This window comes from Choloepus didactylus, chromosome 8 (genome assembly GCF_015220235.1).
Source record: "Choloepus didactylus isolate mChoDid1 chromosome 8, mChoDid1.pri, whole genome shotgun sequence".
Classification (NCBI taxonomy): Eukaryota; Metazoa; Chordata; class Mammalia; order Pilosa; family Megalonychidae; genus Choloepus; species Choloepus didactylus.
Window position 1 is genome coordinate 125,367,088 of NC_051314.1, and position 63,684 is coordinate 125,430,771.

A 63,684-nucleotide genomic window follows, 5' to 3' on the forward strand; every position below is an offset into this window, starting at 1 on the left:
TAAAAATGATGCAGGGGAGACCAATTAGTTCCCATTTATCATCTCAGAAAAATCCAGGAACTATAATAACGTGAGCTCCCTGAGAGTCTAGAATCTTTGTAATTTTCTCCATCTGTATCTCTTGTTATCTTTGATTTCTAAAATCAGAAAAACACCAATGGTGCCTCTCTTTGAGAGCAAGGAGAAAAGGGAAAGCTGTGGAGACTGCCCTTCCCCATGCCCCCAATCACACAGGCTTAGAGAAAGAAAGAAAATCTCAAGGCTTGGAGTGGGCAATAGATGCTCTCCAAGAGGAGAAATGAAACCGAGACCCTTAAGACTGAGGCCGAGCAGGAACAGTCTAAGGTGCAGTCCTGGCAGTAGCATAACTGGTGAGCCCCCAGGACCTGGAAGCATTCAAGCCAGAGTCAAATCCCGACTCCACCACCTTCAAAGTTATGTTACCTGGGGAAAAACTAAGATGGCGGCTAGGTGAGACAGGGCGAAAAAACACCTCCGTGAAAAACACTAGCTAAAAACCAGAAAGTGACCCAGAATACCGGTTACAGCGATGCGCCAGCTAGACGAGGTCTCCTAGCTCCAGAGGGGCCGTATACTTGGTGAAACCACGAGTCTGCATTCTGAAATGAGTGAGTAAGCTGGCTGGAAGACCCACAGCCGTATGGCGGTCTGGGGAAGCTAGGGTTTGGCGTTTGGAGACCGGCTGGCTCTTTTAAAAAAAAAGGGAAAAACCCAAGAGTGGCTGCAGCTGCAATAGGGGAATCACACAGTAAAACACAGCAAGAGGGGGCTGGGCTGGCCTCTCGGGTCTGGCAGGGAAGATAGCCCACTGCAGATAACCTTGAGGCCGGGGGAACGGAGGGGAGAGCCAGCAGCAGAAAGAAACCCCGCAGCTAGCAGCTGGCTCCCTGGAGGGCTGGATAAACTCCTGCCTGGGGCTGTGCCCACAGCCCAGAGCCCCACCAGTTGTCCCAGAGCTGGGAAGGAGAAACTGTACAAGGAGGAGGGGGTTGAGACGCCCGTTCGGCCATTTTTGCTTCAGGCTGAGTGCGCGCCACTGCATGGCCCAGCGGCCCAGGGCTTCCCTTGAGGGACGGCGTGCACTCATGACATAGCACAGCATTCCCTCGGCTGAGCTCCTGGAGGATTGCGGTTGGGAGGGGGGGCCCGCGCGGAGAACCCAGGGACGCTACGCCAAGTCCGGTGGTTTGTGGGACAGCAAGAGAGAAGGTCTGGGGCTGAACTGAAATGAAGGCTTAGACTCTTGCAGTGGCCTTGAATCTCCAGGAACCTGGGGGATTTGAATATTAAAACTGCCCTTCCTCCCTGGCCACCCGTACACATGCCCCATATTCAGGGCGGATGGCTCCAGCAACACACCCAAACTGAGTTCCCCAACTGAACTCCACAAGAATCATTTCCCCACACACCGCAGGGACAAGGTTGAGAACTGACTTGAGGGGTATAGGTGACTGACAGACGCCATCTGCTGGTTAGTGAGAGAAAGTGTACGCCACCAAACTGTGTTGCTGAAAAATTAGATCGATATCTTTTTTTTTACAACTTGAAAGAACCCTATCAAGCAAGACAAATGCCAAGAGGCCATAAACAACAGAAAATCTTAATGCATATGATAAAACCAGACAATATGAAGAATCCAACTCCAAACACACAAATCAAGATATCGGAAGAAACACATTACCTCGCACAATTAATCAAAGAACTACAATCGAGGAACGAAAACATGGCAAAGGATTTAAAGGACATCAAGAAGACCATGGCCCAGGAGATAAGTGACATAAAGAAGACCCTAGAAGAGCATAAAGAAGACACTGCAAGAGTAAATAAAAAAGTAGAAGATCTTATGGAAATAAAAGAAACTGCTGGCCAAATCAAAAAGACTCTGGATATTCACAATACAAGACTAGAGGAAGCTGAACAACATCTCAGTGTCCTAGAAGTCCACAGAACCGAAAATGAAAGAACAAAAGAAAGAATGGAGAAAAAAATTGAAAAAATTGAAATGGATCTCAGGGATACGACAGATAAAATAAAACGTCCAAACTTAAGACCCATTGGTGTTCCAGAAGGGGAAAAGAAGGGTAAAGGTCTAGAAAGAGTATTCAAAGAAATTGTTGGGGAAAACTTCCCCAACATTCTACACAATATAAATACACAAAGCATAAATGCCCAGCGAACTCCAAATAGAATAAATCCAAATAAACCCACTCCGAGACATATTCTGATCAGACTCTCAAATACTGAAGAGAAGGAGCAAGTTCTGAAAGCAGCAAGAGAAAAGCAATTCACCACAAACAAAGGAAACAACATAAGACTAAGTAGTGACTACTCAACGGCCACCATGGAGGCAAGAAGGCAGTGGCATGACATATTTAAAATTCTGAGAGAGAAAAATTTCCAACCAAGAATACTTTAACCAGCAAAACTCTCCTTCAAATTTGAGGGAGAGCTTAAATTTTTCACAGGCAAACAAATACTGAGAGACTTTGCCAATAAAAGACCTGCCCTACTTCAGATTCTAAAGGGAACCCTACCAACAGAGAAATAAAGAAAGGAGAAAGAGAAATAGAGAATTTTAACAGATATTTATAGTACCTTACATCCCAAATCACCAGGACACTCATTTTTCTCTAGTGATCACAGACCTTTCTCCAGAATGGACCATAAGCTGGGACATAAAACAAGCCTCAAGAAATAATTAAAAATATATATATATTGAATATACTCAAAGCACATTCTCCAACCACAATAGAATACAAATAGAAGTCAATAATTTTTGAACTGTAACTCCACTATTTACTTCCTACATGATATAAAACACACAAACTCTAAGGACAAATCAGTGGTTTTGAACTCAATGTAAAATATGTAATTTTAGACAACTATATAAAGGTGGGGGAATGAAGGAATATAGGAACATAGTTTATGTGTCCTATTGAAGTGAAAGTGGTATCAAAGAAAAACAAGATTGACATGGATTTAAGAGGTTAATTTTAAGCCCCACAGTAAAGAAATTATCAGAGAATATAACCATAGAGATGAAAAGTAGAGTTTGGGTTAAGAGAAATGGGGGAAGGGGCAATGGGGAGTTAAGAAATGAGGGTAGGGTTGCTGTTTGAGGTGAAGGTAAATTTCTAGTTATGGATGGTGGGAAAGAGCATAACATCATTCTAAATGTGATTAATCCCACTAATGGAAGGCTAGGGAGGGGGTGGAATGGGAAGATTTAGGCTGTATATATGTTTCCACAACTGAAAAAAAAAAAAAAAAGACAGTCTAAATAGATGACAATTGAATGCTAAGGATGAACTTGGATGGGATTGGAGGATAGTGGACAGGTGGCTCAAAGGGACACAGTTGAGACATAAGGAAAAGGAAATACAGAATGTAAGCTTTGTATCATTGTTGAATCTTTTGTACTTCTTAGCTGCACTTAATGGAATTGCATAAAAGAATGTTCTTGTTCATGGGAAATGTATACATGAATTATAGCGTATGTTCAAGGATGTGTGCAGCTACATCTCATATGTTCAGAAGACAGAGCAATAGATGATGGAGGATAGATAGGGAGGGAGGGAGGAAGGGAAAGAAATAGTGATGTGACAGCATGTTAAAGTTGGTGGGGGTCAGGGATGATGGAATTCTGTGTATGGGGTTAGTATTGTTTTTGCAACTGTTCCTATAACTTTGAGTTTATTTCAAAATAAAAAAAAAAAAGGTTATGTTACCTTAGGTGAGTTACTTAGCCTCTAAGCTTCAGTTTTCTTTTCTATAAACTAGGAACAAAAACAGTAACTACCTTAAGGGTTCTCCTGGGAATTAAATAGAAAATGGACTTATCCCAAAGCTGAGAACACGGTAAGTACCTGACATACATTAGCTATTATTATTAATTTTTATTAGTATCTTCAGGGTATTATCTTTGTCCTCCAAGACCGTATACTTTTGGCCCTTGAACCCCACAACCCAACTTTCCAAGGCCCCAGCTGTGTTGAAAATGATTTATGCTACAATCCCAGGTACCATGTGAATATTTCTCTCCTCCTGGGTAATGACGCCATCCATACAACCTCTATGGGTCCACTCCAACAAGCTACAATAATAAATTTTAGATACCAAAAAGGTAGACCTAACTCCTTGTTCTCCAAATTACATAGAGATCCAAAATCTCTTATCCAATTCAAATTCCGTCCTCTCCTTATTATGTTTCAACAATACTTTTTAAGAGAAATCAGATCTAGTGCCCTAAAGAAATGAGTCAAGAGAGCAGAAAAGTCATAAGCAGCTGAAATCACCCTATCTCTTAAAATGAATTAAGTGAACAGTATAGAACTCCAGAGGAACCATTACAAATTTTTCCCTGAACAGCCTCACCTGTAACTTCAGAGATGAATTCCTGGGACCAGTCAGTCTCATTATAATCCTGAGTTACATCCACAGCATCTCCAGCTGCAAGAAATTCCTGGGCCCAGTTCTCAGACAATGCCAAGTCTGCCACACCAGGGGCTTAAAAGAGAGAGAAAAAGAACTAAAAAAGAAGAAAAGAAATACATATTCCATCATGCCTAAGGGACCCTGAGGGCTCTGTGCATCTCAGTTTCACAATGCCATCAGCATCCAAATATGGAATCCCTTTGGTCCTGCCTGCACAGAAAATAGTGAATCCCCCCCCTCCCACCAGACTCTGGGCCCACCTCTCTGGGGAGCCTGGCGCAAGTTGGACTGTTCAATCTCCTGCATCTCAGCCAGGAGGTCATCCATCTTGAAGGTTTGAGGGGCACGGGAGACAAGGGGTGCATTCTGGTCCTGCAGGAATTCAGCCACCAACTGTCAGAAAAGAAATGGTGAAATGAATCCACAGGGTCAGGAGGGCCCAGCAAGAGACAGGGCCCATTAAATGAGGGATACAAGGGCACAGAAACACAAAAAATGGAGACACGAAGAAAGAGAAACTTTCTCTCCACAGATTTATTTCCACAGATTTAGAAACACTCAGATAATAAGTAAAAAAAACAATCAGAGGAACTAAGGCAAATCTCATTAGGTGAGGAAAGTCCAAAGATTACAATATGAGTGAGTCAAGTTTAAAGGTAAAAACTCAGTACACAAGAGAAAATATGGTAGAAGAGACTGGTATATTTACCTCATCTTCAGAGGCTACTCCCAAAGGCTTAGAGACCTAAAACCAAAAAGAAAAGGAGGCAGTAAGGTACAATGAAGACCACAGCAAGCAACTCAGTTAAACATGGGTTAAAATTCCAGCTCTACCATTTACTATTTAGATGACCTTGGGCAAGTCACATTAACTTGTCTGGGCCTCAGTTTCTTCATCTATAAAATGGCTGCCTTCACCATATAAAGAAGCACAGTGCTTAGTTCAATGTTTAGTAAACACTCATTAAGTGGCAACCACCATTCACCATTCTTTTCAACACAGTAGAGAAAGCAGTTATCCCAAGATGTTCCCTGGATCCCCGTCCCAGTCCACCACTTGCACCTTCCACCTCAAGAACACTCACTGCTTCGGGAGTTGGAGTTCCAGGGGGCCAGGGGCCAGGCCTCAAGCCCTCCTGCCGCAGGGCCTTGTCCTGGGTGAAGTGCCCGGCCAGCTTCATGAGTGGGTTAGCACCCCCGCATTCGGCCTCCACCAGCTCCCGCATCGCCATGGTGACCGCCCGCTCTCTGATGGGCAGAGAAGGTTTGCCAACTGAGGTCCCGAAGCCAGACCCTTCTCCAACCCCCTACTCGATCTGCTTGGGGGGCGAGGGGGTGGGGAGTACAGGCAGATGTCTACCCCGCATGGTCCAGGTTGCCGGCCACCCTCCATCCCCGTGCCTTTTACTGTGGCCCCCACCTCTGCCAGGAGTCCGGGGAGGGCCAAGGCCCTCCTGTCGTCCCCCCTCAAAGGCCACCTCTTTCAGCCTGGGCCTTGCCAGCGGCCTCCGCGTCTGCGGTCTCACGAAGCGGGACCCCCGCAAGCAGCCGGCCCCCACGTTGGGGCCTGGACCGCAGGGGACGCTTCTCCAACCAGGCTGGACGAGGGCATTAGCCAAACAAGAGAGGGTGGGAACGCCACCTGACCGTAACCCCAGTCCCTCGACCCCCGTCGCCTGGTGAGCACCGCGGAAGGCCACCCGTTCCCCGGTGTCACCTGAGCCCTTTCCCCCGCTCGGCCCGGTCCCGGCCCGCCCCTCCCGCGCTCCCAACCACCCCATTTTCCCCGCTCCTCCAGCCGCTCCAGCTCCGCCCCCGGGACCCACGAGGACACAGCCAGGGCGTGGGGAGACGAAGACACTCCGCGCGTCCCCCCGGGACCTTGCGCTCACCACCAGGAGCCGCTCCGCAAGACCTGCCCAGGCACCAGGTGCGGGCTTAGAGGGGGAGGGGAAGGAAGGGGGCGGGGATCCAGAGGGCGGGGCTCAGGCTTAAAGGGGCCGTGACCGCCGCGCTGTGGTCACTGCCCCACGGAAGCTGTTTGAAGGGGAGGGGCTTTAACACTGCGGCGTGACGGGAGGGGCCTAGTCTTAAAGGGGAAGGGCCACTTAAAGGGGAAGTCCTGGAGCGTCGGCTCTAGGAGCGTTAAAAAGGGTTCGGTCGCTAATATTTGTTTGATGTAAAGTTCAAAGAAGAATGGCGCGCCGGGGGCGCTTCTCGGGTTTTGGGGGAAAGCCGAGGGCGCGGAGTCCTGCTCAGTTCAACCTGGCTCTTCCCTAGGGGCGCATTGTGACCCAAGGGATTCCCTTCACTTTTCTGGGCCTCAGTTTCCCTTTTTACAAACGGGGTTGGCCAGTCTTCCCAAGCCTTGAAACAGGTAAGAGAAAAACCTTAAAATGGGGCTCCGGGGATCGAATCCGGGGCCTCTTCCAGGTTCCAAGGCCTCCCGCCCTCCCAAACTCCCCTAACAGGACAGCGTCACAGTCTCCGTGGATATGGAGGGAGGCCTACGCCCCCATTCCCTCTGCCACTTCTGCGTAATGGGGAAAATTGAATGATGACAAATTCCGTAGATTAAAATAGGGTCCAACTCATCCTGAGACCTCAAGCCGGTAACGTACACGGAAGGTGCACAGTGAGTCCCTCCTCTCCTCCTCTCCCTCACTCGCCACTGGTCAAGGTCACCGTGGTGGCCTTATTGTCACCGCTCCAGACTGGGAGAGCAAAGACATGATGCAAAAAAATCCTTTTAATTTCAGAATATGAATCTAAACCTCAGGCTCCACCATCTGCCAGGGAATTTGCTCAGGTATCAAACCCAAGGTCACTGGTTAACAAACCCTGATATCTCACCTGTCTCCAAAACCAAGGGAGTCTGGTGTCATTGAGAAGGGCGAGAGGGGCTTGGGACTGCTGGTAGATGGACAAGGATGAGACAGACAGAAGGACCAGCCCAGCCCAGCCCAGAGTGCAGGAGAGGCGGCAGGCAGACAGCAGGTGGCGCCCTGGGCCAGCCCTGTTTGCCTGCTGTCCCACAGATTTCAATGGTGGAGGCCCCACTGTATAAACTCATCCCTGGGAAGGTAGAGAAGCTGCTCTGACACCTCGAAGGGACAGAATGGCACCGCAGGCAAAATTTATCCTTTTCCCTGTCTTTTCACCATCTTTCAGAGGCCCTGTCCCACTACCCTTTTTCCCCTGGGGCACAGCAAACCCTGGTCCTTGGGTGTCCACTGTTCTCAGGCTGCCACAATAAGGAAAATGCCTAATACCTAGTAAAACTAAACCACACCAAGGAAGAAGGGATGTCCTCTGGAACATGTGTACTTCAAAAACGAGGTCCCCTGAAATTGGCAAATGTGTAACTGTAAGCAAATAACATGGTAGAATTTCAGAATGTCAGGGCAACCAGAGTGGGCTTTCTGGTTTACCATGATACCATGATAACCACGCCACACACATGATCTGCTCTTCTAGGGGTTCAGCAACTGATTAGCAATAACTCACTCCGTGCCTAGCTCTTTGGAAAATGGTATTTATGATAACTGATGCTTATTGAGTGCTGACTAAAATGCAGGCACTGTGCATTTTATGAGCTTACTTTATGAGCATTAGCACTTTTAATCTTTCATAATATGCCTATGAAATAGTATTACTAACTCCATTTTACAGATAAGGTGTCCCGAATCACACAACTGGGAAGTCAGAAGTCAATCCAGTAACTCCAGAAGCCATTGTTTATAAGCCCTGGGAGAGCTTTGTCTTGTAAACCATAGACTTCACAGAACTTGGCCCACAAGTCCAAGATGGGCTCCAGGACTGGGAAAGGACTAATACAGTTACTTGGGTATTTAATTAATATTCAGTTTATTGACATTCTAGATTTAAAATATAGGCACAACTGTAAATTCCTATTCTATTTATAAAAGTAGTAATTTTTATAAAATAAAAATAATCACTTTTACTTACTTTTTAATGTTTGATCAACTGAAGTTTTACAGGTTAAATCTCCCCACAGAATTTAAATTCTTATATTGCCAATCACTGTTCTAAGCAATTCTCTAATATTGAGTCATGTTATCATCATAATAACTATTAATAACTATTATTATCCCCATTTTACAGATGAGGAAACTGAGGCACAGGGAGCTTAAGTGACTTGCCCAGAGTTATACTACTAATAAGTAGTAGAGCTGGGATTTTAACCTAGACCATGATCAACAAATTTTGTAATGGGCAAGGCCATACAGTCTCTGTCTCCACTACTCAATTCTGCCATTGTAGCATGAAAGCAACCATAAATATGAATAACCATGGCTGTGTTCCAATAAAATTATGTTTATAACACTGAAATTTGAGTTTCATAGAATTTTCACTTATCTTTATTCTTCTTGTGATCTTTTTTAACCGTTTTAAAATGTCAAAACCATTCTCAGCTTTCAGGCCATATAAAAACAAGCAGTAGCAGGTTGTGGTTTGTCAACCCCTGACCTAAACAGTCTGATGCCAGAGTCCATGCTCTTAACCAGTTTTACTTTCCATTTTAGAAATCAAATTCCCTTAAATAATTTAAACTACTTGGGCACTATATATATATGATTTTTTAAAGATACTGTCTAAAGTAAAAAGGGACTAAGTATATTAAATAAGGGCAATCACTAGAAAAGAAATCTTCCTAAATGTTGGAAGAACTACAATTTAAACAAAACTAAAGAAAACAGACCACATAGTAAAGACAACACATATGAATATATATACTATATTAAATTATTATATAATACATTATACTGTGTTACTCTCTAGTTGTTGTTTTTGTCTTCTTACATATACCCAGCCACATTACCCAATATAGCTCACCAGAGGTTATGCAGTGTGGGCAAATGAAAGGATAATAATATTCCAGTAATACAATGACAGCCAAATACAAGTGTCTCAAATTCAGGGAGCTTCAGCAAAAGGACTGATGGTGATCAGTGAATATGCTTAACTATGAAACTAAGTCCAAGAAAAACATGGACATATATACATATATCATATATTTTATACATTTACATATAAAAACAGTAAATATAACAAAATAATATATCAAAATTTGCGATTTGGATAAGAAAACAAAACTCCTCTACATGCTATATATAAAAGACACATTTAAAATAAAATAATTCAGAAAGATTGAAAATTTTTAAATGTACAAAAGAAACCAAGCAAATTCAAACAAAAAGAAAGTAGAAACGATACTCTTAACATCAAACAAGATGAATCCAGGCCAAAAGGAATCAAATAAGACAAAGAAGGGCAGTTTATAATGTCAAAAGGTACAATTCCCAGTGAAGATATAACTTTACAATCATCCAAGTAACAAAGCAGCAGTTTTCATAAAGGAGAAATAGACCAAAACACACTAATAGTAGGGACCTTAATCCCCTTTCTCAATCTAAGATCTAATGGGCAAAAAATAAGGCTAGAGAATCAGTAAGGTAGAGCATATCTCTATGTATCAAATTCTGTACGCTAATAATAGATAATCCACTTCCTTCCAAGTGCTCATGGTACATTCATGAAAACTGATTGATTTTTAAGCCATAAAGAGATACAATAAATTCCCAAAACCACACAGACAATGTTGTCTGATAGCAATGCAGTAAAACTAGAATTTCATATAACTAAATAGTTATATCAGTAACAAAGAATATAAATTAAATGTAAACTCACAAATTAGGAAATAACCAATAAATATTAAAAATGTGGTCCTTTGAAAACTTTAAGAAAATAATCATTAGCAAACCTGGTCAAGGAGATAAATGGAGGAAAGCATTAACAGACAAAATAACAAGGGGGAAATAATCACAGAAACGGTTTTTTTTTTGTTTTTAATTGTGCGACCACTTTGTATAACTTTGTTGTCACAGGTTGGGTTCTCTGGGAAGCAGACTTTAATATGGAAATTTGCATGCCAAAATTTATGGAGAAGTGCCTTCAGGATCAACATCTGTCGGGGAGCAAAGAAAGCAAGACTGGGCCAAGGGAGGAGCTGAGCTGCAATTCAGTCACAGCAAAGCTCTCAGCCAATTCTACAAGAAGCTCTAGAGCTGGGATGGCCCTTCAAAGTTATCTAAAATTGTAGTGAGGGAGTCAGGCCTTTGTACTCCCACATCAACCAGTCTTTGGATGTGGGCTGCCCCTGGGAACAGGGCATAACCTTGGGGAGGCAATTTTCTTCATCTGAGACAAGTCCCAAAGAAAGTTCCACTGAGACCTGTCAGCGATCAACATTCCCAATAGCTGGGGAATTAATGCTTTTTCCTGAAAGTTGGTTGAGGGGGGTAGGGGGAGTGAGGGACTTGTTCAGCACACCATACCATCCACTACATCTATTGCAAATTAATTTGAAAACCTGGCTGAAATGTATAATTTTCTAAGAAAATGTTATTTATCAAAATGACCCCAGAAGAAATAGAAAGTATGGTAAATTATTACAGTAATGGTCTCTGAAAAATCATTTGTCCCTAGAACAATGCCTTGTGATGTCCTCTCCCACATAGTTATTGGGCTTGGCTGGCCATATGGTTTGCTTTGGCCACTGTGCATCAGCAAATATGACACAAGCAAAAGCTCAACATGCATGTGTGCACTGGGACTTGCCCTCTGGGAATGCTGTCATCTTGTGAAGAAGCTTGGGCTAGCCTGCTGAAGACAAAATGCCCAGTGTATAACCAGCACCAACTGACAGTCATGAGGGAAGGCCATCTTAGACCATCCAGCTCCAGTTGAACAGTCTCATACCTGCAGTCAGATGAGTGACTCACGTGAGATCAGCAGAAGAACCATACAGCTAATCACAGCCCAAATTGCCAATTCACAAAATTTTTATTGTTTTCAGCTGCTATATTTTGGGTTGGGGGGGTGTTCATTCCATTTTCATAGAAAAATATAATGAAATTTTATTAGTGTTTTTTACTTTCAAAAAATACTAAGGCCCAGACATTTTCACAATGGTATTCTACCAAAACTTTAAAGAGCAGATGAGGCCAAGGCTATTTTAAACTGTTCCTGAGCAAAGTGAAGTAGAGAAAGCTTCCAATTTTTTATTCAGAATGAGTAAAGCATTAATAACTGTAGCTACCGTGGAAGCTTTACCTTGGAAGCTGAAGAGAGTAGAGCTACTATAGATCTTTGCTTGTAGAAGAATTGCCCATTGATGAGGAACACCCATTCTAGGCCATAAGTTAGTGAGAAATAATCTATTCAGCTAAAAATCACCGTGATTTCAAGATTTATCAGTTAAAGCAGCTAGCGTTACGTTAACCACTATAAAAAATGGTAGTCTGAACTGGGGGGCTGCCGTAACTATGTGTTATTAGCTTACAGGCAGACAGTGGTGAGGAAAGGACTGGTAAGATGGAGACCCAAATAATGTAGTGTTGCAGAAACTGCCAGCCAATACTAAACCCTGTTTTTCCTCATCGTGGGCATAGCCAAACTACATTTCCCAGCCTCGTCTACTGTTAAGGTGGCCATATGACTGAGCATTAGCTAATAGAATATGACAAGAATGATAAGCACTACTTCAAGAGCTGGTCCTCTTAGGCCATTCTCCAACTCTTGCCCTTTCCAACTAGAAGCAACCATCCATGCACAGTAATCTTGAAACCCCTCATGTTGAAAATGGCAGAGGCACCAAACAGAAATAGGTTGGGTCTATAATTCTAGAGGGACTATCCCAAGTAAAACAGTGTTATCAGAATCCAGTACAATACATTGTACAATCCAGACCCACATTTCCTCACATCCACAGTCCCTTATCTGAAACTCTTGGAGCCAAGTGTGTTGGTTATTCCAAACTTTGGAGATTTTTGTAAGATAATATATTATGTACTATAAATTACATACCTTCCCCAGCCAGGTTTCAGGCAGCAACCTAGAATCAAGTACTTTATTACTACTTCTGCGAAATACATGAATGTTTACTCTGAGATGAAGTCTGTAAATAGCTTCACATCAGTTTAGACAAGTTTTGCCACCAAATGAAGTTTGGCACCAAATATTAAAAACACATTCGGTTTTCAGAGCTTTGTGGATTTCAGAATTGCAGATAAGCTCATCACTGAGACTTAGAAGTATCTAGGGAAAAAGGATAATGAAGAAAATCTGGATTTCAGTGCCAGGCTAGGCCAGTGACTATGAAATTAAACTCCATTGAGAGGACTTTCCAGTCAAGAGGCTGGCGTGGCTATACCAGTGTCCCCAGCAGGCTCCCCAGTTGCTCCATCATGGACTCTGCTGCAGCTCTGAAGAACCACTTCTCAGTTGTGTCCTGGACCTGAACTCACTCCCTTGGAGTGTCTCCAGTCTTCTCTTGGCTATCTCTTCTCTGTCTCTTAGATTCCTCTGGTTCCAAGAACTGATACACACTCCACCCTCCATCAGGGTGAATATTTTTAATGTCTAATGTGTGGGAGGACGACTATTTCCAATTACCTAGGTTTTAAATTAATACTTAATGTACTAAAATTATAAGTATAAAGCCTAGTTCTGCCTTAGCCTTTAAATTCAAGTTACAAATCTTGGAATTCTATTTTTAAATTTACTAAATGTGGTTAAAAAAAGATCATTTTCACTTGTTCTTTGATTGATATGTAACTCAACTTGAACAAATTTAAATTTCCTTAAAAATTAGTCCCATTTACAAACAGTAAAATTTCCGTAAGTGTTTTAGACTATATTCATGTTTAACATACTTGATTTTTTTCTTCATGCACTTCAATTGCCCAACAAGACAGATTTAAAATCCTTACATGTAAAGTCTCTCTTAAAACTTAAGCAACTCTTGCTCACATGTGGCCCCCTCTCTCTCTAAGCCCACTTGTCATGTGAACTCACTACCTTCCCCCCAAGTGAGACATTTCATCCAGGGTTATAAATCCCCCTGGCAACGCAGGAAACAGCTCCTGGGGATGAGCCTGGACCCAGCACTGTGGGATTGAGAGGATCTTCTTGACCAAAAGGGGGAAGAGAGACTAAGCAAAATAAGGTTCCAGTGGCTGAGAGATTTCAAATGGAATTGATGGTCACTCTGGAGGGTATTCTTATGTGCTATATAGATATCACCTTTTAGTTTTTAGTGTGTTGGAATGGCTAGAGGGAAATCCCTGAAGCTGTCAAACTGCAACCCAGTGACCTTGATTCTTAAAGACGATTATATAACTTTGAAACTTGTACAGTGTGACTGTGTGATTGTGAAAACCTTGTTTATTTTATTTTTTGGAGTAATGAAAATGTTCAAAGATTGTGGCAATGAATGCACAACTATATGACAATACTGTGAACAATTGATTGTATGCTTTGAATGATTGTATGTTATGTTAATATATTTCAATAAAATTGTATAAAAAAAGAATCAGTGCTCTATAAGGAACCCTAAATAGCCAAACCATCTTGAAAAGAAGAACAAAGTTGGAGGGTATTTCAGTTTGCTAAAGCTGCTAGAATGCAATATATCGGAAATGAATTGACTTTTGCAATGGGGATTTATTAGTTTACAAATTTACAGTTCTAAGGCCATGAAAATGTCCCAACAGATGATACCTGGACTCTGAAGACAGGCTGCTGGCATCGGGGTTCCTCTGTCAGATAACAAGGCTCATGGCTGGTGTCTGTTGGACCTTCACACCCAGGGCTCATTGCTTTCAGCTTCTGGTTCCAGTGGGCTCCTCTCTGAGCTTCTGTGGGTCCTCTCTTAGCACCTCCAGGAACTTTCTCTCCAGGCTCTCTGGGTATTTCTCTCTGAATTCTCTCTGTGTTTCTCTCTCTGCTCTCTCTTTTAATCCTCATAAAGGACTCCAGTAAAGGATTAAGACTCACCTTGAATGGCTGGGTGACATCTCAATTGAAAGAACCTAATCAAAAGTTCCCACCCACAATAGGTGTGCACCCACAGGAAAGGATTAAATGAACACAGCACTCTCTGGGGTACATAATAGCTTCAAGCCAGCACAGAGGGCTCACACATCCTGATTTCAAAATTACAAAGCTACAGTAATCAAAAGAGTATGGCTCTGGCTCAAGGACAGACATACAGACAAATGTATAGAATTGAGATCACAGAAATACACCCACACATCTATGGCCAATTGATTTTTGACAAGCGTACCAAGTCCACTCAATGGGGAAAAAGCAATCCCCTGAACAAGTGATACTAGGAAAACTGGATATCCACATGCAAAAGAATGAAATTGAACCCCTACCTCACACCATATACAAAAGTTAACTCAAAATGGATCAACCACCTAAATACAAGAGCTAAAACTATAACACTTCTAGAAGAAAACAAAGGGAAATATCTTCAGGTCCTTGTATTAGGCAATGGATTCTTAGACGTCACACCAAAAGCATGAGCAACAAAAGAAAAGTAAATTGCACTTTGTCAAAATTAAAAAGCTTTGTGCATCAAAGGACATTGTCAAGAAAGTGAGAAAAATAAACCAGCAGAATGGGAGAAAATATTTGTAAATCATATATTTGATAAAGATCTGGTTTCCAGAATATATAAAGAATTCTTACAAGTCAACAATAAAAAGACAACTTCAAAATGGACCAAGACAATGTAGGATATCACTCCCAAGGGTGAATCTGAACCCAACATTATGGGATTGAAAACATCTTCTTGACCAAAAGGGGGATGTGAAATGAAACAAAATAAAGTTTCAGTGGCTGAGAGATTCCAAATGGAGTGGAGAGGTCACTCTGGTGGGCATTCTTATGCACTATATAGATAACCCTTTTTAGGTTTTAATGCATTGAAATAGCTAGAAGTAAATACCTGAAACTTATCAAACTCCAACACAGTAGCCTTGACTCTTGACGACGATTATATAACAATGTAGCTTACAAGGGGTGGCAGTGTGATTGTGAAAACCTTGTGGATCACACTCCCTTTATCCAGTGTATGGATGGATGAGTAGAAAAATAGGGACAAAAAACTAAACAAAAACTGGGTGGGGGGGGGGTGATTTGGGTGTTCTTTTTTACTTTTATTTCTTATTCTTATTTTCACTTTTTCTGGTACAAGGAAAATGTTCAAAAAATAGATTGGGGTGATAAATGCACAACTATGTGATGATACTGTGAATAATTGGTTGTGTACCACAGATGACTGTACAATATGTGAATATATCTCAATAAAATTGAATTTTTAAAAAATGAGCCAAGGACTTAAATAGACATTTATCCAAAGAAGATATACAAATGGCTGATAAGCACATGAAAAGAGGCTTAACTTCCTTAGCTATTTGGGAAATGCAAATCAAAACCACAATAAGATACCACTTCACATCCACCAGGGTGCCATTACTTAAAAACAAGAAAATAACAAGTGCTGGCGAGGATGCAGAGAAATAGGAGCATTAGTACCTTGTTGATGGGAATGTGAAATGGTACAGCTGCTATAGAAAACCGTTTAGTGGTTCCTTGAAAATAGAATTACCATATGACCCAACAATCCTACTTCTAAGTATGTAACAAAAAAATTGAAATCAGGGCTCATATAGATATTTGTATACCAATTTCCATAGCAGCATTAATCACAATAGCTAAAAGTTGGAAGCAACCCAAATGTCCCTCAGCAGATGAATGGATAAACAAAATGTGGTGTGTATATACAATAGAATATTATGTAGCCATGAAAGGAAACAAAATTCTGATACACGGATAAACCTTGAAGATATCATGTTGAGTGAAATAAGCCAAACACAAAGGGGCAGATTTTGTATAATTCTGCTTACATGAAATGGGTAGAATATGCAAACTCATAGAGGCAGAAACTAGAGCACAGGTTAGGAGAGGTGAGGAGGAGTGGGGCTGGGAGTTAACGCATTATGGGTGCAGGGTTTCTATTTGGGGTAATGGGAAAGTTCTGGTAATAGATGGTGGTGAGGGTAGCAAAATATTGTGGATGTGAATTGAATGTTTGGGAGTAGTTGAGATAGGAAAGTTATGTTGTATATATGTTTCTACAATTAAAAAAGAGAGAGACTAGAGAGCAACAACAATTAAATGAAATTTACGATCTTGACCTGAATCTAATAATGAAGCAGAAAATGCCCAAAAGGACATTATTGGGACATTAGAAATGATTGGAATATAAACTGTAAAAATTATATTAATGTTAAATTTCTTAAACCTGATAGCTGTTCTTCAAGTCATTACATAAGTGAATATTCTCATTCTTAGGAAAGGTACATGGAAGAACAAGGAACACGATTGTGCTGGTTTGAAACTATTATGGACTCCAGAAGAGTCATGATCTTTTAATTCAATCTTGTTGGGTGGAACTCTGATTGAGTGTTTTTACGGAGATGTGATTCACCCTACTGTGGGTGAGACATTAGATTAAATTATTTCCATGAAGGCATGACCCCTCCCATTCAGGGTGGGTCTTGATTTGTTCACTGGACTACTTAAGAGAGTTCAGGAGCCAACACAGACCCTGATGCTTGGAAATGGTTGGAGATGCAGACAGAAGGACATTTGGAGATGCTAAGCCAAGAGATGAAGGACAAAGTTTGCCCCGGAATAGATAAGAGAGGATCCCCAGATGCTTAGAAAGAAATGCCCTGGGAGAAAGAAGCAAGGACACACACGGGCTGAGAGAGAGGAATGAAGACAGAAGCCCAGAGACATTTTGGAGAAAGCCATTTTGAAACACAACACGGGAGCAAAGGACCAATAGATGCCAGGCACATGCCTTCCCGGTTGACAGAGGTGTTCTGGATGCCGTCAGCCATTCTTCAGTGAAGGTATCCTCTTGTTGATGCCTTAGTATGGACACTTTTATGGCCTTAGAACTGTAAGTTTGTAATCTAATAAGTCCCCTTTATAAAAACCAATCTGTTTCTGGTATTTTGCATAACAGCAGCTCTAGCAAACCAGAACAGCAATACATACATAACCTACTCTCAAATGTTTAGAAAATGGATAAACAGATAGGTAGGTAGATGATATAGTTGATCTATAGATGGATGTATGGACAGACAGATGGATGGATGGGTGGATGGTTGGTTGGAGAGAGAGAATGATATGGCAAATGTGGCTAAAAGTTGGTGGATCTGGGTAGGATGGGGGGTTATGTTGGAGTTCTCTGTATAGGTTTTGTATTATTTTTGCAACTTCCCTGCAAGTTTAAAAGTATTCCAAAAGTAAGGTGTTTTTTTTTTAATTAGTTCCATAAAACAGTTATTTCTTAATCAGAGATTGAAGAGCAGGATAGGGAAGGTTGGGGCTGCATTCTGCCAGTAATACCCCAGGGGAACTCAGAGCATTTCCCTGGTGGCGTTTCTCTGCTGACCGCAGAGCTAGGCTTCCAGCTGCACCTGTCTGTCAGCGCACATCAGTAGAATGTCTTTTATGTGGCTCCTTATCCCATCTCCCCCAAATTGAGTAGGTGGCCTGCTGCTGCACCCCCAATCTAGAGGGCAGCAAATTCCCCTCACTTGCTAAGGGTGTTCATTCCTCTTGTATTTTTCTTGTAAGACCCAATTCTCTAGTCCTGTTAGTGGTATCTCTTTTCTCATCCTCTTAGCAAGAGTTGTTAGACCCACATATATCTCCTTTTCCCTTTCATTTCTTCCAGGCCTGGCCTCCAAGACCTCATGCTCCTTTCATATAGGCCTAGCCTATCTTTGAAAACAACACCTTTCTTCCAGTGAAACCTCTCTTTTCCTCCAGCTTAATCAACCTTTTATTTTCCTTTCCATTTCCGCTTGCTCCTATGCCAGTACTAAGACCAGATCCTATGCTGTTTTGTTGTTGTATCTGCTGTTTTTAACCAAACCAATTCTTTCTTGATTCCCTGAGTAAACCTGACTCTTAGAGCTACAGCGTTCCAGACACAGGTCTTTTTAATTGCCTTCTTAAGCTTTTAGGTTTACAGTAAGTTCAATTATTTCTCTACCTTAGCAAGAAAAGGGAATAACCCCTACATAGTAAGAGATGCCCACTCATTTTGACCTTGATGACTAAGGTCACATCTGGGTCTCCAAAATTCAAATTTGGGGTCAAGGATTATCTAGTTGACCATAGGGTTATAAAGTTTACAATTCCAGAGCCATCTTGCATGGACAGGCATCATGGTCTAAGATATTAGCCCTTCCACACGTCCCTCCCTTGTCCCAGGATACAGTTCACAACTACCAGAAGAGACTGGCCACGCATGGCCTACTTAGCATTGCATGAAGTTCACACACATGCTCTGGGATAGAACTTAGCTCTTTTGAGGTTTGAGACTTGGCCTGAAAACCAGGCTCAAAAACACAGAAAATTATCCCATCCACCAATACCTTACCTATAAAGCCTTTATAACTGAGATTCTGCCCATTTAGAGGTGAGACCAAAAGACAATCCATTTGGTGAATTAATTCCTATTTTTGCCTTAACTGCAGTACTGGGTGACCTTTGCCTTGTAGTTCAAAGTCAACCACAGAATTGATACCCAAGAGCCTGTGAGCTCTTGCTTGCTAAGACCCCAGCAGCCCCCATTTGCTAAAGGCCCCACCTCTAAGAAATAGCCTTGTGCCTGTTTAAAACAGCCTGGAAACTATAAAAATGTCACTTTCTGTGGCATTAGCCACAAATATGCTTCTGCAACCTGCCAAGGTAAAAGCTCTATGTGCGTCTGGCTCCAAAGCTAGTGTTCATAACCACAAACCCCTGCTGCCTGAGCTTGGATGAAGGGGTGACCTGGGTGAGCTTTTGGGATCCTGTCATCTCCAGACTTTATGATTTTAAAGACCCCATTGTCACCGGGGGTAGGGATGGTTTTGTCCATCCCCCAATAATTAATGATAATGAGAGTTGACGTGTAAATAGTGCACTGTACAATGTGCTGATTCTGCATTACTTCAAAAACAATGTTATTTAAGCCTCACACAATTCCTTGGTTAAGCAATTCTCCTTGTTAGGTGGCGACCCCAAGCTTAGAGAAGTTAAAAACCAAAGCTGGGATTTTAACATAGGCAGTAGTGACATCCAAGCCCAGGCTCCTCCCCACCATCCCACCAGGACCCTCTATGCTTTAGGATTTGCTCAAATAAACAAGATGGCATGTCAAGAGGAAGGCAGTCATCGACCCAGTGGTCCATGAGGGGGCAAGGTAGCATGAGCAGCCCAAAAGTCTGGAAATCCAACCTAGGCCTGTGTAATGGTCACTTTTAAGTGACCACTTGGCTAGACAATATTACCCAGTTATTTTGCCATGAAAGTATTTTGTAGATATTATTATCTACAATCAGTTGACTTTAAGTAAAAGAGATTACCCTTGATTATGTCATTGGGCCTCATCCAATCAGTTGAAGGCCTTAAAAGTAAAAACTGAGGTTTCCCAGAGAGGAAGAAATTCTGCCTCAAGACTGCAAAATAAAATCCTGCCTGCATTTCCAGCCTGCAGAGCTGCCCTATGGATTTCAGACTTGCCAGCCCCCACAATCATGCATGCCAATTCCTTAAAATAAATCTCTGAATGTACAGATGCCTCTCTCCTATTGGTTCTGGTTCTCTGGAGAGCCGTGGCTGATTCAGTCTGTTATCCTGGGACTTTGCCCAATTGTCCCCTGAAGGTTGTGTGACTCTCCCTTTTATGGCTTCAGGCCTTTTGGACTTATTTTTCCTCTCTGCAGTGCCTTGGAATGACGACTGCTCTCCCTGCAGTGCTCTAACTAAAACCATAGGTCTTCTCCAATGTTGCTTTTGCCCCTTTGTACAGCCTTTTCCCCCAGAGCCAGCCACACTGTGATTCATGGCCAAAGGACAGCACAATGACAACCTGTGAGGGTTTAAGCAAAAGACATCTGATGGGGGTGGCGGGAGAGGTGCTGTGGAGTTTGGATGAGAATTTCAGAAATTTGGGTCAGGCCTTTGAGACTGGATATTAGGGACAGAGTGTCCCTTTTCCTTGTAGGTTAGAATCTCCACCCAGGAATCATAGTATTCCTACTCCTTTTCTGACCAAGCCAGCTCCATGGAATCCCAAAGTCTCCATCCCCCCTCTTCCAACCCACTGTCACTAAATGCAAACCCTCACCTTTCCTTTTCCTGTAGGATGAGGGTATTTTAAGTGAGCGACAGCATGTTGCCACAGGAGATGCAGCAACATGGGCACTGTGAACATAAACTTGCCAGTCCACGACACGCTCATGGCACTCTGCACCTGTCTCCCTTCCCCCTGCTTTTCCAGGGAGGTGGGGTTCAGGAAATCCACAGTGAATGGGGGAACAGGATGGATACGCACTCATCCTCAGTTCATGCTCACAGACACCCTGGGAAACACTCCAGGGTCGAACACAGATGAGAGGAGCCTGGAGTTGTGATAGGACTGGGAGATCTCAGGGATACACTTTGGGGAGCCCTAGATGTAGCGATAAAATCCTAGGGGAAGAGGAGATCTTCAGGAGCTCCGTGAAGACGGGAAGCAGGTTTCTTGTTCTTGACCCATCCAAGCACCTAGGACAGGTCACAGGATGTGGGTGGGTGGGGAAATGGAGGTTTCACAATTGCTGCTGATGGGTGCAGCAGCCCAAAGTTTGCAGGGAGAGATCCAGACTCCTGAAGTGGGCAGAGATGCACCTCTGCAGACCACCAGTGTATTTGTGTCCACCCACCCACTGGCACAGAGGTGAGTTTTCAAGTGTCAGGCCTACTAAGAGGGAGAAGGGCACACTTTGTTCTTGAGCTGGTGGTTGACGTACCTGCCTCTACAGCATCGCTTTTCCCAAAAGCACAGCGTTTCATCACGCACTTTTCAAGAAGCTAATTAATTTCCACTGCTGAGAGTCTAGAGGAAAACAGGCTTCCATTACAGAAGGAAAGATTTTAGTTAAGCCAAAGGAAATGCGTTTGCTGTTTCAGATTAAACTGGAAATAGGTGAACTGGAAACTCTGCCCAAGGCCTGGCATCCCGAGGCGTGGCCAGCTCCTGCCAGGGCGGCGAGGACACATCCTCCCAGCAGATCTTGAGCAACAAAATAAAAACCCATTTGGATTCTTGCCTGCTGCCCTTTCTCTGCATCAAGAGAGTTGGCATCCTGCCTCACTCCTGATTCCTATTTCCGGGTGTGTTTGTGTGTGTGTGTGTGTGAGAGAGAGAGAGAGAGACAGAGAGAGAGAGGTGGGAAGAGAGAGGGAGGGAGGGTGGGAACAGCAGTTTGGGGGGGTGTGTTGGCACGAGGAGTTCAAGGACCTTCTCCTCCCTTCAGGCTTCCACTTACCCTCCCACTGTGACAAATCTACCTGCCCAGCTGTCATACAGGGACGTGGTGCTGACCACAGTCTGGCCTGGACCCAAGAGGAGGGACAGGAAAGGTTGCACCAATAAGAACTCATCAGTGGTCAGTGGTTCTGATTCTAGGGAGTTTCCATGGAAACTGATGAAGAACAATGTGTTTCGGAAAAAGCCCACAGTGGGGCCCAGAGGGTGATGAACCAAGGCTGAGAGTCAGGGAGAGGCTGGGCACATGCTGAGAGCAGGACCATAGGCTGCCACTGTGCACTGTGTGGACGTGGGTGCAGCGAGAGGATACAGAGTTCACAGCACCCATCTGCTCCCTAGAGCAGAGCTTGAACTGAAGGTGAATAAAGACCCCAACTCCCAAGTCACAGCCACCGTGTAGGGGGCTTCAGGGGCAACAGCAGAAGTAATGGGACCCACTTGTCTTTGGTTTCCCCGCATGAGAAGCTGTGGTCTCTGAGACGAAGGGATGGTAAAGACTAGGAGGGGCAATAGGAGGGAGGACAGGGGGCTGAACTCACGGAAATTCAGGACCACAAACTAAAAACTCTCCCACTCCTTTGAGGGTTAAAGCTCTCAGGTGTCTGAAAACTCTGACCTTTTGAACATCGCCCTGAGCCTCAGAGGAATTCCAGGTTTAACCAGTAGGGCTGCTGCCCACGTGGCATTGCCACAGCCACTGAAGCTTCAGCTCGGCCCCCAGGCAGAACCTAATGCGGGAGAGGCTGCTGCGGGCATCAGCCTGGGCCACCCCCACTCTCCTGTCCACTGACCTCCAGGCCGGTGGCCACCAGGCGGCCCTCCTGTCTCCTACCAGCAAGTCAAAGCACTGTGGAAGGGACGGGGACACGGAAGTCTTCCTGTAAGAAGCAGCAGCTCACTGGGTCTTCCGTGATAAGTAGAAGATTGCCAGGCACACAAACAGGAAAGGACATGCTAGGCAGAGGGGACAGTATGTCACTGAGGCAAGAAAGAGCAAGGCGAGTTGGGATAAGTAAAAGTGGTTTGTGTGGCGGGAGCCCCGGTGTGCAGGAGTGGTGACAGGAGCCCAGAGAGGGAGGGTAAAGGACCTGACCCATCTGGCCCAAGGCCCTGGGTGGCCCGCCCGGGGTCAGACTGGACCCTCGCAGTCTCGGGGAGGTCAGGCAGGGTTCCGAATAGAGTGGTGTGACCGGGGCTGCACTTCAGCGAGGTCTCTCAGAGAGCAGGATGGGCCCAAGTGGAGCAAGACCCCAGAGGCTAGAACAGGGAGGGAGAGGGCAGGCAGGAGGCTCTTGTGACAGACCAGGCATAAAAAGAAAGGGGTGTGAATCAAGGCAGTAGAAGCAGCAGAGGGAAGAGAAAGAAAAACCCATCTCTGAGAGATTTTAAGGGGTAGGAATGCTCGGGACATGGGGCCGAGGAGAGGAAGGAACCAAGTCTGACTCCCGGGTTTCTGCCTTAGGTGACTGGGTAGAAGGTGACAGTGATAAGCAACCAAGAGTGGAGCAGAATTCGGGGAAAGGTCATTCAAGGCAGAAGACATTCCGGTGCAGATGCCAGGAAGATGTAAAAACGGGTTAGGAAAGCTGTCTGGGTGGGAGACAGGAGCCTGGCACCCTGGGTGAGGATGGAGGCGCCTGGCAGAAGCAGGAAGGGGTGTTGGGCAGAGTTGGGGTGGGCCAGAGAGGCTCCACCTCCCCCCCAACAGTGTCTTGTTGACACTCCGACCCCCTCACCGACACAAAGGACTTAAGACTCGGATCCCTGGTATTTCCCAGGGTCACTGCACACTTCTGAACTAACCCTGCCTGGCTACTGTCCCAGCCACCCAGGGCTTACATCAGACCTGGGCCAGTGGAGTAGTGGCCCGAAAGGCTGAGGGAGGGCTCCCAGGTCAGGCTGCAGGGTCGGCACTGAGAAGGTGAAGGTTCCCAGCAGCCATGCTGCGGACCCTGGGGCAGAAAGCCGAGGACTGCTTAGCAAGGGCAGCTCGGCCTCCAGACGGGTCTGCAGATTGCTCTCTCTCCTTGCCAGCAACAGGGCCAGCTGCCCTCTCCCTCTGGATTCCAGGGCTGGGAGTCCCTGTACTCAAGGCAGAATATTCCAAGTGAGGGGGAGGGCTGGCAGTGTCCCCCACAATGTGCCGGGCACCTGCCTTCCCTCAGCGGTCGACACTTCTCCAGGAACTGCTGAGGGAAGGGGGCCGAGGGAGGCCATCTGCCCCCGACTTCCCAGGCCCTCGCCTGGCATTCTGGTGATTTACCCAGTCCGGCCCCAAGAAGACCAGCCTGCTCCCCTTCCCTCAGCCCCACTCACAGATCCCCACGGCCCCTGAGACCCAAGAGCCGGCCACATGCACCCACCCCGGGTCAGGCAGGCAGTCAGGAGGCAGCTCACAGGGATTGTTTTTTTTTTTTTTCTGGTTGTTTTATTTGAAAACCCCAGGACATGTCCCCTCCCTCCCCAGACCTATTCACATACCCCCACCCCAGGACACAAGGATGACACACACACACACACGAGGCTGTGAGCTGCACACAGGAACACGGGGGCTGTGCTCACGACAACACTGAAAAAATATACATTATATATAATACACCCGGGGCCCCCTCCACCCTCCATCCCCAATACCTAGCCACAACCAGGCCATGGGGGAAGGGGCTGTAGGGCCTCAGGACTGCAAGGGGAGGAGGGAAAGAGGACAAAAAAGGAAGGAAACTGGGAAAGTGGAGAAGCAGGGGTCCCCAGAGAGAAATAGAAGGGGGTGGGGGCTCATTAGAGAAGCGGGGAAGGCTCTGTGGAGGGAGCCCAGGGGACCCCAGGGCAAGAAAGGCCTCCTGGGGACAGGAGAGAGTAGAGAGGGGTAGACTATAAGGTTTCCTTCGATCCTAAGCCCCTCTCCACTCCCCATCATTGCTGTTGACCTCCCCCCACCCAAAACACATACACAGGGCATCCATGGTGGGGGTAGGGGGCAGACAGAAAACGCAGCCAAAGCCCTCCAGCCCCCTTCCCAATGCAGCCAGCCCGGGGCCTGCTGTAAGGAGCACTCCAGGGGAATGATCGGCCGGAGGCAATGGGGACAGGCAGGGAGAATGGAGAGGGAGGAGGGCAGATTCCTGGGGGCCCACGGAGATTCTGAGATTAAAGGACGACGGGCTCTGAAGAGCTTGCTTCCTCTTGGTCTCTCTTCTCTCCAAATGTCCTCGTCTGCCTCACCAGAGCAGAGTTCTCTCTCTGTTTGGGGAGGGGCGGAGGCCTTAGAAGTGGTGGGGGGGCGTCTCGATGATGCGTCTCTCGTCGCTGCTGGGGGAGTCAGCCGCCTCTGAGTCACTGCTGTCCTCGTCCTCCTGCTGGCCGCCGGCAGCCCCCGCCGCACAGCTCTGCCGGGTCTGGTAGGACTGGACAGGGCGGGAGCAGAGAGGAGGAGAAGGTCTCGGTGGCCTGCACACACCCCAAAGCCGTGGGTCCCTTCTCACCCACCCCCTGCCCTGTCCGAGCCTCCCTCCTTCCTGCTGTGGTAGCTCTGCCTTTGCCTGGTGCATCCCAGTGTGACATGGACTTTGTAGACATCTCCCCGCAAGGAGTCCCTCCCATCCCACAGAGCCACTCACCTCCATGGGGTTCACAATGATGGTGAGAGCCGAGTCATCCCAGAAGAGGTCCGCGTCCTTGGGGTCAGTGGAGGCCTGGGGGCTCCCGGCCCCCGAGACACGGCGGTGAAGGGAGTGGATGCGCACCAGGCCCAGGATGACCATGAGCACCAGGAAGCCTACACACACCACGATGATGAGGGTCGCTGCGCTCGGGACCACTGCAGGGGGAACAGGGGGTGAGGAGAGCGTGGCCAGGCACCCCCCGGGGGGCTAGGACAGGGGGCTGGGAGCAGCCCCAGGCACCAGAGTCCAGGGAAAGATCCATGGTGGCCCAGACAAGAGGGATACCCTATAGAAGCTGGAAGAGAAACAGAGCCCACTGGGAAGGAGAGGACATGGACTGGGCAGGAGGGGACAGAGATGCCGCTGCAAGGGCCAAAGGAACACACGGAGGGAGACAGACGTGCGAAAGGAGGCAAGAGCTCCTGGCCCAACACTGTCATGAGCAGCACATTCTCATCAGAGAGCAAGGACTGGAATCTTCCTTCCCCAAGGTCCACTCAACTTAGGAAAGAGGTGCCCTGAGCCCACTGGGGAAAGGACAGAGGGACAGCCACCTGGGTGCAGAAGGAGTGAATGCCCCACTGTGTCCTCAGGGGAGAAGCAGGCTCCAAGCCCGGCCTGGCTGCCCAGAAGGTAGACTGGGGGACGGTCTAAGGGGAAGGAGCAGCCCCTCCACTTACCACCTGGACTGAGCTCACTCCTGCTCAGTGGCACCTCCCTTCTCCTTGTGGGCTCAGGGCTCCTGGACATCTGGGGCTTCTGCTGTCCCTGAATCTGGCCCTGAGGTGTGCCCCCCACCTTAGCCCTGCTGGGCCTCTGCCTCACTTTAACACCCAGGCTCAGGGGGGCATAGAACTGGAAGGGCAGGGAGACTTGGAAGGGCACATGCACCTGCACCCGGACCTTTGAGCTGATGGCAGCAAAGCACAAGTGCATGCACAGGTACACGTCCAGGAAGAATGTGTAGGCACACATCTGGACAAAGACCACCACCGTCCGCACCCGAGACAGGCCTCGGCCAGCCCACACGCCCACCTGCAGCAGCCGCTGGGCCACCTGCGCGCACAGCGGGAGTAAGGGACTGAGCCTGAGGGTCTCCAGCAAGGCACGGCAGAGCTGCATGTGCAGTGCCACCCACCTCCCAACCAGCTGGGCAGCCCAGGCCAGCCCCTGCAGGAACACATACACACTGCAAACATGGACCGCAAGGGAAGCAGAGTGAGCAGCCGTGAGCACGACCCTGCCAGCCTCCTGCACACACACGTACAGCACCCAGAGCAGCACTTGGGGGAAAAACAGAAGGGCCCACAGCCCCAGGGACAGCACGTGGAGGTAGAGACCCCACAGCCGCACCCCCAGGCCCAGAACCCTCACAGGCAGCTGGCTCACTAGTCCCCACATGGGTGCACAGCCCTGCCCACCTGCTGCACAGGGGCTCGCCCCAAAATAGAGGCTCTATGAGGCCCAGACTCTAAATGGCCTCATTCTGGAGGACTATAACATTATGTGCACACACACACACACACACACACACCCTCCCCCAGCACACACAGATCAGCAATCATACAAGCCCCCAGGGACTTACACACACATTGCATTCCAGCTCACATATATATGCCCAGGCCCAAATTTACCCACAGCCTCTGAGATTCATACGTCAAGGGACAGAGCATACAGCACAGCAGCCCCCCATCCTGCTGCCTGGCCCTCCTCCCCAGCAGCCGCCAGCTTCCGGGCCAACCAGGTGTGTGCAGAAAGCCCTGGCTGCCCAGGCATGCCACCGCACCCCTCCCCGAGGCCGCCCCGATGGCATTCTGCCAAGTTCATCCCCATCCTGACCCACAGCCCACTTGGGGCCACTCTCCAATTAGAGCTGACTTCTTGGCAGCTCCCTGGGAGCTGGCAGCAGGGCGGAGAAGGGCAGGCTGGGTCAGCATGTCTCAACCACCTGGGGGCAGGGAAGGCGGGGAAAAAGGGACTGAGCTGCCCTTTCTGCTCCTCTGCAGAGAATCATCCCTCCTAGGCCTCCGACCCAATGGACAGGCCCCTGGGCAGGTAACTTCACCAGCAGATGGGCCCCGTGAATAAGCCCAGGCTCTGGACAGCGTGTGAGACTCCACGCTCAGAGCGGAGGCCGCAGCAGGTGAACTTGCTCTCTGGACACAACGATGACAAACAAGCCAAAGTTTCTGGTTTGTGCCTTCCTCAAATGCATTTGTCCCTCTGAGCCCCTGGCCTGGTGAAGGAGGTAACAAGTGGATTGCCAGGAATAAGAAATGACCACAGGAAAGACAAAAAGCCGACACACTCTATCTGCAGGCAAACAAGTATGGTTAATTACGTAAAAAGGAGCCAGGAGGCAGGGAGATGGGAGGGCTTTTAAATCAGCTAAAGACAAAAATCAAGAGTTTAAGAAGTACAATGACTCTCTTGCTGCATTATATCCAAGCAGTTAATTCTGGCCTTGGGTGGCCTCTATAGCCAGCACTAAGAGTGTTTTAGCAAATGGCCCATGTGAAACTCATGGCTTTGTTTGATCATAAGGGCTCTGTTGAAAGCCCTATCCTCAGCCCCTGTGAGGACCCCTTTATGCAGATCCTCAGGAAAAGACTTCATTCTGGGCTCCTATCATATGACTTTCACAAACCTCTCAGGTTTCCTTTTGCTTCAACCACTAGGAAGCTCAGAGTGAAAATTCTAGCCCATTTTAACAGCTGCATAATATCTCATAGTATGTCTTTTATATACTGACTTAATTCCTTGGCTTTATCTTATTCTGTCATTGTCCCTTTCTCCTAACTTCCTAATTCATTTTCTTTTAAAATTCTTTTCTAATTGCATTGCACTACACATCTTTCTGCAAAGACTCATAATTGTAGGCTACGAAGTAGGGAAGTGGTTCCAAAACTTAGCTACACGTTGGAATCACCTGGGAACCTTTGAAAACTACTGAAGAACAGTGAGCCCTGAGTTAAACCATGGACTTTAGTCAATAGTACAATTATAAAAATGCACTACCATCCATTATAACAAATGTTCTATACCATTGCAAGGTGTCAGTGGTGGGGTGGCGTATGGGAATCCTGTATCTTATACATGATTGTTACGTAAATCCACAACTTCTATAATAAAGAAAGAAAAATGAAAAAAAAAAAAAAATACTGATGCCTGGCTCCCACCCCCAGAAATTCTGATTTAATGGCATAGGGTACAACCTAGTCTTTAAGAGTTTTTAAAGCTCCCCAGGTGATTCTGATATGCATCGAAGCTTGGGAAGACTACATAAATAATAAATAAAATGTCTCCATTGTCTGGTCTCACCCTTCTCAGCCAACCTTGCACCTCCTTGCAAGGTGCATGTTCCATCCTACCCCTTTGCCTTTGCACATACTATTCCCATCCAGAATACACTTCCCTGTTCTTCATGCCCATCCAAATCCCTTCTGCTCTTCTAGGTCAAAGCTCAAATTCTACTTTCAACAAACACAAAGCCTTCCCTAACTGTCCCAACTCACACTGATCTCTCTTTTCTGATGCACTTGGGAGCTTCAGGGAAATGAGCCGCCTGTCCCATCAGGGGGAGCTGACCCTCTTACTGTTTCTGCGTGTTTTGAGTAGTTTGATATTGCAAAACCATAACTGTAACAGAGGGGAGGGAATGTTCTGGAGAGTCAGAAAAGGGGCATGGATCAGGTATTATAAGTGGATCACCCGGTAAGCTCAGGGGACATCCATCATCGTAGCCCTCAGGTGAACTATGAACCCTGTGCCCTATTCAGGCCAAAACAAGGAACCTGGGAGGAGGAAGCAAAGGAGAACTGCTGCTTTCCATAGGGACCTCAGGGGAACCACTTGAGCCCATCAGCTCACAACAGTGAGTGCAGAGGCTGGGTTTCACTGTGGGGAGGAGAAGTGTTGGGGGTTGGATCATGTCCCACTTTGTCCCATTCTTTGAGGCATGCTCAGGACCCAACCCCAGGTCCTGTGGGTGTGAACCCATTCGTAAATAGGAACTTTGAAGAGGTTATTACTTAAGGCAAGCCCAAACTGAGTGAGGTTGGGCCTTAATCCAATACGGCTAAAGTCCTATGAGCAAAGGAAATTGGACACAGAAGGAGAAGCCAAGGGAGCAGCCAGAAGCAGGAAGCCAACGGAACCCTGAAGAGAAAGGAGGAGATGCCACCATGTGTGGCAGAAAAGCCAAGGACCAAGGATCTCCAGCAGCCAGCCCCAGTATGCCACAGTCTTCGGGGAGAAAGCATCGCTTTGCTGACACCTCGATTATGGTCTTCTCCTAGCCTCAAAACCATTAACCAATAACTCCCATTGATTAAGCCAACCCATTATATGGTATTTGTTTTAGCAACTGGAAAACTGATACTGGAAGCAAGGGTATTCCTTACAAACATTGGAGCTCCCCAGGTAGTTCCAGGGCTGAGGGGTGAGACCCACTGCCAACCGGGCCAGTCAGCACAAGGCATCCAGACACTAAGCTGAGGAAGCTCTGGGACACTGAGGATGTGACATCCTCACCTGGGGCCTCCTACCCAGAGAAAACAAGGATCAAGAATTTCACCAGGCCCAACATAAATGCCAGCCTGGATCTACCTTGGGCCTAATCTGAGTAGCAAGACCAGTATCTGACCTAGTTGAGGTTGAGTGGGATGATCCCCAAAGAAAGAGCTGCAGAAAGCTTCGGAGTCAAGAGAGGGGGTAAAAAAGAAAGAAAAGGCTGACCCCAAGGGTCGATAGTAAAAAAAGCCCTTATGATGGTTTGAAGCTGTTATGTACCCCAGAAAATATCACATTCTTTTGTGGGTGTAGATCTATTGTGGGTGGGACACTTTGATTAGGTTATTTCAGCTAAGGCATGCCCCAAGTGAGTCTTAATCCTCTAACTGGAGTCCTTTATAAGAGGATAAAACATAGGGAAAAAAAGCCCCAGAGCATTGTTCACAATTGCCAAGAGATGGAAACATTCAAATGTCCTTCAGCAGATGAGTGGATAAACAAAATGTGGTATATACACACGATGGAATACTATGCAGCAGTAAGAAGGAAGGAGGTTGTGAAATATATGACAACATGGATGAACCCTGAAGACATAATGCTGAGTGAAATAAGCCAGACACAAAAGGAGTGATATTGTATGTTACCACTAATGTGAACTCTGGGAAAAATGTAAAATAAGTGCCTTAAAAAGTAGAATATAGGGGACCTAGAGATAGTCATAACCCAGTGAAGGTGGAGCAATAATCTAATATGTACAGATGTGATAATGAGGGTGATTTTAATGGTATGGGAATGGTCAGGAGTGACTATGGTACATTAACGGGATTCATCCTTTGGGATTTGCTCCACAGCTGCTCATTGAATTGTGCCTTGACGGTCTTGACCTTTCTGTATATAACTTGTATTGCATAATAAGGAAAGAACTGAAATTGTGGAACTGTAACCCATAACAATTTTTGAAATTACCTGTATGACTGCTTGTTGAGCCGTAAATCAAGAGATGACACCTTTCTGTATGGATGTTATATTTTACAATAATGGAAATGGCTGATGTTGTGGAACTGTGACCCATGACATTCTTTGAGTTTTGCTCTCTAACCACTTGTGAAATCATACATTGAATGTCATGTATGTATGTTAAAGTTCGCAAATAAAAAAATTTAATTAAAAAAAAAACCCCAGAGAAGCTGAGTGAGGACACACAGAAGCTCAGACAGAAAACCACAGAAACAGAGAGGAAGCCACTGAAGACAAAAGCTGAAAGCAACGAAACCCGGGAGTGGAGGGAGAGACCAGCAGAAGCCGCCATGTGCCTTGCCAGGTGACAGAGGAACTGAGGACATTGGCAGCCGGGCTTCAGGGAGAAAGCATCGCCTTTTGATGCCTTGATTTGGACATCTTCAGGGACTTAGAACTATAATCTTGTAAGCTAATAAATCTCCATTGTTAAAAGCCAGTCCATTTCTGGTATATTGCATTTCATCAGCTTTGGCAAACTAAGACACCCCTCTTTTTCACTTGCATGTTTCTTATCGGTTTCTTTGAACACTTGCAACTTGATTATGTCTGAGAGTCTCTCCTCATCCCCACTTCCGTCTGCTTTGCTATAGTGAATCATAGCAAAACACTTGACATTTAAAAGGCTCCCATGCTTATTGTCAGAGAGAGCAAGGAAGAAGGAAGGCAGTCCCGGGGAGCGACTGAGAAACAGGGGAGCTGGTCTGAAGCCTTGGGAAGCCCCTCAGGAGCTCCCCCAAATCACAGGCAAACTACAAAAGAATGAGACTAATAAAAAAAGTATGACACCTAGGGAGAGGACATGGAGGGCCATGGATAGTGTGCAGGCTCTGGAATCGTGCGGCCTGGATTCAAATCCTGACTCAGCTACCTTCTAGCTGTCTGACCTTGGGCAAGGTACTTAACCTCTCTGTGCCTCCATTTCCTCACCTTTAAAGAGGGATAATTCTAGTACCTGTTTCATCTGTTGTTGTTTGTAAGGACTGAATGAGTTAATATGTGTAAAAATCCACTAGCACAATGCCTGACACACACTGAGAGCTGTGTTCACTATTATTACTCCCATAACATATATTGAAATATTTGTTTTCACTGTCATGAAAACTGTGAACTTCTTCCAAAGTGTTCCCTTTGCAGAAAGCATTCTTGAAACTCCTTTGGGAATTGCCTTCAGAGCCTGCAACACAACCTCCAACCATTTTCAAAAGTGACAAATCTGCACCCTTTGAGAGTGGATTTAATGTTTAAAAATTAAAATGACATCCAGGGCCAACTCTGACAAAAGTTAATGATGAAGTTGGGTAACAATGAACTGGGCCAAAAGGAAGGTGTGTCTGAAAAGTAACAACAAAAAAAAAACACATCTTCTAAATTGGCTTTGAAAGCAATTCTTAAAAAGAGATTCCAAAACCCACCCATTTTCAGCAACATCAGCACCATGTTATCATTTTTAATCATGTGGGAGAATATTTTTTTATAACATTAAATATATATGTGTGTATATATATATATATCAGGTTACAAACTTTGTTAAAAAATAAAAGAGGCACAGAATAAAGACTGAAACAGAATATACCATATTAACAGTGGTTTCCTCTTTGTGATGGAATTCTGGCTGATTTTTCTTCTTTATACTTGCATTTCCTATACTTTCTACAATTAAGTAACTCTTAAATTGGAAATTAAAAGTTGCATCACTGGTAAAGAATCCTGGGCAAGGAATGAGATTGCTTTGAAGGAAAGGACTCCATCTGGATGTAATATTTTGCATATTTCATTTTAGGAATAATCTTATGGCTTTACAGATAACACGTAATTGCACATGTGATAGTGCCAACTTTCTACATGAGGCTAGGGACTGTATCTATCCTATAATTCTTTCATATCTCTAAAGCACCTTAGATCAGTGCTAATACATAATAGGTGCTTAATAAAATACTTGATAGCTTCACTACAGAGGACGCCTCCTTAGGTCCAGGGCTAATTTGATATTTTTGAGGGAGGTACACAGGATGAACAAAGATGCCAAAACCCCATACCGACCCTATGATTCCAGGCGCAACTGCCCCCTGAAACGACAGGAGGCCTATATTCTTCACAAGAGAAAGTTAATGATCCAAAAAGATAAAGGGCTTGGTCCACAGCCACCAACCAAGTCAAGAACCCCAGGGAACAGGACTCAATGCTCCACTCCCTTCATCCCATCCCAGTGGCAGAGGGAGAGGGTGCCCGTGCCCAGCCCTCGCACCTGCTCCCCCCACCCCAACCCCCTGCCCCACACAGCCTTACGTACTGGAGTTTCGATGCGAGCTGGCCAGGCTGTGTCCAGCCATCTCAGGGGGCGGCTGGTGACCACGGTGCAGGAACTGCTGGGAGCTGAGCACATGGCTGGGATGGGCCACCCGATTCACGCTGTGCAGGACGTTGACCTGGGGACAAGCAGGGTTCAGTGGGCACATGTGCTTTCCCCCAGGTCCTACTCCAGCTCTCCAGAGCCCAGCTCCATGTCTTAACCATGCACCACATCTTCTTCTCCTCCACCCACCGCAGGGGCTAGGTGTCCTCCCTGCTGCAGTTTACATTCCCACCAACTATTGGTTCCAGTCCACTCCACCCCAGCTCCTTGCCAGTGGGCATTCTCTGGGGAAAGGAAGGGAGGTCTTTTGGTACCTCCACAATGAACTCGTTGCTAGAGTATCGGCCGTTCATTTCCGAGCAGGAGAGCCGGAATTTCCTGGCATAGAGGGCAGCTCCGTGTCGCAGCCGATAATGAGCCTGCCTCAGGATCTCCTCATACACGGTGATGCTCTCCACCCCTGCGGGACCAGGAAACAGCTCAGTGCAGGAGCCAGGGAAGGCAAGCCCTGGGCGGGCTGCTCTCCTGGACTCCCTCCGGCTGCACCCCCATGGCTCAAGGTAGCAGGGGAGACAGAGCCAAGTCTCATAGATGGGTTAGCACATCCCTCAACAGGGATGTGGCCTGAGCTCTCTGAGGAAGAGCTGCTCCCCTCCCCTCGCCCCTTCTCTAATAGCTCTGTGGCTTCTGGGTTGGGAGGGATGGAGGGAGGGGAATAAAGAGATCCTACAAGACAGAAGGAAGGTGGCAAGCAGGAGGGAAATTGAGAATGAAGAAAATACAGAAGTCCTCAGTGAGGCCCTGGAATGGAATGGAACTAGGAAGGAACCAGTTATGTCCAGCTTCCCCATTCTCCCTTCTGGAGGGGCCTCTGGAGAATAGCAGAAGTCTTCCTTTGGAAGCTACCAAATCATTGCTTTCCACTATTCATTAAGAGATGAGGACTTAACTTAAGCTATGGTGTGTACATGAGATTAGTAAAATGGAAGATAGAGATAATGGTTCATCGAAACAACTAGAGAATTAGAAAGCCAGTACGAGAAGAGTGAGCCAAAGAAGGAGAGGGATGAGAGGATCGGAAGTGGAAACAGACATTCAAGGGTTAGGCTGTAGAGAGGACTGGGGTGAAAGCAACATTTGGCCCTAAACCCTGGCACACCTCCTGGGAGGGCAACCTGGAAGCCAGAGAATCCTCCAGCCTGGGAAGGAGCAAAATAGTACTTGGCCACATCCCCAGTCCTGAAAGGAGGGCCCTCCAGGTCTCCCGGGTGCTGGATCATAGGGGAGGACGCGAAAAAGTGGACAGGCTCTCAGGCCCACTGACCAGAAATGGTGAGGTAGGCAGACGTGTTGGTGAGCTCCAGTGCTCGCTGCTGCAAGGACGCCAGGTCCAAGAGCAGGCTTTCCCGCTCGGGGTCCAGGTCATCCCCCACCAGAGAAATTTCACAGCCGTCCAGGTTGTGCACAATCTCATCCGACATGCGTGTGTCTGTCACTGGGCAGGGGAGAGTCCGGGAAAGAGCTGAAGGGCCCTTCAAGGTTCTGAGACTCAGCAGTCGCCCCTCGCCCACCCTTCCTCCCCTTCCAGGGTCATTCCCGGAGAAGAATCAGCATCATTTCCAAGAAATCCATTACCCAACAGTTTCCTAACCCCCAGGCGCCTCCCGCTGGTTTGCTCCCTGATGGCAAGTGGTTCTAGTCAAACAAATGCAGAATGAAGTCTCCTATTTCCAGCCCCAGATTTTCTCCCCGATGCCCTGATTCCAGCCCCTTCTCCCGATGCTGTGACTTCCTGAAGTCATCCTTACCTGTGCCCTGCCAACTCTCATCCTTTTTGGCCTCAACCTGGTGAGAAATGGAGCACGTGATTTGGAGATCGGGGAACAAAGGGACCCCTTCGGGCCCCTCAAAGTCTGCAGCCGGGCGGGCAAAGTGAGCAGTGCCACTCAGCAGGATCTGGGGGGCGTCAGGTTGCAGAACTACCACGTAGCCCTCCACTTCAGGGATAGACACACAGGACTCCTCGCTGAAGCACCTGTGTGAGCAGAGGAGAAAGAGGCAGCTGTGACCCCAACGATCTATATCCCCTTATAATCTATATTCCATTTCACCCCTTGGGGCCTCCATCTCTCTAGCTGAGCACCCCATATCAGGGAGGGCAAGGGGAGGAAAGGAAAGTAGTATCTCTGTACCCCAAACCATGGAGCAAAGCTGGAGGGTGAGACCCCCTTTCCTGGTAGGATGCCATGGCAAGAAAGGGTCAGGAACAGAAAGTCAGGCAAACGCTACCTGCAGGGGTGATCACACTCCCAATGCCCTGCTCCAATTTTATTTAAATGAAAAACAAAGCAAACTGAACTGACGACAATGCATATACATACACAGTTCTTTACTCAGGATGTTTAAAATTAAAAAAAAAAAAAAATGCATTCAGTACAATATCGTAAAGACATGTGCCAGAAAATATTCAACAGAAGTGGGGTGGGGGCCTATCAAAGGACATTCTCCTCCCTGGTGGTGTTATCCATGCCCTTCAATATCAGAGAAATGCACTCTGGTAGATGAGCTCATCTGACCATCTGGGACCTAGCTCCATCCTCCCAGGGAGCCGAGAGGACTTGGCCGCACCACACCAACCAGCAGCACAGCCACTCGGGAACCACCCTTCCAGAACAACTTCTAGCACCATCCTTTGTCAAAATAATAATGATGCCTCATAGTCACACAGCACTCTCTGGTTCATAAAGCATTCCACCCATATTATTTCATTCGAGCCTCATTTCATCAATGTGGAATAGGGATCAGAAACCAAAGCTCCTGGATAAAGCATGCTGGCCACACAATTAAGATGTGTCAGAGTCAAGGCTCAAGCCCATCCTTCTCATTCCAAGTCCACTGACCTTTCCACTAAACAACAGCCACCATTTGGGGAATGGTGAGCCAGGGATGTCTGCATCAGGGGAATTTATTTATAAAAGAAGTGCCCCTTCAGTCTTCACAAGGGAGTTGGTAATACATGTGGAGGCCTATGTTCTACATGCTTGTGCCGACTGAAATGATTTTGCTGAGAGGGCTGCGATTATTACTAATGTTACTGAACTCACAAACTTGACTGCCCAAGCCCAAAGGGGGAAGACATAACCTCTGCAGGTATGATGAGCTCAGAGGCCCTGGAGTTACCAGGGCCTACCACTTGCTGAGTTCCTGTGCCTTAAGACTCCCTCCAGCTACACGGTCCCCACTGTCATCAGAGGCCCTGATCAGAGCCTCTTAGGAAGGGACCCCAGCTGGCCCTGGGAGCACAGGCTCCAGCAGACATCCCCACTGCCCTGAGCAACGCTGTGTCTGGGAGACCCAAGGGGAATAGTGGACCGTCCCTGACCCAAAGGCATTTACAATATGGTAGAGAGATTAGCTATGGCCCAGGAAGCTCACAACAAGGGCAAATACGGTCACAGTCACAGCCATGTGAGTGGAACAAACAAAATGTGGTAAGAGTTCAGTCGGGGGAGAGGGTATTCTGGCTAGGATGGAAGTGGGATACTGGGAAAGGATAGGTAGGAATAATCAAGAAAAGCAGCAGTTGAGCGAGCCTTTGAAGGAGGGTAAGACATTGGTAGACAGAAGAGTGGCTGTTGAGGAGAATACTACGGCAAGTAAAGGCAGAAAAGGAAGGCAGGGGCCAGAAGGCTGAGAACTTTGAACGCACTGATGAGAGCTGTCATTTCCATTCAATAAGCGAAGGGAAGCCACTGATGTCATTTTCATCAGAGAAGGGTGACAATGAACCCTCTGATTTAAGATCACTAACCCAGCCTCAGGGTGGAGAGTGAACTACAGCTGGAAGACTAGAGATAGGTAAACTAGTTAGGAGGCCACTGCGAGAGGTTGGGTGAGCGCTCACGGGAGCTTGGGCTAGAGTGATAGCAGCCTGAATGGAAAAAGAGGAGACAGAGAATCCAGGTGACCTGGCAACTGCAGGGGTGTAGAGGAGAAAGCTGCGGAGGAATCAAAGATAACTCAGAGGTTTCAAACCTGGGTGACCATATATGACAGAAGCCATTACAGAACTGGAGAATTCAGGGGGAGGAGCTAGTTTAGGCATCAAAGATGGTAGTTTCACTTTAGCTCATTCATTTGGGATGCCAGCAGAACATTCTAGATAGAGGTTACAGCGTGCAGGTGGTAATCCAAGAGCTATGGAAAGAGAACAAAGCTGGAAAAGATGGGGGATCTATCTGTTCAAGGATTAATACCATGAGAATAGACAGACTTTCCAAGGAAGAGAACAAGTATGTATTTAGGTATTGACTGGATGGCTGCCATAAATCTAGCTTTAGATGGACAGAGGTTCAAGTACTGAAAATTGGAAGTTAGGGAAGTCATTCAGATGAGGACAAGGATATGCATCAGAGAAAGTGAGGTGCTGCTAAGTATCTGTCTCTTTCTCTGTGTTACACACACACACACACATACTCCCATCCCTCTTTATTTTCCCCTACAACACCAGAGAAGTATTTGGGGTAGCACCAACCAAGTGGTAGCCCAAGAAACAGAGAAATGAGAGCTCTCTCTTTCTTAACCTCATCAAGGGAACATCAGGGCCCTCCCCCACCTCTACTAAAGGACCCGAGTCCTTTAAATAAGCCTCTTTCCTGGGCATGAAAGAGGTAGGAGGGATTCAGAGGATAAGCCAGTCAGCAAAGAGGATGTCAACTGTTTCCCTGTGGGCCTCCCCTTGCAGAGCTCTACCTCAGGCCAAGAGACAGAATCCACCCTTCCACTTACCGCTCCTGAGCATCCTGAAGTAGATGAGGCAATTCCCTGGTCTCGGAGGGATTAAGCCTTTCATAACTTAGACGACAGCCCTTTAGCAGCCAGAGTTCCAAGTAGGACCAGGTGGGATGCACCCCCAGCTCTGACCTGTGCCCACTGACCTCGCCTTCCACCTGTGGCCTTCAGCCCACACCAGGACCACCATTTCCCAAAGGCCACTGGCCCTGCCTTCCACAGCTCCGACTGGGAGGCCTGACCCTCATGCCCCATCACTCTCCTCTCTAAGCCCACAATCCCCACTCCCAGACAGGGAGACAGAGATGTCTGTCCTCATATGGTTTATGGAGAAATGAAGGCAGAGTAATGGGGACAGACACTGTGAAGAGAACTCAGAAATCCAGAATCCTGGGTCACATCATCCACCCACTAGATGTCAGTATCTCCTAAGAACTGCCCCATAAAGGCTAAGGGATGAAAATGCCTCCAACATTTTCATAATGTTTAATGGCACTGTGCTAAGCATATGATCCGGAATATATCATTTAGTTCTCATAACAATTCCATGACTTAGGTTCCATTGTTATCCCTGCTTCATAGATGAGAAAACTGAGGCTCACAGAGATTAATTTGCCCAACGTTAAAACGCTAATAATAGACCCTGTGTCCTTAACTATTATACCTTCACTGCTTCTCAATTAATCTGTATTTTAAGCACCTAATTTATACTTAAACATTGAAATAATCTATAATTTTTCTTTTAAAGAATTCAAAACTATTCACCTAGAATTCAGGGATCAGCAAACTTTTTCTGTGAAAAGCCAGATAGCAAGTAATCTCTGCTTTGCAGGCTATAGACTCTCCCTCAAAGCTACTCGGCTCTTCCACTGTAGTGTGAAATCAGCCATAGGCAATATGCAAATGAAAGGGTGTGGCTGTGTTCCAATAAAACTTTATTTACAAAATCAGGCAGCAGGCCAGATTTGGCCCAGAACCAAAGCGTGCCAACCCCAGACTTACCTCATCATATTTGACCTTGCAAAAGTTTTGTGAAACAAGTTTAAAAGAGGGGAAGAAACTAGAGCTTCTATTTGTCAAGATCATCCAGGCAACTAGTATTGAGTCAGAATTAACGTCACCTCTTCTGGCTCCCAATCCAGTACCCTCTGTGTTCCACTTGACATATCAGCATGGAGGCACAGGGAAGTTCAAATCCCTCCCCCACATCCCCACCCCACCTCCCAGAATCCAGGAAGTATAGCTAAGGGGGAAGAGTTGCAAACCAGTTGCTGGGAAATCTGAGCCTTCTCCAAGCTCTTCCATGTAACCTTTGGTAAACCAGGGCCCTCTCCAGGGCCCAATCTCCCCATTGGTAAAATGAAGGAGGTGTGCCTGGCCCGCATGACGACAGCTCAGGCAAAGGAGTCCTGACCCTCTCTGGTCTGCTCTATGATCAGCCGCCCCACCCGACACTCACTTGACAGCAGTGGTGAGACGCAGCGGCCTGACGCCAGGCGTGGCAAAGCGCAGAGTGTTCATGTAAGCCACATGCTGCAGGGCATGGTTGAAGGTCTCCACATCATCCCCCTCCAGGGTGAGCAGGGACTGCGAGGGGTTCACGTGGACCTGGGTCCCAGACACAGACACAGCTGAGAGCAGGGCCAGGAGAGGACGGGCACACAGGTAGAGAGGTGGGACCAGGGTGAGGGGCAGGGGGCATGCTGGGAAAGAGAGGACTAGAGGAAGGGCTATACCTTCATGCCTTTGCCCAGGCTCTCGAAATCCCTATAGTCCAGCCCCTCCCGACATGCATAGAGGCACTCGATGACCTCACGGCTCTCCAGCCGACCTGAGCGCACGCTGAAACCAGCCAGGTAGCCATGGAAGTAGTGGTGGATCGGCAAGGGGTCTCCTAGGGCAGGAACACAGGAGTGGGATGGGAGATGAGAGGAGGCCAGAGGCACGGAGGGATCGGACAAGGAAAGGGGCACCTAGAGAAAGGGGAGGAAGAAGTAGAGAAAAGGGAAAGGGGGAAAGAAGAAATATGGAAACAAAAACAAAGAAGAGAGAGGAGAGGTGAGAGAGAAATGAGGATAATGGGGAGATGGGAGAAGTGAGACAGAAGATAGGGAGAAGGGTGAAAAACAGAAGCAACAGAAATAAGGAACTATTCCAGGGGAGTGAGAGAGGGGAGAAGAAAGCCAGGACTGACAAGAGGAAAGAGGAGAAATGATGAGGAGAAGGAGGACAGTGCAAGAGAGAGCATCTTTTACAGTGACATGCAAGGAGACACAGGATGCATGTGGGCGAGCTTCAGAGGATGCCCAGATCCTCCCCTCCTGAGATCTGACTCTTGCCACCTCCTTTCTGCTTCGAGAAAGCCAGCAAGAGAGCTCCTCTTTTTTCATTTCATAGGCAGGAAAGGACACCCAGAATCCAGCCAAGCTACCTCTGGCCTTGACTCTCCAAGGAAACCCTGCCTGGCTGTATTTCTCGGCAGCTTTGCCCCCTGGTGGCGCGAGAGGAGTAAATACAAGGCTGGATAGGATTTGGGGTGGAAAAGGGAGCATGGAACAGGAAGCTCAGATGAGAACTCTCTGGTCCCCAGTTCTTACACACAGAGTACCTTGTGTTGGGTCTGTACTGTTGTCACCTCCTTTGTCCTTCTCTTTGTTCTTCTCTTCTGGAAAAAAAAAGTGCCAGTGAGCTCAAGGCTGTAGAAATGATTGACCAAGAGGAGTGGGAGGTCTTCCCTGCTCTGGTGACCCTGCTTAGGTAGGACTTGCAACCTCTTGTCTGAGTCCCAATCCTCCTCTTTTCACATCCCAATCTCTCAGGCCTCTGTTACTGACAAACCCCCAAACATATTGCTGAGGAAACATAGGGTTCTGGGAAGACACACACACACGCACCCCTGGAAGGAAAAAAGGAAAGGAAACATTCCCAGTTCTACCAACCTGGCTTACTAGTGAACTGCCTTCCCAGTATAGCTTAATCGTGCCCTTGTTCAAAATCTGTCAGACAACCAACCTAGTACCTACAATTATATCCTCTTTTGGTAAATCTCTAAAACTATAATGAAGCAAAATGAAAGAAATGGCTCAAAAGTTAGGTCAATGAATCTCTTCTGACAAGGAAATGAGCTGTAGAAATCACAGACGAGGCAAAGTGGGAACTGACTGAAGTTATAATAGAGATTCCGGTGATGCCTGAGAGGGGGATTCTTCCAATCAGAGGCGATGGCCTTGGAATGGCTGGGAAATGTGGGACACTGTGGTCTCCTCCACTGGAGAGCTTTCCAAGTCAGCTGCCGGAAGATGCGTGAGGTGGCCTTTGCTAGCCCCGGGTCAGGCCGCCCTTGCTTCTCCTCAGCAGCCCTCCTCCCTTCACCAGTCCACAGCCAGTGGAGGCTCTAACCTTTGTTGTTCTTCACTGGGAAGCTCAGGGGCCTTACCGGTCCAGCAGGCCCCAATCATGAGAGCAGGTTCCCTTCGGGGCGGGTGGATGAGGCCATTGTCATGGATGAGGGCAGGGTCGAACGAGATGCCATCTGCATAGAGTGTGACTGTGGGAAACTCAAGGTTCAAAGCATAGTGGTGCCACTCATCATCACAGACCTGGGAGAGGAGGGCAGGGCCGAAAACACCTCAGTTACTTCATCTTCAGGGAGCTAATGAAAGGCACTGCCCCAGCTTCTGGGAGAAGGGGGACAGTCCCTCATGTTCCCAGTTCTACCAACAGGGCTTACTAGTGAACTGCAGCCTACCCACTCTAGCATAAGGAATGGCGTCCCTGCCCAAAATCTGTCAGGCAACCAACCTCATACCTAAAATTCCACCTTATTCATGTAAATCCTTAAAAATATAATTATTCCTAAGAGGAGTATTATGAATAATAATCCACATAATGAATAAATTTTTTGCAAAAATTTTATGTTTGAATGTATGGCACTGGAACCTCTAGGGTAATTTCTAGCCCAACAGGTTAAATCTTGCTTCCCTTTGCAGTTTTTCCTAGGGTCAACCAAGATGGGAATGAGGGGTGATCAGAGAAATGAGGGGTAGAGAGTTCTCTGCCTTATCAACTTCCACATATTGGGACTCATCAACGTTCAGACCAAGACCCTCTTCCCTTTTCCCTCTACACTCTTCCTAGGCATAACCTCATCTGTTCCCATGGTTTCAGATAATATATTTGTGCTGATAATTCCAAAATCTAAATCTCCAACCCAGAACTCTCCCCAAATGCTGGGCTCCCCACTTGAATGTCTCACGGGTATCTCAAATTAAACATGTGTAAGATAGGAGTCCAAGCCCCTTCCCAAGCCCCTCAGTCTTCCCTGGGCAGTGAAACACTCCACCATCCATCCAATTGCTCAAACGGGCAGCCTAAGAGACATCCTACATTCTTCTCTTTCCCTCATCCTCCATATTCCATCCACCAGCAGGTCCTGTCAATCCCAGGTCCAGCTAGAAGTAAAAGCGGTGTGTTTCCATGCACTGCTGCCCGTCCCCATTGCCACATGTCACTCAAGGCCCAACCTCTCTGATGCACCATTTCAACCATCTTGTCTCTTCACTTCTCCTCTTATATCTCTTCAATGCATTCCTCCCATGGTTGCAAAAGAGTCTTCTTATAATGTAATCCTGATCAGGTCATATTCTTGCTTCAAACTCTTCAAAAGTCTAACCCATCTCTCATAGCACAAAATCTAAACTAAGGCCACTGCACAACATGGTCCCTGCCCATCTCCCCAACCTCATATCCAGTCTTTCCCCCTTGTTCACTGAACCCCAACCTCACTGGCCTTCTTTTCACACTTAGAACACACTGTGCTCATTCCTGCCTCAGGGCCTTTGCACTTGCTCTCCGCTCTACCTGGAGCACTCTTTCCTGCTCTTTTCACAGCTTTTACTCATTCTTTAGGATAAAGCTTAAATCTCACCTCAGTCAGACCTTTCCTGGACATCCAATCTAGGGTGAGCTCTCCTTCTCCCTGCCTTCCCTCTTCACTACCTCACACCCTTGCTTGTTTCTTTCAGTGCATTTATCAGGATTTATCATTTTGCACATCTGTTTATTTTTTCAACATATATCTCCCTAACAAAAATGTAGGCTCAATGAAAGCAAAGATTTTGTTCCATCTTGTACTCCATGCTATCCCCAGAACCTAGCAGAATGCCTGGGACTTAATCAGTGTTTAATAATTATGTGATGAATAAATGATGGTAAAGTAAAGAAAACAGAGAGGGCAATATTATCAATATTAGCAACCTTGGGGAAAGATCAAGAGGTGGTAATTTTAAAGACTATCTCTTTAAAAGAATACCACAAAAAGCAAAAGCTTTTATAGGCAGCCCTCAATTATCCAGTTTGTGGATTTTCTAAGCCCTTCATTTCCCTTCCTCTCTCTTCTGCTTCCTGCTTTTTTTAGCCATTTGCTTACTCAGCTACTTCACCAAGGCTTGCAAGAAAAATAGAAGATGGAACCTCAAATTAGTCCTTGTTGCTTCCTGTGGTCAGCCTGGAAATGACTGAAGAGAGAAGAACCTGTAACTGTTGGCTCAAAAGAAGATTTTTTATTTTATTTTTTTTTTTTTTGCCTATTTTATTTCTCCTTCATAATCATGGACAGTAATAAAGTAAATTAATGTGTATCGAATGTTTTTCAGTCTACAAAGGTCTATCATATCACTTAATCCTAACAACAACCCTGGGATATAGAATTCTTATGATCCGCATTTAATAGGTAAAGAATCTGAAGTTTAGACATATTAACCAAGATTTCATGACCAGTTAGTTCCCCTGGCAGGACTCAAACCAGTCTTTACACCTTCCTCAGAATTATTTATTTTCTTGATTACATACTAACTGGCTGAGAGTCAGGGTATTGGTAAGGTTCTAGATAAAAGAGAGATAGACTAAAACAAGAGGGGGAAAGAAGATTTACTAGTTTGGGTATCAGTAGTGATTTGTTCCCTCCAGGAATGCTTTCTGCAGGCAACAAGCTTTGGAAAAAGAAAACAAGAGAACCTCAGGTAGCTTGGTCAGTGAGTGAAAGTAGGGAATGAATGAGGGGTACAGGGGCAACCCAGGAAATGCCAACCCTGCCTGAGAAGCCTCCTTCCTGAGAGCAAGTTACACCCACCAGCTCCTGGAACCCGGCCCCGGCCTCACCTGCTCCAGCTTCCAGAGGAACTTGACTGGGCGGGCGCTCTCAAGCAGGGGCCAGTAGAGGAAGGCAATTCTGCAGCCATGGACAGTCAGCGAGTAGTGAGAGAAGCCATCCTCTGAGGGGAGAGGACAGAGACAGTGGTCAAGAGCAGGTCTGGGGCAAGCACAAGTTCAAAGCACTAGGAGGGAGAGGACATCTGTTTCTCCTGATCCTCTGTCATGAGCTCTCTCCCTCCCTGTTCTCCAGTGTGTGCTCAAGCTCTTGGTCTCTCTCTCTCTCTCTCTCTCTCTCTCTCTCTCTCACACACACACACACATACACACACACACTGACACTGATACATGGTCCAGTCCAAGCGATAACTAAGGCTTCTCAGGCAGTCTGACTGGCGAGGGAGGAACACTGGCCAGGTTGCTCCCACCCACAATTTATGGGCCCTTTGGCTAATACAAATGTCATGGGGGATGACCCTTTGCAGGTTGAGAGAAACAGCATTGGAGAAATGGCTACAAAAGAAGAAGCAGGCCAAGGCTGAGTCTTCCCTAGAGGCATGTGCCACTGCAGTGAAGAGAACATACGTACTAGGAGATGCCACCGACAGACACTTAGGGGCAGAAGATGGGACAGCAATGGAGGAGAAAGAATGGGGAACACCATTACCTAGCCTTTTCCATTGCAATGAGGGGGCTTTGATGGGAGAGGAGATGGGAGAAATGGCAGTGAGTGGTTCTACTGCACTCTGAGAGTGGTTGGATTTCAACACGCCTTGTGGGGATGAACCACAGAATTTCAGGGAGTATCAAACCCATTGCTGCCATTTTACAAATGAGGAGAGGGGAAGGGACCTGTCTGCAGTCATGCACAGGACAGTGACAGCGCCAGCACAAGAAGGCAGTTTTCCCAGCCTTGGACCAGGGCCCCAAGGGAGGCTTACCATTCTGGACGGTGTTACATACGATGGTTTCCTCGTCCTTCTTGCCCTTGTTGGGAGTGACGCCATGCTTCATCCAGAAGGACAGGGTGAAGTGGTCACTGAGGTTGTCCTGGGGCCCAGAGCCCAGACCAGCTGTGCCACCCAGAGGCACCTGCACAGCTTGGGTGCCGTTGAACCAGTAGATAAGGCTGCTGTCCTGGCTGTAGTGCACTGAGAGCCCTGCTGTCCAGTTGGCATTGGGGCCGGGCATGGGCAACAGATCCACCTCCCCAGGGGCAGCACCTGCAGAGCCCCAGGAGGCACAAGTGTCAAAGCCGGGAGGAAGCATGTGGGAAAATGGGACAAAGGTAGGAAAAGAGTGGTTGACCGAGTGGGGCTGGGGAAAGATTTCCTACAGCCAGTCCCACCACCACCTCTTCTCATCTTTCAAAGAAAGATAGGGATGGACCCCTCCTCTAGAAACATCTCTCCAGTTAACTCATCCCATTCTCCAACTCTTCGTCTCTCCCTACCATTGTCCCATAATGTATCTGAATGACTGTCTTGTGCTAGGATTATGCATCTTGGCCAATGACATATGTGGTCTATGTGTCTTTTTGGGCAACAAGGGCTAACCGTGTGCCATGACCCAGGTGGATATATACATGTGGGGATGGCCAGAGGAAGGTGTAAGGCAGGTCCTAAGGAAAGAGGCAGAGGAGGGTCAGGCAGAGGCAGGGTGGGGAAAACACCCACCACAGAGCTTCCGCAGTGCCCGCTCTGAGTAGTTGTCACGGTCGCAGCCCTTGGCCACGTGGCTGGTCTGCAGCTCTATGGTGGCCTGAATGTTCCACAGCGGCTCATCACAGGTCTCCAGGCGGATACCAGGAAACAAAGCCAAGCTCCCGGCACCAGGTGCATATTCAATCCTTTTGTTCCAGCCTGCATGGGTGAGATGGAGAGGACAGTGGAGAGAAAGGAGGGTAAGGGGGTGAGGCAGCCTCTCCCACCCATCCTCCTCCTGCCATGTCCACTGCCAGCCTTGGGCTCCCGGGAAAACGGCTCAGCCAGGGTAGACCGCTACAAGTCTGCTCCCAGATATCCCTCCCCTAACCCTTAACCAAACCCCCGTGTCAACAGAAGGGACAAAAAGAGAGACCAAGGTGAAGGCTGATTCACAAAATGGGTCACAGAGCTGAGGTCCTCACCTTGCCAGCTGGGTTTACAGGTGGGCTTCACCTGGATCTCCACCTCAGCATCATCTGCTGCCCGCTTCTTCCCACAGTCGTAAGCTGTCACTGTAAACTTATAGAGCCTCTCACCACTGTACTGCAGCTTCTCCGTGTTCTCAATGTTCCCTGGAGTGGGGGAGGACACATAGGGTCAGAAGAACTATGGAAAGCCTCGGGAGGCAACGGGAGGCTCCATGAGTTAATTGAGCAGCAGGTGAATTAGGAGGCAGGAAGCTGAGAAAGTGTCTGGGAGAAAGGGCTGCACACGTGGGAAGGAGGGTGTGACATGAATTCTGGGGGGCAGGAGTGGAGGGCACAGCCCTGGGTTGCACAGAGAGGTGTGGGTGGGAAAAGGGGGACAGTGGGGTGGGCAGGGGAGGGACTCACCATCATTGTCAATGAGGAAGGGGGTGTTGGGCGTCAGGATCTCGTAGTAGCAGATCTGGCTATACTGCGGGGAGCAGTCACCGTCAATGGCTTCCACCCGCAGGATGCGGTCGTAGAGCTTCCCCTCAGTCACGGCCGCGCGGTATAGCCGCTCCACAAACACAGGGGCAAACTCGTTCACGTCGTTGACCCTGACGTGCACAGTCGCCCTGCACACATCAGGGTGGAAGGAGGGACAAGGAAGAGTCAGCCAGCCTGGATGCTCCAAGAGAGGCACAAGGTGTCAAGTAGGAAACCAGATGGGGTGAGAGCAGGAGGAACCCCTGCCCCCAGCCTGGGTCAAAGTCATGCCAGAGAGGGGCAGACTCAAGGGAGAAGGTCCTCAAGGGAATTTGGACTAAGGAAGAGGTGACTGATGTAAGGGATCCAGAACAATACCCAAGGGACACCAGGAGCTGGTCGTGCTGACTTCTGTGCAGAATGCCATAGGTGGGGTGCCAAGCAAAGGGGCCGGGCAGGGGTTTTTTTGTGTGTCTAGCAGATCCTTCCTCCTCAACAGTCAGGGCCAAGGGGATAATCAAGGAAAGCAGAGCAAAAGTCAAAGTTAAACTCAGCTGTGAGAAGGGATGTGATGCTTGTACAAGAATCATAAATCATCTGACATGCTGAGTGGTGCATGTGAGGTGTGTGCTGCCTTCTGTGCGTGTGTGTGAAACATGCTTGTCAGTTGGGTGGCCCCTGCTCATGCACTAGGGCAAGCAGAGTGGGGTCTAAGCCCTTCGTGCTGAGCCCCCACCACTCACCAAAATCCAGGCCCCCAGACCTAGGGGCAAGGGTCCATATCTACAAAGGGGAAACTGAGTCACAAAGAACAGTTGCTCTTTAGGGCCTCTCTAGGCCCAGAAATTCTGGCTGCCGATCTTTCTCCCACTCTCCAATGAGAACAAAAGTGGGAACAAGGGTGTCCCAGACTCTATCCTCTTTCATGCTGCAGCCGTCTCCTTGCCAACCTCACCTAGGGTTGCATGTATGTGTGTGTTATGAGCTGTGTGAGTGTGAGATCTGGATGAGAGCTGAACAGGTACATCCTCTTCCTCTGTCATCATCACATCTCCCATGTATTTAGCCTTTTACCATGTACCAGGCACTGTGAGCCGTGCTTTACATAAACCATCTCATTTAATCTTTGCAGCAGCCCTATGAAGTCAGCATTTAACAGATGAGGAAAAGTTGATACAAAAAGGCTAAGTAAACTGTCAAAGGTCGTAAGAGGCCGAGACAGAATTAGAGCCCACTGAACCCTACTTTCAGTGACAACGTGGGCAGGAGATGGTGAGGGGCTTGGGAGGGGAGGACAGAAACTTGGGGAGGAGGGGGAGAGGGCTGCCACAGCTGGGCGGGGACAAGGACTTCCTCACTTGTGGGACTTCTTCGTGTTGGCCCCGTCGGGGCCCTCGCCACAGTCGTAGGCCTGGATGGTGAAGGTGTGCTCCTTCTGGGCCTCGCAGTCCACGGGCTCCTTGGCCCGGATCAGCCCTTCTCCGGTTGTCTTGTCCAGGATCACGGCCTCAAAGGGCACCCCGGACCCATGGAGCCGGAAGCCACAGATCTCACCTGGCCGAGGTGGGAAGGGAAGAGTGAGGCTCCTGGGCCACCTCCAGCATCGCCTCCCCCATCCTCAGAGTCCCCACTTCTGGTTCCAGCTTTGCCTCTAGGCGTGGAAGCATTAATTATCAAACATATAGCTCCAGCCCCAGCATCTCTGAGCAGCAACCTCCCAGAGCCACCAGGTCTGAGATCCGGCGAAATCTCGATGTGATGAGCCCCTGCCTGCCCGGGTCCTGTCTCTGGCAAGGCGGCCCGCTCTTCTCCTTGAGTCTCCTTCTTCTTGCCCTCCCAACCACTCTTCTCTCTCCTACCCTGCCTTGCCCCCCAACCCCAGCCCCAGTTACCTGCATAACGCAGTGGGGCATCCTTGTCCAAGGCAAAGAGTGGTGGGTTCAGCAGGACAGTGTTGTCGTTCTCCATGACAATGCCCTGGTATTCTGCCTCGATCCACGGCTTATGCTTGTTGGCTGACCCCCCCAGGGAGAGGAGGGGAAGCACCTGTGAGCTGGACCTCCAGTCCCAGAACAACCCTTGTTGGTCAAACTCACACCCCAGCATCGCCACCCTTTCCACCCCCTGCAGGGGGCACCTTGCAAAAGGAAGGACTGGGGATAAGAAATCAACTCTCTAAAGAGTCAGACTCTAGAGGTCCCAACCTTCTCCTATAGCAAATTGACCGTTTCCATGGCAACAGCCTGCTGGGTGGGGAGGACCACTATCTCCCCTGGGTCCCAGGGTCAGGAGAATCTTGTTTAGGGATTCTAAGTGCTGGAGAGGAGAGTGGAGGCTAGAGAGGCAGGGAGCAGTGATGGGCGTCAGATGGCCTGGGAGAGGGAAGGGATAGACGAAGCACAGACTTGGAATTAGGAAAAGAAGGAGATCTGGAAGTTTCTTGAGGTCCGGGTTGTTTATCCCCCCTTCCACCCCTACCATTTTGATCCTGATCCCTTCACTCTGCACCTCTCCCAGCCAAGCCCCAACTTAGGGCCATTCTCCCAGATTGCAGGGAAGGGGAGGAAGAGGGAAGAGAAGAGATATAGGACAGAGGGAGGGGACAGGAAGGGGAGGGATGGAGCAGAGGGACCAATGCCAAGTGACTGGACCCATCACAGCTGACATCCTAAGGGATTATCCAGCTGGCCTAGAAACACGATAAATCCCCTCCCTGCTTCCCACTCCCACACCCAGAAAGACACACTCATAACCAGCCCAGTCTTTGTCTCCCACAAGGCCACCAAAACCCACACTCCCTGAACCCCACTTTTTATACAGACCCATGACTTAGTCCTAGTTCTTACCTACCCCATTCTTCTTCCCTCCAACCACCAGCCAATTCAGGACACATGTGGGACTCACGCAGTTTCCAGGGTTCCTCATCTCCTACCAGCCTCAGCTAAACTGCCCCTGCCCCAGGACCGCTGGCCTGGCAAGGGGCTGTGGGGGAGCTCAGGAGGCTCCCTTTCCCCTCTAAATCACCCCCAACCCCAGCCTCCACGGGTTGCTCCATCTGATCCCATAACACCAAGCCCCAGACTCCCAGAACACATGATGGCACATCGGTGGGGTGTGGACAGAGCAGGCCACATCACCAGAGGGAAACTGAGTCACTGAAAGGAAACTCATCCCCAGGATCTCATGGCAAGCACAAAATCCTGAGATCCATTCTTTCCTTCCACCATCCCCTAAAAAGCCTCCTGGCAGCTGAATGCCTGCCCCTTTCATGCTGGTGACCACCTAAGCCCTCTCCCTAATGGCTGAGGAAGGATCCAGAAGGTAGTGCACAGGAGACGGCACAGGAAGTGGCAGGAGGCTGAGAAGCCAGGCTGAGGTCAGAGGCAGAGGCCACGCCCCGGCAGCGGAGGAGGGTGCAGATGGGGGGCTGAGGCCCAGCAAGGCAGAGCCCACAGGACTCCAGAGCTCACCCCTTGATCCCTGCTCCCCTGTCCCGCTCCTCTAGGCTGCCTTCTCTCTCCTATGCCCATTTCCTTTCATGTACTCCTTGACTCCCTGTCTCTTCCTCCTATGGCTCTCCTTATCCCCCTTTCCTCACCATTTATTCCTGATTTTCCTCTCATGCCTCCGCCTTTTTTCCACCTCTACCTTTGCCCTTTTCTATCCCCTTCTTGTTCCCCTCCCATGCCTCAACCCCTTCTCCTTCTCCACTTCCCCTTTCACACTCTTTTATGGCCCCCCACCTGCTTCTGCCCTTCCCTGCCTTTCTCCATCTGCTTCCACCTACCTGCTCCCCTCTGCCCCCCACCCCCTCCCTCTGTCTGTCCACCGGCCTCATCCAGCTGAATTTCTCTGCTGTCTGCCAGAGAGGGCAGCTCTGGTAACCCACAGCCCAGCTGTGTGCAGGCGTGAGAGTGTGGATGCAGAGGGACACGCAGACACATACGTGCTCCGAATTGCTGAGCCGCGAGGAACAGTTTCTCCCCAGCATGAGGTGAAGATGAACCAGATGGATGTACCACACACCTTAGTGCGTGCGGCACACCCCAGTGTAAACGGAGACCCACTGGGAGACAGATGTCACCCCTGGGGGAAAGTCCTTCCCAGGCCTGAGGCATCTACCAGCACGGAGAAACTGGGGGGGGGGGGGGGGGGGTAAAGACTAAATGGGGACAAGATGACCAACAAGAAAAGCACATGGGTAGAAAGGGACCAGAGAGAAGGATGTGGCAAGGGGGGTGCTGAGGGAGAGGAGAAGGGGGCAGTTCTTGGAAAATGAATGGGGAGGGGGGTGGTCAGAAGAACAGACACCTGTAATGTGCCAAAGAGCCTCTCACCTCTGCCCAACCCACCCCCACGTCACTGAGCCGGCTACCCCTCTTCCAGTGCCCCCACACCCCCACCCCACTCACCTTTGTTACAGGAGCTGGAGGGGAGCAGGGAGGCCAGCAGGAGGGGCAACAGCAGGAAGGCCATGGCGTGGTCTGGGGCAGGGCTGGCGATCGCTCTCCCCCGGGAGCCTCAGCCTGCTTGTGCCACCTTGGGGGAGGGATGCAGGGGCTCTCCAAGGACGGGAGGGCGATGAGGGCAGCAGGACAGTGACAGAGGAGCCTGCCGCCCACACTACTCCATAGGGCAGAACTGGGCAGAGCCCGACTGGGTGGCTGAGCTGGGGGACTTCCAGTGGCTTCTCGTTCCCTCCCGAGCCCGGCGTCCTCACTCTCTCACTCCCACCCCATCCCCGCTACTGCAGAATGACGTCAGCACAGCCAGGCAAGGATTGATGGGGCCGCTGGCCAATCAAGTAGCTGGGGGGGCCAGGTGCTGCAGGGGGGGAGGGGACCAATGGGACTGGGGAGCAGGGGCGGGAGACTGTGTTAGAGCTTTTTTCCTCTGACTGCAGTTTGGGGGTGCAGGGGAACTGCGGGGGCCAGGGAGGAAGCTGGAAAGCCACAGAGGGGGGTGGGAAATGAGGACATTGGGAGAATCGAGAAGCTGGAAGTCAGGGGGTGGGAAGCTGGACGTCAGCAGAGACCTGAGGGAAGTGGGGAGAGGCAGTGCCCAGATCAACGCCTGCCCCCCAACTCTACATAGCTTCTTTCCACACACAGCCCATTCCCTCAGCAAGCCTCCTGGGAACCGTGAGGTAAAACCCTCAGCCTCAACCAGAGACGTTGTCATTTCAGTTTCTTGACCCAGGACACTGGAGAAGCCATGGGGTGGTCAGAAGAGAGGTGGAAAGGGCACTAGGAGAGGAGAACAAGTCCCTGTGCACCCCTCACACACACCTACTGGGGCAGTTCACCACCCACCGTGATGTCAGCCTGCGGAAATGGACCTACCCACACAGATGTTTCCCCTGCCTGCCTTCTCTGCTTCCCTCTCCCCAGTTCTCCCACCACAAACCAGGCTGGACCAGCCCAGCTGATTCTGCTGCTGGGGGAATTGGCAGGTCTGGGAGAGAGAATGGGCAGTTTAGCAACAGGGCACAGAATACTTTAGGCAGGGCAGGGCCCCCGGGGGGATGTATCTGTCCACATGGGTTACCTCAAAGGCGGAGGACTGGGGATGAAGGTGTCATCGATGAGTCTAGGAGAGGAAAACCTGGATCCCAAATCAAAGAGTAGAAAATTCTCCCGAATAGCCAACTTCACCTTCTGAACTCTACCTCATTACTCCTCAGGTTGCTGACCGGCCCCTCTGGGATTGGAAAGAGCAGTTTTCCTTGCCCCGCACCTAATAGGGCAGAGCCTAGAATGCCAGAGTTTGGGCTCCATCTCCACAAAGGTGTCTGAGGGAGCTTTGGGGGGGTCGGGAATACAGGGCTTTCTTCACTGTGGCTCCTGGCCAGCTGGCTGTCCCTTCTTTCCCCACCTCCTCCCTCTCAAACCTCTCAAGATCCCTGACTCAGACCTGGAGCTCAGGATATTGTCAGAACTCATGCCTGGTGGGCCTGTGAGAGCCCTCCACCCCATGCAGTCAGCCCCTCCACAGCTCCTTCCTGGAATGGGGGGAAGGAGGCCTGCCCCTCAGGGCTCTGGGGCTGTTCCCAGCCCTGCCCGAGGAGAAACAACCCTCAGAAAGGCTCTAGTCTTGCGTGACCGACAGGCCCTGGGCTCCTCCAGTTTCCTTCCTCAGGAAAAGTCCAGGTCAGGCTCAACTTTGCCAAATCCCTGCCCCTCCTTCAGTCTGCCCAGTAGACACCAGCCCCAAATGCACAAGGGAGGCAGGGAGAATATGGCGGGACTCTTATTGCAACAGGGTCCCAGCCCTGTAAAAGCTCTGGTAAGCAGAGACCTTCTCACACGTCTGTCTCTCACTGTGGTGGAGGGAGCAGCCTGGAGTCTCAGCCCCACCTACCAGACAACACCCGCTCCCCCCTCACCCTACCTCCTCCTCTATTCTGAAATTGTCATCTCGGTCTTGGCCCGACAAGACAATACCTCCCAACCTCACCGGCTACTACCGCTTCGGTCTCGCAGAAGAACTTGGAGGACTACCTGCAAGCCCTGAGTAATCACCTCCCCCAGACCCCTCACTCTCCCCCTCTTTCCTCTCCCTTCCTGCCCCTCCGCCCCATTGAGAAGGGGGAGTGCTGGGGTTGGACATGGTGGGAGGGCTCAGGCTGCCGGCCCTTGGCTTGGGATCCATTTCTAATCAGGGGCAAAGCTAGGAGGGGGTCAGTCCACAGTCCCTGGCTGAGCTCGGGGAAAGTGCACAGCTAAGAGGCGGCTCCCACAGACCTCAATGTGGCTCTGCAGAAGATCACGCTGCTGCTGAAGCCAGACAAGGAGATCGACAACCAGGGCCCCCACATGACAGTGAAGATCCTCAGTGCCTTCCGCAACTACATTCTGAAATTCGAGGTGGGAGTTGAGTTTGAGGAGGACCTGAGGATCGTGGATGGACGAAAATGCCAGGTATTTTCCTAGGACTGGGCTGGGGTGGGTGGGGCAGATGAGCAGGTGCCTCTTAATGTGGACCAAAAAAGTGACTTCTCCCAACCAGAGCCGGGGGAAATAACCACCCGAGCAGGCTGCGGAGTCCCCAGGATACCATTCTCAGAGACTAACAGGTTGCCGTGCTTCCCCCACTCTCTCCTAACCCTTCCCTGCAGATCACCCCCCATGGCCAATGAGCAAACAGTTGTTCACCCACTGCCCTGGGACACTGTTGGTCACTGCCCAGTCTCTTTTCCCTTAGCCTCTGTAACTCAGTCTCCAGCACTTATTTCTACTGCGTTGATGTTCCTTCTTGGTCTCTTTGCAGACCACACTTCCCCTATTAATCCTTAAAAGGGGATTTCCCTAGTATTTTGTGCTTGACCTTCTCTCTCTTCCTGCACACCATCCGTGAGCTATCATGCCTTCAGCTGCCATCTATAAGCTGCCCTTGATTCGTATTCTCCAGTCAGAGCTACCACCTGAGCTGCGGGGATGCTTCTAACTGCCTGAAAGACCTTTCCATTTTTGTGCCCTGAATTCGTTATCTTCCCCCCAAACCTATTCCTCCCTTTATATTTAATGTTAATGGCAATAATCAGCCACTAAATCAGAGACCTGGGAGCCATGGTCAATATTTCTGGTCCCTTTATGACTGTGTCCCCAACACACACACACACTCACACACACACACACACCACATCTAATTGGTCTTTTTTTTTTTTGCATTGTCTAATATAGTAGTTGCTAGTCACATGTGGCTATTGAACCTCTGACGTGTCCAAATTGAGTGGGCTATTGGTGTAAAACACACACTGGATTTTGAAGACAATACCAAAAAAAAAAGAATGTAAAATGTTTCATTAGATATATTTATATTGATTACATGCTGAAATTATATTGTGGATGTTTTAGATTAAAGGAACCATATTATTTTTTATTCAATTTTATTGAGATATATTCACATACCATGCAGTCATACAAAGCAAACATTCAATTGTTCACAGTACCATTCTATAGTTGTGCATTCATCACCAAAATAAATTTTTGAACATTTTCATTACCACACACACAAAAATAATAAGAATAAAAATTAAAGTGAAAAAGGACAATTAAAGCAAAAAAGAACACTGGGTGCCTTTTTTCTCCCCCCTATTTTTCTACTCATCCATCCATACACTGGACAAAGGGGAGTGTGGTCCATATGGCTTTCCCAATCACATTGTCACCCCTCATAAGCTACATTTTTATACAATCATCTTCAAGATTCAAGGAGGAACCATATGATTTAAATTAATTTTAATTAATTTCTTTTTAATTTTCTAATGTAACCACTAGAAAATTTTAAATATATATGTGCCTTGCATTTGTGATTCACGTTATAGTTCCACAAACAACACCATTCTAAATGGCTCTCATCTGTTCCTTCCTAATCTTTCTCACTGTCACCACCTTCATCTAAGCTCTCATGTCTCACTGGAACTTGGAAAACGGGCATCCAAAGTGGCTCCCAGTGTTGACCCTCCTCTAATCCACTCTGCATACTATGGCCACAAGGATCTAAAATGTCAGTGTAACCATGTCACTCCGTGGCTTAAGCCCTTTCAGTGACAATCTGTTTCATTCCAGATAAGGTCCACATGCTCAATGTGGCATACAAGGGTCTTCAAGGGTCTTCACGACCCAGGTCCTCTTGTCTTTCTCACGTACACTCCACATTAGAACCCCACAGAACTATTTGCTCTTCTCTCCTACCTCTATGCTGTTTATTTCCTTGCTAGAAACTTCTCATTATCTCCAATCTAATGAATGCCTAACTTCCTGGAAGACTCAGCTCTTCCCTCTCCACTCCCATCCCCAAAACACTTGCCCAGTGTAACAGATACCTGCTTACTGAGCCTCTAACTTTTCAAGACAGTAAGCTTCCTCTATAGCAGGGCCTAACCCCTGGGAGGGCTCAATATACTGCCAGTTGAAATGTCCAGGCCCATCCAGCTCCGGCCCGGGGGGCCTCCATTCCCAGGGATTCTTCAGCTGTGCTTGAAACCTAAGAAAGCAGAGAAAGGAGATTCCCTAGTGAGAGTCCCAAAGGATCACTCTTCCTTCTCAAAGGGCCCTCCACCTCAACCAAAAGTGCCCAGAGGACAAAGTCTCCTTTCTTCATCCCCCAATTTTACCGTCCACTGTCCTGCCTCACCCCTGCTTCTCCCCAGATCATTCCAGGCCCAGTCACCCCAAATGTCACTGTGGAGGAGTTGTGCCCCACCCCGGTGGCCCTTAGTTGTGGAGGAGGGTAGTTGTGTTCAATCAAAGCAGCCCTCCCACTCAGAATGAAGGGGCTGGAGCAGGAAGTTCTCTGCTGGATGTGAAGGGGGGCAGCAGGGTGAGTTGTGATGTATATTGGGTGCCCCATCTCCCACTCTTCCTTTATTCCTGCCTTCCCCTATAGACCATAGTAACCTGGGAGGGGGAGCAATTGGTGTGTGTGCAGAAAGGGGAGGTCCCCAACCCGGGCTGGAGGCACTGGGTGGAGGGAGAGAAGCTGTATCTGGTAAGCTGGGTGAGGGCCAGGAGGGGAGAGAAAAATGGGTGTGTCTGGGAGAGGGGCCTCCAGCTAAGACATATCCCCTTACCCACACCAGTAAGCCCACTCCCCCTTCTCCACCCCAAGGAAGGCCTCCAAGGAAGGAAAACAAAAGTCCTGGGACAGGTGGGGAGAGGAAGAAATAGAGTCAGAGGAACGCCCATAAATCATAACCATAGAGATGGAGATTTAGTCATTTGACATTCCCTAACCCAGCACCCTTCCTTCCTCTGGGGTGAAAAGTTGAGGATCTGGAACAATGAAACTATTGCCCATACATCAAACACTTTAGCTCATGTATCCTGAAGGATTAAATGGAGGTCAGGGACCTTAGAGAAAGGAGCTCTGGCTAGTAAGGCCTTCTTTCTCTCCCTTCATCTCTCCTACTCCCTCCCCGGGAACTGATGGCCAGGGATGCAGTGTGTGAGCAGGTCTTCCAGAAGGTCAAATAGCCGGAGAGGAGCTGAGCTCCCAGTCCAGACAGCAGCCAGGCCGTCCACAGACACCTCTTGCTTGTGTCCCCTTCAAGCCCAGATTGTCCCAGGTCAGCAGCCCCTCCTCCCCCGGGTCCCTCCTCACCCTTCCCATGTTAATCTGTAACTTGCAGCCCCCAGGACAAAGTCCTTTCTTCCTCACACTCCAATGCCTAATAGTGTCCTCACATCATTTCAAGGTCTGGCCTCCTAAAGAAAGAAACAGGCAAAGGGGAAAAGCCCTGAGAATGACCCAGCACACTATCTCTCTCTCCCTCTCTTTCTATCTATCTATCTCTACCTCTATCTCTCCTTCTCCTCCTCCTCCTCCTTCTTCTCCTCCTCCTTCTCCTTTGCCTTCTGAAAAGAACTAAGCTTTGGGCTTTGGGGCTTAGTGAAAATTCTACCTGGTGGACCTTTTGGAAAACTGTGACTGTAGTTCGAGAATTTAAACAGCAGCTACTGGTCATCCTTTTGTCCATTTCCTTGTCCTTATTCTCAACAGAACCAGATCCAAAGCATGGCCTCACAGGCTCCACGTTTCTCAACATCCAAATACATCTTGCTATTTTATACTTCCATCCTACATGTCGGGGAAGAGGTATGGGACAGGGAGAGGCCTCTGCCCAGTGCTAGGAGAGGTTGGGGGGCTTCTAAACAGTGCCTGGCCTCCATGTCTGCTTTGGGAAGACACGGACCAGCAGCAAGAAGGCCAGAAAAGTCTGAAAAGGGGAGCAGGCGGAGGAAGCAAGGCCAAGGCTTAGAAAGATGAGGAACATGGGAGTGCAAAAGCAGCAGCAGGGAAGACAACAGCAGGCCTGGCTATAGGGACCCTCTGCTTAAAGGCCAGCAATGTCCCTTAAAAGGGGGAAGCCTTAGGACAGCAAGCCCCTCTTCCCCCTTAGGGTCACTGTCCTAGAAAACAGCCCAGAAGGGTGGAGCCAGTTCAGGACCGCGGCCAGCTCCAGCCTCTGGCCTCCTCCCTGCCTCCCGGGGCTGTTTCTTTCAGAATAAAAGTCAGAGAGAAGGCTCCATGCGGGGCGAAGGCAGAGCCCAGAGGGTGTTGGAAAGTCCCTGGCCTGAGCTCATCAGATGAGCATCTCTGACCCCTCTTCCTGCAATGGCTAGACCACCTACACACACACACATATTCACACACTCACATTCACACGCGCGCATACACACACGACAGCCACCGAGGCTCTGGCCCAGAAGAAGTAGGCTCGCAACACTGATCCTAGCACACACCCTGGAATGATTTTGGAAAAGAGAAAGAAAAGAACTCGGAGTTGAGCTTAGTAGCTTGTTCCTGGCCCAGCCTCTCTGCAGATGTCCCCAGCAGTGGGAGAGCGAGAGCTCTCCTCTCAGCAAAGCCACCCAGCAGGAGCTCCAAGGGCTGCTGGATTCTACTTTGTCCCTTTCCAAGCTACAGCGAAGCAGAAGGAAGATGTGTCCACATGAACTTGCCCCAAGTCACCTGGTCAACGCTGCATCCCAGCCTCACTGGGTTTACCGCCTTTCCCCACCCCTCGCCACAGGACTGTCACCCAGCAGCCTCCACGGTGACTATCAGCCCCAAGCTAGAGCAGCTCAGTCCCCAAAACCCCAGTGCTCTGGGTGTCCCAACCATCCAGGCTGCAGGTTCCCGTCCCCCTCCACCTCACCCTTCAGGAGCCAGGAGCCCATAGAGATGACTGGGAACGCCAGAGGAGCCCGGGCAGCCAGGGAAGGCTGGGCAGCGGCAGGGGCATCGCCAAGGGGGCAGGAGCTGGGACCTTGAGATGATGGGAAGCTGGGGCTGCTGTTTCCCCTGCAGGAACAGGGAGTGCAGCTCACTGCACTGGGAGCCAGAGACCTTCCGTTCCCCGTGAGGTGTATGTGCCAGTGCACACACAAACACACACATTCCCAACCTGCAAACTTTTGCTCTGGCCACAGTAGGGAGGTGGCAGCCCTAGGAGCCCCAGGTCTGTCTGCAATGGGCAGTGCCCAAGCAGAGGGCACCAGCATGGCCAGGCCATTGAGTTCATGGATTAATCACTTGCCTCAGAAGCTCTAGATGAGCCTAAAGTGGCACCCAAAATTGGGAGGGAGTATTGCCTAGTGGTCAGGTGAGCGGGCTCTGAGGTCAAACTGCCTGGATTAAAACCTGGCTCCACCTCTTATTAGCTGTGTGAGCATCCACAAGTTACCAACCCTTAGAAAATCAGCCACATTTGCCAGTCTTTTGAGGCAATACCAGGAGTACTTCATTCTTCCTGTGAATTTTGTGAGGATTCCATGTAAAATCACTCAGCACAGTGCCTGGAAGAGAGCGAACACTGATGAATGATGGCTATTATTCTTTTTATTACTTCCCTCCCTCTTCACTTCATGATTGAAATTCTCTTCACTGGAAGCAAAGCCTTTTATTCCAGTTAAGGATAAGGCATCAGCTGCCAAGGCCCCTGAGGTAACACAGTGACTTATGTTTATATCAAAGTATAAGTGATGGAAACCAGAGAATTAGAGATAGTGTAGCCCTCTCCTTGCCATCCAGGCTGGTAAAGCCTCTGGGGGTGACGGGGATGAAGGAGTTGTTGCCTCCCGCAGGGGTCCAGAACCAGAATCTCTCACTTCTCCTGCCTCGTCACCCCCAGATGAGGACAAGTGTGTGTCCCAGACCCTGCCGCCCGCCCGTCAGAGCCCCTGCTCCAGTGTCCGGGCAGCTCCTTCAGTTCCTGCAGGCCGGGCTACAAGCCACAGAGCCACAGCCATTCTTGGCTTCCCACCAGCCCAAGAGGAGGCCTCACTGCAGGAGAGAGGGCTGGTGGGGCAGGGGGCACAGCCCCAGCGACTGCAGTGACCACTGTTCACAGAGCCATGGGGTCCACCCCATCCCTGAGTCCCCTGGGGCTTCTCCCACACACACACTGAAGCTGCACTATTCCAGGTGGTGGGTTCCCACAGCAGGGGCTATGCCTGGGCTCTGTACTGCTCTTGTCACCAGCTGCAGGTCCCGACATTTTCCCTCAAGCCTCCGGGTTCCTTACCCTTCATCCCCGTGGATACAAAAACCAGCCAGCACTCTCATCCCTGCCCTGGAGTTTTTGGGTTTTTTTTTCATGCATTCTTCTTGCCTGAGAGGCCCCCACCCTCCTTCCCTGATCTCCTGCGCTATATCCCCTGTCACCTTTCTACCCTAACAAAGTTCCAGTGATCCCGCCATTCGTGACTCTCTTTGGGTCTCACCAGCCCCAACCCACAGGTGAGCCAGTAGGTCGAGGGTCTACTTAAGTGTGGACTGAATTGTTTCTCTTCACATAATATGTGTGAAGAAAAGGATTCTGACTAGCAAACGTTTCTTCTTTGTGCAGGGTCAGGAGGGCTATGCGTGTGTGTGTGTGTTAGACACGTGGCCTTTTCATCCATTGTTCTATAAGATCGCTGGGAGCCAGCATCCTCTTGTCTTGAGTATTCTTCTGAATACTTAACATAGCTGTGGCTTATTCATTGGCCCAGGCAGGCGGTGCCACGCAAAGCCCAAAGCAGCACTTGAGGAGCCTCTGACCCTGCCTTGCTGTGTGACCTTGAGTAGATTCCTTCACTTTCTGCCTCCGTTTCCTCACTCAAACAGTGAAGGATTGGACCTGCCCTAACCAGCTGATATTCTATGACTGATCTACCGTCTTGTCTTTGACACCTGCCCCCTCCCCTGGGATTCCTTTCTCTTTTCCAGCTATGTTCAGAAGAGGCATGCTCTATATCCTTGACCCAGCTGTAAGAAAACTGTTGCCATCCTTAATTTGGCTAAAGCCTGTCCTGCTAGGTCACCAACGGAGAGAGAACCCCAACATTGGAAGGGGCAGCTAGATGGCAAGGCCCTCTCTCAAGGCTGCTCCCCTCACCACTGTTGCCATTCATCACCCCATGCTGGCTTCCCCACCACTCCTTTAGTGCTGAGGAGCACAGATGGGACAAGGGTGGACCACTTGAATAAGAGTTCATTAAAGCCTTGGCAGGGGAAAAAAGGGAAATCAAACAGAGCATAACATAAAACTCGATTATCTGAGGTTCAGCCTCACCCATAAGCCTCACCCTTACTGTCCAAGGAAGGGATGGTGCAGGATACAAAAGAACTGCCTTGCTATTAGCAAGCAAAGAACTTGGGCAGTATCTTTAAAGAGTGCATTACTAAAGGACTTTACTTCAGGACTAAATATCCATAGGATGTGGGAAATATGGAACTGGAACCTCCAGTTTATGAACTTGTCCCTATGAACAATCGGCTGGTGTGGGACTGTAGTCCTAGATCCTCAGGACTGACAGTAAGGTCACTCTCCCTAGGCTGGAAAGGGTATTCTATCTGGGGTTTCACCTTCCTGCCCACCTCTCTCCTTTTCAACAGCTTCTTGGTCCTTCTAAACCTTTGCTATCCCCACAAAGTCCCATCTACTGTCACCATTCTTGGGTCTGCCAACTCCCTCTACTGAATGGCAATGGATGAAGGTGACCTTCAGATCTTGAGGTAGTGGAGGAGAGGATCAGAGCCCTCAGAGTTACAGCTTCAGGTCAATGCATCTGAAATACAATCATGCCTAGCAAAAATAACACCCTGCCAACTGATCTTCTGCACTTATTATGCTAAAATAGTACAATAAAATATTATATCTGATGATATACACTCAACTATGTGATGATCTGAGCCATTGATTGTATACTTTGGATGACTGGTGTGGTGTGTAAATATATCTCAATAAAATTGCATTAAAAAATAATAGTATGTGTACTTTTGTGATAGCCAACCTGCAAGATGGCCCCCAACATCCCTTCCTCCTTGTGTACCCACCCTTGTGTAGTCCCCTCCCACATTGTATCAGGGTTGGTCTGCAGGATCAACAGAATATGGCAAAAGTGATGGCATGCAATATCCAAGACTAGGCTATAAAGGAAATTTGGGCTTCTGCCTTGCTCTCATTATCTAGGATCATGCTCTTTGGGGGAAGCCAACTGTCATATCAAGAGGACACTCAGGTTGCCTATGGAGCAGTCCATGTGGTTAGAACAGCTAGAGGCCTCCTGCCCACAGGCACCTGAGCAAGTCAGCTTGGGTGCAGCTCCTCCAGCCACAGTTAAGCCTTTGGATGACCACAGCTCCAGCCAACACTTTGATTGCCGCCTTGTGGGAGACCTGAGCCAAAACCACCCCACTAAGCCATTCCTGGATCCCTGACCTTTAGAAACCATGTGATGTAATACATGCTGGTTGTTTTAAGCTGCTAAGTTTGGAAGTAATTTGTTACATAATAGTAGATAACTGGTACAGCTTCTCAACCTTGAATTTCATTACAAATGATCCCTGTCTTAGTACCATAGTGTCAATATTTGCTAATCTTGCAAAAGGATGGAAGGAGGTGTCTTAAGGCAGAAAACCTCTCTCACCACAAAAGTCATGGCTTGAGGTTCACAAGCCCTTCCATCCTAGCTCCAAGCCCACCCAGAACCATCTCAGCACCTGCCCCCCTTGAAGTCTAAAGAGAATGAAGTCCAGAGTTAGGCAGATGTCTTCTTTCCTTCCTCCTGAAGGTCCACCTGCAGGGGTACTGTGTGAGAACTTACCTCATCCCTGGATAATTGTTCATAGGAATGTCATTATCTCCAAGTGATGCCCCACCTTTCACAGGTGGGTGATCTTACCTGTGCATCAGGCCACAACTCAATAAGCCACAGGTCATTAGAGAGAGTGCATATCCAGGGGCAGGGAGGACAGCTCAGATAGCACCACATCTCTGTGGGTAGGAAGCTGATTGACAAATTCTGCGGAGGACACAGCAGCAGGGCCCAGAAGGCCAGCAGCATGAGGGGAAGGCACTGTTCCTGACACAGAAAGCAGGGAGCAGCCACCCTGGACAGTCAGTTACAGTCACAGAGAGGAGTCCTGAGGCCTTCCCCAGCCCTCCAGGGCCAGCACAGTGATCCTGGGGTCAGGATTATCTTTGCTGAAAAAGGGTAAGGGTGAGATGGAGAAACGTGGTAGACGGAAGAAGGCTGTGTGCAGAGGCCTCTGGTGACTGGAAGGAGGTTGTGGTGGGTTTTTTGTTTGTTTGTTTGTTTGTTTTGTATTTTAGTTTTGTTTTTTTTTTTAATTAAATTCAGTTTTATTGAAATACATTCACACACCATACAATCATCCATGACATACAATCCACTGTGTTGTGGTGGTTTTGAGCTGAATGTACCCCAGAAAAACATGTTCTTAAATGTAATCTGTTCCTGTGACTGTCACCCTGTTGTAAGTAAGACCTTTTGATGAGGCTACTTCAGTCAGGTGGACCCACCTCAATCAGGATGGGTCTTAATGCTATTACTGGAGTCCTTTATAAGAGAAAGAAATTCAGAGAGAAAGTCACAGAAGGAGCAGCCAGAAGGTGAAATCAACAGAACCCGGGAGAAAAGAGAGAAAGCAGGAGAGGCCACCATGAGCCTTGCCATGTGACAGAGGAGCCAAGGATTTCTGGCAGCCAGCCCCAGAATGCCACAGTCTTCTGGGAGAAATCATTGCTTTGATGATGGCTTGATTTGGACTTTCAGCCTCAAAACCATAAGCAAATAAATTCCCATTGTTTAAGCCAACGGTATTTGCTTGAGCAGCCTAGGAAACTAAAACAGAGGAGGGCACAAGGAAAGGTAGCATAACAGCTCTGTGTTCCGCTGTGCTTCCCCGACAGTCACAGACTATGGGCAGCCCCCAACCTGCCACACGGGAATTTCTGCCATCTCCCAGGAGGACAGGACACCCACCAGGCCCAGATCTGCCACCACTGCCAGGAGCCCCATTACCCAGTGAAAAACAAAGGGGGCAGTAAGGGCCTTCAGTCACTGGGCTGCTCTCTCCAGCAAAGGGCAAGGCA

General features: G+C 48.4%; 4 protein-coding genes across 10 annotated transcripts in view; 1 reads left to right on the forward strand and 3 right to left on the reverse strand.

Annotated features, from left to right (window-relative positions):
- PEX5 (peroxisomal biogenesis factor 5) overlaps positions 1–6,406 on the reverse strand; it is a 21,606-nt gene extending 15,200 nt beyond the window's left edge. For 6 of the 7 annotated variants that reach the window (XM_037847568.1, XM_037847572.1, XM_037847571.1 and 3 more), the window contains exons 1-5: positions 6,348–6,406; positions 5,541–5,703; positions 5,165–5,200; positions 4,716–4,848; positions 4,396–4,527 (exon numbers count right to left, since the gene is read on the reverse strand). In XM_037847568.1, coding sequence (XP_037703496.1) covers positions 4,396–4,527; positions 4,716–4,848; positions 5,165–5,200; positions 5,541–5,687 — 448 coding nt within the window. In that variant the 5' untranslated portion in view covers positions 5,688–5,703; positions 6,348–6,406. Of the gene's footprint in view, positions 1–4,395; positions 4,528–4,715; positions 4,849–5,164; positions 5,201–5,540; positions 5,704–5,875; positions 6,179–6,347 lie in introns of those variants that run through there. The other variant, XM_037847567.1, reaches the window with a different exon arrangement.
- A 17,758-nt stretch (positions 6,407–24,164) lies between these two features.
- On the reverse strand, positions 24,165–51,532 carry CLSTN3 (calsyntenin 3). Its single transcript, XM_037848066.1, has 18 exons — positions 51,209–51,532; positions 48,689–48,811; positions 48,155–48,350; positions 46,737–46,945; positions 46,326–46,475; positions 45,874–46,059; positions 45,139–45,420; positions 44,207–44,319; positions 41,484–41,646; positions 40,656–40,712; positions 39,784–39,941; positions 39,507–39,655; positions 35,065–35,291; positions 34,581–34,751; positions 33,571–33,716; positions 33,194–33,329; positions 25,327–25,526; positions 24,165–25,113 (listed from the first exon to the last, which is right to left on the reverse strand). Exons 1-18 carry the CDS (start codon positions 51,270–51,272, stop codon positions 24,973–24,975), a joined length of 2,871 nt encoding a protein of 956 aa, XP_037703994.1. The 5' UTR covers positions 51,273–51,532; the 3' UTR covers positions 24,165–24,972.
- LOC119543297 lies at positions 25,674–26,789 on the reverse strand. The gene has a single exon (XM_037848067.1). The coding sequence runs from the start codon at positions 26,770–26,772 to the stop codon at positions 25,828–25,830; it is 945 nt and encodes a 314-aa protein (XP_037703995.1). The 5' UTR covers positions 26,773–26,789; the 3' UTR covers positions 25,674–25,827.
- A 1,501-nt stretch (positions 51,533–53,033) lies between the features above and the next one.
- On the forward strand, positions 53,034–56,773 carry RBP5 (retinol binding protein 5). Its single transcript, XM_037847506.1, is given in 6 exon segments — positions 53,034–53,081; positions 53,233–53,268; positions 53,270–53,309; positions 53,538–53,716; positions 56,187–56,284; positions 56,716–56,773. Coding segments are annotated over 6 exon segments (459 nt in total).
- Positions 56,774–63,684: the final 6,911 nt, after the last annotated feature.

Coding starts and splice junctions, on each gene's coding strand:
- LOC119543297 (XM_037848067.1), bottom strand. CDS start 26,772: ATGTGGGGACTAGTGAGCCAGCTGCCTGTGAGGGTTCTGGGCCTGGGG.
- CLSTN3 (XM_037848066.1), bottom strand. CDS start 51,272: ATGGCCTTCCTGCTGTTGCCCCTCCTGCTGGCCTCCCTGCTCCCCTCC. Junction 48,351..48,688: donor TGCCCCACTGCGTTATGCAG/GTAACTGGGGCT, acceptor CACCTCGGCCAG/GTGAGATCTGTGGCTTCCGG. Junction 46,476..46,736: donor CTTCCTCATTGACAATGATG/GTGAGTCCCTCC, acceptor CCCCCACTCCAG/GGAACATTGAGAACACGGAG.